Raw genomic sequence first — 72,089 nt, forward strand, 5'->3', positions numbered from 1 at the left:
AGCATCCTTTTGAAGAAGAGTGCATAAAGGATGAGAGAGGAGACTAAAGTCCTTTATGAATCGCCTGTAAAATCCTGCGTGTCCTAAGAAGGATCGCACGTCTCTGATGTTCTTGGGTAGAGGTAGGTTAGAGATAAGATCGATTTTTGCCTTATCTACCTCGATTTCCTTGGACGAGATGATATGCCCAAGGACAATTCCCTTCTGAACCATGAAATAGCACTTCTCCTAATTAAGTACCAAGTTTTTTCTTCACATCTTTTCAGCACACATTTAAGACTTTCCAAGCACTTGCTGAAAGATGGATCGTAAACAGAGAAATCCTCTATGAAGACCTCTAGATATTGCCCTACCATATCAGAAAAGATACTAAGCATACATCGCTGAAAGGTGGCAGGGGCATTACATAGTCCGAATGGCATCCTTTGATAGGCAAAGGTGCCGTAGGGACATGTAAATGTGGTCTTTTCCTGGTCTTCAGGAGCTATCTCTATCTGGTTGTAGCCCGAATACCCGTCAAGGAAACTGTAATAGGAATGACCAGCTAACCTTTCAAGGATTTGATCAATGAATGGTAAAGGAAAGTGGTATTTCCTCGTGACGGTATTCAACTTCCTGTAGTCAATGCACATTCTCCAACCAGTAGTGACTCTAGTTGGCACGAGTTCATTATTAGCATTGGCTACGATGGTGATTCCGGACTTCTTAGGGACCACTTGAGTTGGACTCACCCATTGACTATCAGATATAGGGTATATAATATCCACGTCCAATAGTTTAAGAACCTCGACCTTAACCACTTCCTTCATGTTTGGATTTAGTCTACGTTGTGGTTGCCGAGCGATTTTTGCATTATCCTCAAGGTATATGCGGTGAGTACAAAACGAGGGATCGATTCCCTTGAGGTCCGCTATCGTCCATCCCAGGGCTCCTTTATGCTCAATGAGAGTAGCTATAAGCATACTCTCCTGTTCTTTCTCCAGGTGGGCAGAGATCACTACCGGGTATGTCTCATCTTGACCTAAATAGGCATATTTCAAATCAAAGGGCAAAGGTTTTAGGTCAAGCTTCGGCGGCTTGAGCTTAGACGGTAGAGGCACTACATCAGTTTGTGAAAATTCTTCAAATTGTGGCCTCCACCGGTTAACTTCAAGTACCGGTGCAGTATCAAGCAAGGCACACGTCTCCCTAATCATGTCATCATCAAAATCATGGGAGTGGGCCAGGCACGTCTCTAGATGGTCGGAGGATAAGGTCAGCGGTGTCGTATCTTACACGAAAGAGTCAATCATGTTAATGTCGTGGAAATCGTCATCATCCTCTGAGTTGCTGCCGTTATTGAAAAAAATGTTTGACTCCAATGTCAAATTTCCAAAAGACATAGTCATGATACCATTCCTGCAATTGATAATTGCATTTGACGTGGCAAGGAATGGGCGACCAAGAATGACGAGAATCTGAGTGCTCATGTTATTGATGGGTTCGGTGTCCAGGATGATAAAATCTACAGGGTAGTAAAATCTATCGACCTGGACTAACACATCCTCAATTACCCCTCTTGGTACACGAACAGAGCAATCAGTAAGTTGTAGTGTGGTTAGGGTGGGTTTTAATTCACCCAAACCTAACTGTTTGTATACTGAGTAGGGGATCAGATTGACGCTCGCTCCTAAGTCAAGAAGTGCGTGATCCATTCGATGGTTCCCGATTACACATGATATGGTTGGGCTACCGGGATCCTTGAATTTCTGCGGCACGTCTTGCTTCAGGATGACACTCACTTTCTCAGTCAAGAAGATTTTCTTTTGAATAATTTTTCATCTTTTAGTCGTGCATAAGTCTTTCAGGAATTTGGCATATGAAGGTATCTGTTTAACGACATCAAGTAGAGGAATGTTGACTTTCACTTGTTTCAACACCTCTAGAATATCCTGAGAGTTAGAGAGAGGTTTTGGTGAAACCAACCGTTGGGGGAATGGAGCGACTGGCTTCTCTAGAAGTTCCGGTTCTAATTTTTGTGGGGCATCACTAGCTCCATCATTGTTATCCTCTTCTGGTTCTTGAGGCTTTTCGGGCCTAACCGGAAGAGTTTTATCAATGATCTTTCCACTCCTAAGAGTGGTGATGGATTTAGCATGCCCCATCTGATTTGAAGAGCTGGGATCATTAATCTCGTACTGCGGTTTAGGATTGGGGAGAGGTTGTGTAGGAAGCAACCCCTTTTCTATAACCGTCATACGAGAATCTATCTTTTGCATAAAATCTGTAATTCCCCGCATTGCCTGAGCCAGCTCTTGTATGGGATTTTGAACCGGTTCCTCTTGAGGTTTCACTTGATTTGAATTTTGATTGAAGAAATCTGGAGGAGTAGCCGTTTGTCCATTCCTCCAACTAAAGTTTGGATGATTTTTCCAACCAGGATTGTATGTATTGGAGTTAGGTCCAGTAAAAGGTCTTTGATAGTTGCTTATGGCATTAGCTTGTTCATTCAATACTCCTCGAAAGGCGGGTATTGTAGGACATTTTTCAGTTGTATGAATGTTGCAATCACAGATGCCGCAAACAATTTCATTAGCCTTATCTTTCTTTCCTTCCATGGCCTCAACTTTCCTTATGAGCGTAATCACTTTACACTTGAGATCATCCTCTTCTTTCAAGAGATATAATCCACCTTTCTCCTTTAATTGAGTCGACCTAGACGTGGTGTTCGACTTTGGGTAATAGTCCCAAGATTGTGTTTTTTCAGCCAAACTGTCGAGGTAGTCCCATACCTCGTCGACATCTTTATTAATGAACTCTCCATTACACATTGTCTCGACTATTTGGCGCATGGAAGATGTCAGTCCATCGTAGAAAAAAATTGTAATGCGCCACGTTTCAAATCCGTGTTGTGGGCATGAACTGACCAAATCTTTGAACCTTTCCCAACATTGGAAGAATGTTTCATCTTCCTTTTGGGCAAAGTTCATGATTGCTTTTCTGAGGGTAATCATTTTCTGATGTGGGAAGAATTTTTTTATGAATTCCCTCTGCATGTCGTTCCATGTGCCAATGGATCTAGGACGCAGTGAATGTAACCACGTCTTAGCTTTCTCTTTTAAGGAAAAAGGAAAGAGTTTCAGCCTAATTGTATCCTCAGATACATTAGGAAAACATAATGTAGCTATAATCTCATCGAACTCTTTCAAATGTAAATATGGACTCTCTGATTCAAGTCTATGGAATTTGGGAAGGAGTTGGATAACTCCCGGCTTGATGTCCATTTGTCTTGTGTTTTCAGGAAAAATCATGGATGAGGGCATACTCACTCCCGCCGGTTGTAGATAATCTCGTAGAGTACGAGGCGGGGGTGCCTGTTGCACCTCATTCTCATCTTGGGTATCCTCCACCCTTGGTGGAAGTAAAAGAGGTTGGTCTTCAGCCATAACTTCAATTAACTCAGGGGATTTCGAGCGGTGTCTATTCCTGCGATGGATAGTCAACCCCTCAACCAATCCTCCTTCAGTCAAGAGACGTCGAGTGTTATCACGGGCCCACTTGGGCATGAAACACTCGCAGCCCTCAATTAAATTCAAATCTTAATCCTAAGAAAGGAAAAGAAAATCTAAAAAGGAAGAGAGGGAGAGTTGGAAGGAAATTACCAAATTGAAGCCCCTAAGTTAAGGACCTGCAAAATAAAACAAAATAAGTTAGATTCTAAAAAGAGAAGAACGATCCTTTAAAAGAAAAATAGCAGTAAATTAATTTCTAAAAGAAGGAATTCCTAAAAGAAAGTGGAAATTTCTAAAATAAATTAGGAAAGACCTAAACTAGAAAGTAAATTATTAAAAGAGAACTGAAAAATAGAAAGTAGGGAAGGAGCTTACCGAATTAGAAATTTCTATCTTAAAGGCCTACAAAATAGGAAGGTTAGTTTCTAAACAAAAATTCTAAAAATAAATTAAGAAACAAATTAGATTCTAAGAGAGTTAGAATTAGAAAGTTACTAAAATAAAAATAGAAAGTTAATTTCTAAAAAGGGAAAGAAATAACCTAATTTCTAAAAATAAACTATTTCCTACAGAAGGGAGGGTACTAGAATTAAAAATTTTCTAAAATTTTAAACCCTAATTCTAAAAAAGAAAAAGAAAAAGTAGAGAGATTAGGAAGGAATTACCAATTGAGAAACTTATGTCAAGATCCTATAAAACAGGAAATAAGTTAGTTTTGAACTCAAATAAAAATAAATAAAAAACTAAGGTTAGTAAAATCCTAATCTTAAACTAATCCTAAAACCAATTAATTTCAGAGAATCGTAACCGTCAGACACCGTCAACGGCTCCAAAAACTTGTTCACTCCACAAGTATAGGGTAGTGATGTAGTAATAAACTCGCAAAGACCGAGGTCGAATCCACAGGAACTGATATCGACGTTCTCTGAAACCAAGTAGAACTAGAACTAGACTAAGATGTGATCTAAACCAAATAGAACTTAAGAAATAATTGTGGAATAATTATCTAAAACTTTTAAGGAATTCAGAGGAAGGAAACTAGGGATTCAGAGGATCCACTTGTAGAGATCAAGGAGATCTTATGCCTGCGTCAAGGATTATGGAATTCAAACTGAACTTACTTGATCTGGTTTTTAAGAGATGAAAGTATATGAATTAGAATGGATTCCATCATCTAACCATGCCCAAGAGACAAAGCAAACAACAGGATTAAACTAATTACCAACTAATCAACAATGTATGAAGATCAGGAAGGGTACTGTCATCCTACCATGTCCATGGAACAATGATGAACAACAGGGCTTCCTGACTTCATAAACATAAAAATGGGAAAGAAATATTCAAAGTCATTGCAAACCCATTGTAATTTCAGTCACAACAGACCATTAAAGACTAAGATGAATATTCTTTTAATAATCAACTTAAAACCAAGTTCAGTTCAGAAATTTTAACTTAAACGCATGAAACAGTATCTCCCATCTCGCTACAGGCTTCACCTCTTAGCCCTGGCTAAGAGGTTTAGCCACACATGATTGGCTTAAACCCAAAGCAAATAGAAAAATAAAAGGGAACAGAAGAGCACAAGAAGGAAAGAAGAAAGATCCAGCCTCACATGCCAGCAACTCTCTCTCCAGCCATGTCTTCACGTTTCTTCCTTTCTTCAAAGCCAACCCAGACGTCCAGCCCAAGAGCAACTCCACGTTCAGCAGCCAACGTCCAGCAGCCAATGTGCCAGCAGCCAACGTCTTCAGCGCTCCCTTTCTTTCTCCATTTCTTCTCTTTTTTTTTTCCCTGGCCTTCAATCTCCTCTATCCTATATATGCCTTAAGCCCTTGCTGTGGCTCCTGGATTCCATCCGGAAAACTCCCGGAAGCAAAAACTTACGCAGCCAGCGATGCAGCAGCGTGCGCAGCAAGAATTCAAAATGAAAAAGGAGTCGCGTTTGGCCTCAGTTTGGGAGGCTCGCCGTCCAGTAACCTCAAAACCGACTTCATGGCTAGGGTCAATCCTGGCTTAGGCATCATCTGGACGGTTTGGATCACCAATCCGATCACAGGCAGTGGCCCACAATCGGCCGAAAATTCCAGATTTCCCGCACGCGAAAAAAGGGTGCGTAATGTACTTACGCTGTACTGATGGTGGGGCCCACTTCACTATTTTTTTGGGAAATCTAAGCCGTCCAGTGGATTCAGGACGAAAAAACGTTCGGGAAAAGCGAGATTTTATTGATTTCGGTGTGGTCCCACAAGATGGTTCAGTCCACCGTCCATCTTCTGTTCGGACGATCAAAAGTTGATTTCCGATGTATCTCAAATTTTCTCCACCTAGGCCATGGTAACATGGACCCTGGGAATATGATGAATGGTCCAGATTTTCCATCTGGAGAGCGAGTGGGGCACACTGTTGAAAAACGGACAAACGCTGTCCGTTGTTGTTCGTCCGTGCTCGAGAAGGAGAGGGAGACGAGTCTCCGTCGTTGACCGGGGGACTTCAGTCCAGTGCACAGCGGGCGTACGCCTGCTGTATGCACGGGCCGTGTAAAATGGGCCCCACCCTGATGTCTTATGCAAAATCCAATCCATCCATCCATTTTGCCATCTCATTTTAATCGTGGGGACCAAATTTTCAGCGTATCTTGATAGCAGGTGGGCCCCATATCACTGTTTTGGTGGCTGATCTGTCCGTTGAGCCACTTTTATTGGGATCTGAGGGTTGAAATTTGATGTGTACGGTTAATTCATGGTCCTCAGGCCACGTATGAAGTTTCAACTTGATCAAATGGTGGGAACCCTATGATCTTGTATTCTGGACGTCTTTTAGGCCTGTTTAAGATGAGTGGCTGGACTTTCTCTGATCTCTGACGTGTAATTCTGTCGATCTTGGGTCTCTGGAGTCCGTCCCATGCTTTGGTGTCATTAGAGCGTTAAGTCCATGCTTTAAGCACCCTTTTTGGTCCAGGCTCGTACATACACTCTGCATTACAAACACGATTAATCAGGCCATTAAGCGGTATCATGCGGTAATTCTATGCAACAACTGGGTCTGATATGCAATATTTGACCCTCAACACTCATCACCCCAGCGTAGGCCGACAGCTCGACCACGGTGTCCTATACCACCATGTCCGGCTCATGAGTCTTAGCGGATCGAGGTACCATGGGTAATAGGATTTCACTGGTAAGTTTGGTACCCTAGGTTCAAGCAGTAACGTCCATACATGGTGAACATACATCGAACAATCGGGTTACTTGACGAACTCGACTAGCACGAGCGCACGTTGGGTTGAACGACATAGAGTGCGCAAACACTCCGCGTGGCTAAACCACTGCCGACAACTCTAATACGACTCGGGTTCGTCTAATCACGTCCTACGTGGCGAAAGTAACCTCGGCCACGATCTTAATGCCGATTACCGATTTCCTGGACTAATGCATAGTCCCACACACATTACTCTACAACAGATATTCATATGGAATGTAAAACAGTAATGGAACAACAACTTAAATCAAGTGGTATTCAAGCATCTGAAGAATATCAACTTAACATAAATGTAAGCATAAGTAATGCTTGAAATTAAATAACATGGAATGTAACTAGTAAGAAAGAAATCATACACACTAGTGGGAGAGTTGAGAATCGCTTCTCAACGCCCATACTAGGTTGAAATATCACACATTAGATCATTCAGACATTTCTACAAACACTTAGAATATATGATACAACATATATGACGTATGTTGAAAAACAAGCATTTGGACAATTCCTTTTACCAAGGAGTTGTCATACATAAATCTAGCATACATACATGACAAATAATCATGGCAAACACAAGTGCATATTTTATACGTATACGATACTTTATACATACATATAGAATACACAAATCTCAATATAACACATGCATATCAGGAACGCAACATAAACACAACATTTGGCATGTGAAATCTCATCCATAATAAGAATAAATCATTAACTGGCATTGAAAGCCTTGAAAACCATAACCTATACACTTAAAGTCCGCACCTTAAGCCAGAAAAGAAACACCGAACTGATTTAGACGAGTTGTCTTCGTCATCGGCGATAGAATATCCTAAAGCAAGGATAGAAATGAGATACAATAACATCAAAATTAATCTAAGCTCTAACACAGATTAGGGTTAGGTTAACTTACCCCAAGATGAACTCAGAATCGTCAGAATAACTATTCAAAGTGAAGGTTCAAGGATGTAGAAGAACGGGAAAGAATCCAAGATGATTCACCAACTTCTCTCTCACTTACTCTCTCTTTTCCACTCTCTTTCCAAGCTAGGGCTAGAGAAAATTCGTATGGAAAAGAGAGCTAGGGTTTAAGGACTATAAATAGGCCTCATATTGATGAAAATAACCCCAGGGCCAAGGTATACTTAGGGTATAACTAAAACCTGACTCTCGCGATCCAATGAAGCACTTCTGGTGGGCCTATAACCACGAAAGGCCGGACTTAAGCTCACTGACCATGAATCTAGGTCAAGCTGAGTTTTCGTACCGACCGGCTCTTCAGATCAGCCGTGGCCGACCACACTCAATTCAACGGTCACTGAATCTCGATCAGGTCCACAAGCACAAGGATATGCCTGGGCCACCTTCCCTGATCAGAGGATTAAATTGGGTCAGAATCCAACGGTCAGATTGCTTAAAATCATCGCGCAAGCGACACGACTCAGATTTCATAAAAGCTTAATAAATTTCCAACCGTTCTCACACTCTTCACTCTGAACTCAAACAAATCGACCCAGAACATCACATGGACTTGATTTTCGAGGTGATGGTCAAGCCCAACTCGGTGATCGTAACAGCCTAAGATCATCGCCATCGGACTTTCGACGCGCGGTCCAGGTCTGATCCAGATCTTCTAAAAATTCCCCAGAACAACTGGATTTAGCGATGGATCCCAGATTTCAGAGCAACATAGCGCTAAATAATCTACAAGTTTTGAGTCATGTAGATACAATTTAAAGAGATTGATGCGAATTTCACAAGCAATCGAGTATAGCGCTAATTACCCCAAAAACAACTACTTAAGGAAAGATTAGCACAAAATTTCCAAGGTCGTTACAAGTTACATAAAGGAAACTATAGCCATAATTAAAGGAATTGAGAATCCTATCTCAACACCTTCATTACATGCATTTTAACAAGTATTTCCTCATTGAGGCATTTTATCAAACACTTAGACTACACATATTACATGCAGGTAATAACTTAGATAAAACACATATTATAGCAAATCCTTTCACAAAGGAGATGCCACGTATATAACAATCATGTATTTGCAATCAATAGTCATGGCATGCACACATCATAATTTCACATTCATTCAAACATTTCAATAAACACTTGGAATGTATTAAAAACAACATATTTTTACATATATATGTAATATACGGAAGACATCGTACATAAGCAATCAATTCAGTTATAAATCATTAACTGACATTAGGGGTGCACATTTAACCGGTAGAACCGTGGAACCGGACCGGAACCGACCAAACCGTCCGGTTTGGTCCGGTTTGGTCCGGTTTTAGAGTGCACCGGTTCCGGTTCCGGTTCCAAAAATCAAAGAACCGGTGATAACGGTTCGGTTCTCGGTTTGGGGGTATGTAGAACCGAACCGAACCGTGAACCGATTCGTAGAACCAAACCGTGGATCCGATCCGTAGAACCGAACCGTGGAACCGAACCATGGAACCAAACCGATGTATTTTAGCACACCTTATAATTATTTTCTTTAGAGTAATTATTTTCGTAAATGTATTTTTGCACACCTTATACAATATCTAAACCATTCATTAAATGGACCACAACATGGATGGACATTGGCTTGCAATTGGGCTGGATTATAAAAAGCCCAGAACCGTGGAACCGATCCGGAACTCAACCGGTTTTAACGGTTCGGTTCCGGTTCGGTTCTAGGATGCCAACGGTCCGGTTCCGGTTCCGAATTTCCTAGAACAGTTAGGAACGGTTCGGTTCCGGTTTCACCCCAGAACCAGACCAAACCGAACCGTGTGCACCCCTAACTGACATTGAAAGCCTTAAAAACTATAACCTAAACATTTATAATCTGCACCTTTTGCCGGTAGACTCGTAACGAACTCAGTTTAAATACTAAGCCTTTGTCTACGGCACAACGACAACCTATAACATGAAATCGGTTAGCTATTTCATCACTTACACTATTGGAAACCCTTAAACAGATTAGGGTTAGCTTTTCTTACCCAAGTACGGAATTAGAATCGCTGGAAAAGCGATACAGGTGTGGTGGTTAAGCACGTAGAGTGATGGGATTGAATCCTAGGAAGAAATGCCGACTCTCTCTCTCACTTTCTCTCTCTTTCCTTCTCTTTTCTCTCCTCTCTCTTAGGGTTTTCCAAATTCGTATGGAATGAGAGAGAGAGGGTTTAAGGCCTTTATATAGGCCCAGAAGTGATAGAAATGGCCTCAGGGCTATTATATACTTGGGTTATAGCCAAAGACAAACTGTTTCGGTCCAACGGAGCACTTTTGAAGGCCCCTTTTCTGCGTGCGGTCGGACTTAAGCTCCCAGACATTGAATCTATGTCGAGTTAAGTTTTCGGTCCGATCGGATTAACAGATCGACCGCGGAGGACCAGTTTCAGTTCAACGGTCACCAATATCTGATCAGGGCCACAAGTACACTGACATGTGTTGGAATTTTTTCCTGATCCGAGGGTGTAATTGGGTCAGCTTTTAATGGTCTGAATCCTTAGATTTGGCCTACAAGTGAAACGACTTAATTCACTTAAGTCCCAGTTCATTTCCTAAAGAGATTCGCATTTCTCACATACTTCGCTCTGGACTCAAGTTGTGCGTTTCTGGATACAATTAGGACTTGATTTTCGAGGTGATTGTCAAGTCCAGCAAGGCGGTCATAAGCGTATGGCTTCGCGTTAATCGGACTTTCGACGTGTGATCCAGGTCCGATACGGAGTTTCGGCGTGCTCCCGAGAGCAACCGGATTTAGAGATTGATCCTACGTTTCAGGGTAACGTAGCGTCAGCGATCCTACTGATTTTGGGTCTTGTAGTTAGTATTGAAAGTTGTTTAAGTTAATTCGACAGGTGATTTAATTAAGTACTTAATTAATCTTCGTCTAATTTCTAAAGGATTTGGTTCTTAGTGATTTCTACCTGAGGTGGTACTCAGGTCTTTGTACGGATTTTTCTGGGACGTTACATGTTTGCAGTTGAAGACCCCTCTCCCTCAACAACAAGTGGTGAGGTGGCTGACGCACGGGCACCGGCACTAGGGTTAGGTGAGACTTCATCCTCACTAGCCATAACAAAAGATATAAAACAATTCCATTCATCTTTGGACCTTAGTAAAGAATTTCCTAAGGGGATAAATTAGTTACCTATTCAATGCTGGAGAGATAGTAATGCTTTCATTATTCAATTTAAATGCCACGCCAAAATTTCGGCAGCATCCACCCTTATCTCTCTAGAATATATTAATCTTGGATTTAATTCACACGTCAACTATTCACACAAAGTATGGATATTTGATGAGGAAGTAAATGCAAGAAATATATCCAGAGAGAATTAGGAGAGATGAACCGAAACAAGTATGTGCATTTAAATTAGAATAAATGAAAACATTAATATCTATCCAACATTGAACTGTCCAAAAAGGGATAATTTGAGAATTTCTATGCATCCATGAACACGCTCAATCTATGTCTGGCAACATAGAAATCCTCAAATGGGTAACTGATTATCCTATAATACAACAAAAACATAAAAAAATAATTAAATCAGTTACCCATTTAATGTTGAATAGATAGTATTGCTTTCATTATTCAATTTAAATGTCACGCCAAAATTTCGGCAGCATCTCCCCTTATCTTTCCAGAATATATGAATTTTGGATTTGATTCACACGTCAACTATCCACACAAAGTGTGGATATTTGATGAGGAAGTAAATGCAAGAAATATATCCAGAGAGAATTAGGAGAGACAAACCGAAACAAGCATGCGCATTTAAATTAGAATAAATGAAAACATTACTGTCTATCCAACATTGAACTGTCCAAAAAGGGACAATTTGAGAATTTCTATGCATCTATGAACACACTCAATACATGTCTGACAACGTAGAAATCCTCAAATGAGAAACTGATTATCCTATACTACAACAACAAGAATAAAAAAATAAAAATATATCTAATAGGCAATTGGTATAAGTATATATATTAAGACTAACTAACAAAAATAGAAAACATTTGTGATAAAATATTCCATGTTGAGCTTTCTAGTATATACTATATACTCATACATGAAGTCCTATTTAAAAGCAAAGGGAAGCCAAGCTAAAGGCATATCAACTTATCTGAATTATCTCAAACCTGTAATAAAAGATAACAATCAAATAATAATGTCTAAATCATAGTAGAACTAAACATTTACTAACCTTATGGATGTCGTCTACAGTTGTACAATGTGTAGAAGCCATACAGTTTTATAGAAGTCCAAAAGGTTTCCATTACCATCCAATTGGTATAGAGGATCTTAAATAACAACCGACATGTACATAAACCCCAAGATCATATCAACTCGCACTAGAGGACCCCATAGCCTAAATTCATCAAGATGAATTGAATTGAATTGTGATGAAATTTGTGATGTTTACTAGAATCTATTAAGAAGATGAAATTTGTGATGTTTACTAGAATCTATTGAGGAAGTAGATGAAATTTGTGATGTTTACTAGAATGTATTTTGGAAGTAGATGAAATTTGTGCCAAATGAAGTGCCAAATGACCCCGCCATGCACAAAAATATGAAATCAAATATCTTTGAAACAGTAAAAATAGGCTCCATAACTCTTTTGTCTAATTTTGTTTCAAATAGAGAAGAAACTCATCTAAAACCATGACAAGGTACTAGAAATTTTCTCATAAAAAATAGTGCTGTCTGTGGGATGCACCATACTTGTGTTGGCATGGGCCGTGATTTCCAACTGGTCCGGCTTGGCCAGTTAGGAGGCATCCAATTCAAATGAAGGACAATGTGAACAACAGGGTACCAATAATAACCAAACAACTAATGTGGCGTGCCCAATTAGACCACGCATCCATGATTCGATTTTAACTTAACCACCACTAACATGGAGGACAAATGTGAACTATGGGGTATCAGTGCTCTCATTCTTATATCATGTGGAACTAGTTGTATCATAAGGCTATGGTAAAACTATTGTATTGGATCCTTCCCTATATACCACTAGTTGGATTATAGCCTTACCATGCAATTAGTTTCTTTTGACATGTTAGACCATCCAAACATTTGTTTGGACTATTAATTTATTCTAGCCAAGTCTTTGCAGGTAATGATGCAAGAATCACACCGATAAGATCCCAAGCATCCAAGCAACAACATATAAAACAATCCATATATGTATAGGTCCAAGCATAAATTTGAATTGTCCATCCAATGAAACCTGCTTTGGATTGCTTGTACTTCTAAAGAAATACTTTTGTTAGATGATGTTAGCAATTCAATTTGTGGCTTCTAAAATGGGTGGTTACAACAAAGATGACCAGCATTTTGAGGTCAAATATCATCCAAACAGTGCGATATTTTTGTAGTGGCTGCCAATAGTTGGCTAGAAGACACGTCAACACATGCACACAGGCACTAGTCAACAACATGCACGTTGCGTGAATGCAACGTCCAACTTGATGAGAACATGTTTGCAAAGGGAAAAACTTACCATAAAATCTAACTAAACACTATAATACATGTTGCCAGAAGAGAGTGAGAATATGAGACTACTAGCATAGCTGCTACTAGACTAGTAGATATCAATCTTTGTGAAAAAAAAAATTGTATCCAAAATTTTTTTAAAATTATTTTCAAATTGGTTACGTTAGTTTTGATATTAAAGCCAGCTCCATTCCTTTCGATTTGTTTGCCTTTATTTCCCTTCTTTATTTCCCAATTCTTCCCCATCATCACACCCAATTTTTTCCTCAAAACCCCAATATCCCCTAATTCACTAGCCCTAGATTTACAAATTTCCCCAACTTCCTTCACACAAAGACGTAATTTAGCAACTTAACAATAATATCATATAAAGAACTCCATGAGACCCAATACAATTCTATTATGAAAAAAATTCACATTAAAATAGCAACTAGAACAAAGATTCATGTTCCAAGTCACTTGATTGAGTGGTATACTAAAATCTCAAAGCATCATAAAACATGACAAGTATATTTAATTGGCAAAAAGAAAAACTCTTAAGCCACCCCGAAAGACACTCTAACAGAAACAGAAAGTGTTATCAAAAGCTAGTAGGCAAAGGTTAACACAGGCATTTAAGAGTGTAAAGAATAAATAATGCATATCCACAAAAACAATATCAAGATAATAAATAAAGCATAACTACAAAAAGAATATCTAGAGAAACAATGTCAGATCAATGATCAAAGAAAGAAGAAACCCAACGCATCGCTATTATAGAATTGACATTTGCACTAATAGGACAAATAGTAGATAACGGTGTGACTTCCCATGCCATAAAGGAGCATCGGAAACATATCCATGGCACAAGTATGGACATGTGCGCTACCCCATTATGGATGAATTGTGGCCCTAAAATGACATGATAGAGTGATCATCAACATCAGATTGGTGTCTACAGAACGGACGATTGAAGCTCTTCTCTACCCAAATAAAACCCACTTCAAATTTTTCATAAAAATCATGAGCACGCAGTTGTTCAGAGCATAAACACCAAAAAGAGAGAGATTTGGAATTCACACTAAAAGAGAGAGAGAGAGAGAGAGAGAGAGAGAGAGAGAGAGAGAGAAATCATACTCGTTGCGGTTGGACGGAGGGACGAGCGAGCTCTGCTGGACGGACAACAAGAAGAGCAGAGAGGCGGAGGTCCTCTGGTGGTTGGACGGACGAACGAGCAGAGAGAGGTGGACAACCTCTACTGGTCAGACGAGTAGAGAGAGGCGGACGGCCTCTACTGGTCGGACGAGAGAGAGAGAGAGAGAGAGAGAGAGAGAGAGAGAGAGAGCTTAGAGAGGTGGAGAGCAGAGAGAGAGAGAGAGCTTAGAGAGGTGGAGAGCAGAGAGAGAGAGAGAGAGATTTGGTGGGGTCGAGCAGGGAGAGAGCGAGCAGGGGAGAGGGTTTGGTGGGGATGACTGGGGTCAGGCGTTTTCTCAAAAGGGAAAGGGGAAAGCGACCTAGGGTTTTCTTTTTTAAAAGGGGTATATGTAGTATGACAAGTCGGGACGGGTCGAGTTGGGTTTCGGACCGAGTCGGGCCGAACTTGGATGTATCCGAACTCAGCCCGAACTCAGTTTCAGGCTGCAGAAACTAGCCCGTCCTGACCCAAACTCAGTTCCGGGTCGGGCCGAGTCAAGTTTTTTTGGGTCGAGTTGAGCGAGTTAACCGGGCTAGCCCGGTTTGTGTACACCCCTACTTTTACCTAAGAGAGATGAGAAAGAAAATAAAATGATTTAGCCAATTTGAGTTTCTAATATGGCAAGATCAAAGTAAACCATCAAGCCCTAGAGCATACGCTTAAATAGACTAGAAAAGCATGTGGATTAAAAGGGAGGCAATGATGTAAATAACTATAAGTGAAATAAAATGTAATAAGTGATGCTATACAAGATGACCGACAAATGGAGATATGAGATAGGGAAGAAGAGACCCGACACTCCTCGTAGAATAGATAGTTTGATATCTTTAATCCCAACCCTTCTCCATAAGATCTAAACTACCGCGATAACTTGTATTAGTTGGATGGCTTTGAAAGGATTTGATTAGCTTAGATATGATATACGATTTGGATGAGTGGTTTAGATTGATTATATTGGATTGGAGAGTATAGATGGGCTAAGTTGGTTGGTTATAATGGGTTAGGTTGAGTGGGTACGATGAGTAAGATACGCTACGTTGGTTGGAAAGGAAGCACTAGGTTGGATGTGAATAATAGGTTAGGCTTAGGCTAGATGGGGGTTAAGCTTAAAAAGAGATGGCTAAGTTAGATGAGAGTGTTTTCCCTCCTTCCCTCTTTGGTGTGTGTAAAAATGAAGGACGTGGGGGATATTTATTGGTGAGGGAGTAGAAATTATGTGATTTAGAAGGCAAACATGACAAGTAGGGGTTCTTGGTTGGTTGAAAGAGTAGCGTCACATGACACCCTTGCATTGGAGCATAGAGAGGTAAATGATATAAAAGGGCCTTTTTTTTGGGGGGGGGGGGGAACTGCACCTCCCGTAGAAGCCTCTTCCTCACCCAACCTCCCTTGAAATTTAAGTTGTGCAAGCCATGCAAGTAGCACTTGAAGTGTTGCCCAACGCATGGCATGGGTTAGGCCTTCTTTGGGTGACCTGGATACTGAGTTGGAGGGCGGACAACACTTGATGTGCCGCCTCCAATATGGCTCTATGCACCTTTCACCAAAATGCTCCCATCTCCTTTGTTATAGTTCCATTTTTTATATTCTTATGCTTGTTGGAAAGGTAACTCAATAACCTTTCCAATGGGACTAGAATTGCCTCATTTAAAGCTCATTCAGACATTAAAAAAGTGGGATCAAGTCACTTGATAGTGTGACCCTTTGTTGCTTGCAAATTTTAGATGCACCGCTTTAATGAATTGGTTGTATCTCTCTTAAAATTCATTTAACTTGAGTGATCTTAGGCTCATTTAGAAAGATAATTTGATGAGCTTTTCAATAACTATAAATCACCTTTATTCAAGGATTGTTTGGTTTGTTGTGCCACCTTAGGAAGGCTAAATAGCAAGTAGAGTAGGTTCTGGGCTTGATTTTAAGCTTGGGTTGGACAGGTTCCTATGGAGTTTTAACGGGTTTTCAGGCTTAGTTTTGGGCTTGGCTTTGAGTTTGAAGGGATTAGATTTAGGCTTAGTTTTGAGAAAAAAATTATAAGTCACAGAGTCTAGATCTTGTTGCAGTTGATTATCCCACGCGGGGTGCGTTATGTACACACTCTGATAAGAATAAGGGTTTTGAGGTGCTCATAAAGCTTTTGTTCTCAAAACCTTTTGGAAAAAGTTCTTTATTATGTTACAACCCAAATGCGCACACGAGGCTAGCTTACGGAAAAACATGTCAGAAAAAATGATAAAATATGGCAAAAAATAATTAATCGAGCATCTTTGCACGATACACACCCCTCAAAGAGGAGTAGGGAGTACGGATCTAGCTTATAAATTTTGGTAGGTCCATTTCTTTGTGTCATGACGTCTGGACACTGGATTGTGAGCAGATTGTGCTCACGTTGCCTTTTTAGGAGGCGCGTGTTTGACTAGAGTCGCCACTAGCCAGTTACTCTGCTCCCATAGTTGGCTAGACCATGTAAAAACGTTAAGTGGGAGAATCCAAAGATTCTATACCCTTAAATGACTCTTTGATCTGTGACTGGATAAGGTACTTTGGTTACGAAGAGGGAAGGTGTTAGGCACACTCTCTGCCCGTATAAGCTATACAATCTATACTTTATAGGATTATACGAGCTATTAGGGATTATGATTAGTTTTTATGCACGAGTGATGTAAAGTGTTCGTGTGTGTGTGATGCCATATCAATGCACCATTGTTGTCAGGCAGTAGCATGGGGTTAGATAAATCTACCCTGACTCACCTACCTGCTAAAGCAATAAATAACTAGTTAACCCGAGTTTTCGATCGGCAGGATCTGATGATTGGCATGGCACAGAGCATACATTCAAATCAACTGCGTGTGGAAATGCTATGTGTGAAATGCAATGTTGATGGATATGATAAGTAGGGGTTGAGACAAGAATGGATATTTGCCTAATGCAAATACAGTTTGGAAATAGGTGGACGATCTTGTTGCGAAGATTGGATTGAGTGGCTTGTTTTAGGATTTTGGATGCTTAGGTGGCTTAAAGTTAGATTAAGATAGTCTGACCTGGCCAGACCCTCTTCTTCTACTCTCACTTCTCATTGGTGGAGGGATGGCTTGGGAAGATGAGGAAGCTTGAAGAATGGGAAATGCAATGGCTTGAAATTTTGTGAATCTATGGGATGATTAGAAATGAAGGAGATGGGGCTATTTATAGCCTACTGACCTAGTTTTTCTGTAATTCTTGTAAAGACTAGGGTTGAAAAGAGGGTAAATGGCCTTGATTCGAGATTGCTAAGTGGCATAATCTCAACTGTTGGATTTATCCATAAAATTGTAATTTTGGCACAAGAAGAGGATATCAGAGTCGTTTCTACTTTTCACACGATTCATTATGGTTGGATTCAGGCAACTACACATGCTTTAAACTTTCTCTTGCGAAGGCAGGAGAGCTGCCACCTGGTAGAAGGCTCCCAAGGCGTTGCCTGCTACATGGCTTGCTCCAAGGCGCCACCAACTATATGGCTTGCTCCCTACCTTCAAAGGGGGGTTCTGGAATGGTGAGTAGTCCTCTGGTCCTCCTTGATTTGCTTCACGATAGTACTAGAAGGTTGATTGGTCAAGTTTGGGCTTATTCTAGGCTTAAACTTGGCTCAAAACGAGGTTTGGTTTGGGGAAGATTTTGAGCTTAGACTTGCTGGGTTCGCTAGGTGACTTGATTAGGTTAGACTGGGTGAATTAACTGGATTTGATTTGGTCAACTTGTCAACATCGGGTGAGTATCTACACGACAGAGCAAAAAATTAATTTTCTTTTAACTAATAGTTTTTAATCAGTATTTTATAATTATTAGATGTGGTGTACTTTCTAAGACTGATTTTCTTAAGAAAGACATGTCTTCTCGAATTTGGGTGCATCTCAACTTTCTATTTCATATTATGATAGGATTAAAACTCTTCCCAGAAATAGACGGTCAAGTCAGAGACTCTGTAGGGCTAATAATGATCTATATGTTTTATCCACGCCATCCATCCATTTTGACAAATCATTTTAGGCAGGGATGTAAATGGGTTGGGCCTGGGATTGACCTATGCTTGAATTTTGAACCATTTCAGGCTTGGCCATTGTTTGGATTTTGGCAGGCCTGAGCCAAACCCATTGACAACCCTAATTTTAGAGCATGAGGCAAAAAGGCGGCAGATCCAAGACTCAAGTGCACCAAACCCCCATGAGGTAGTAGGGATTTTAAGCCTACTGTTGAAAATTTCTGTAGGGCACGCAAAATTTGGACCAAACTGATATTTATGTTTTACCTCCATGTAGGTCTATATGACCTTGTCAATGGGAGGTATATATAACCTTGTCAGCAAGTTGAATGACAAATAATCATCATAGTAAGCCCTATGGAATTTTCAACTATAAGAGTTTAATCTCCACTGCTTGAGGTTGTGTGGTCCACTTGAGCCTTTGATCCGCTTCCTTTTTGGTCTTATACAATAAAAGATCAGTCAAAATAGTCAAAATAAATGGACAGTACAAATAAAACATATATATCACAGTGGGCCCCACAAAACCCCTGACATGACTATTAGTCTCTAGCCAGGTCCCGGTGGAGTAGTACCCGATTCACGCCCCATGAATACGGCCAGTCTTCTGATTATGTGGGCCACGTGTAAAAAATTGCATGGATAAAATAACTTGACCAGTAATCCACATGATGTTCATGTTTTGGGATATTTTAAGTAAATAAATTAAAAAGGAAAAAAATGGTTTATAAAAATGGCACTTTAGTTTTTAAACAGTTTACAAGGCTTTTATTATTATAATAATAATAATAATAATAATAATAATTATTATTATTATTATTATTATTACTTTTTCTACCTTTTTAAAAATTTGCTACATTATGCATAAAAACTCTTGCACCCACCTACAGTCAAACAATTAAACCCAAACCGTCCATCTTCCGTCGTTGGACTACCTTGGCATGGTAGTCCATATGATGTATCTAGGTTTTAGGTATACTTTTTGTAGAGTGGACCACCTAAGTGTTTAATGAGCCTGATTTTTGGGACTAAGTACAAGTAAGTGATAGTGTACTTGATGGACAGGTTGGATTCGAAATAGTTTCCCCCAGTTATAGAAAGTAACCCCAATAATCACGTAACCTTAGGTAAATTGTTATCCTATTCGAAATTCAGGTGAGCCACTCCCGAGTGAGTTTAGACCACTAAATGGGGATTGTACACTTATCATTAAAAACTTCTCCAAGAGATGTAGAAGTTTTGATCAAGCTTATAATTGTGTTTTGGACTTCATCAGGGCCTCTGGCCTTAGAAACAGGTTGGATGGGGTGGACTTATTAAGGTTTGAATGGTGGCCCTCGTTATCATCGTGCTTCTTGTGTTGTGGTACACTGAGCTTTGGATCTGCCTCACTTTTTTTGCTCATACGCTAAAAATGTTGGATCTGCCTCACTTTTTTTGCTCATACGCTAAAAATGATCTGAACCAATGGATGGAGAGCATGGATAAAAACCCATACATCATGAGGAAACGGATTGGTTACTACCCATGCCACCACCCCCGTGGCTGATTGTCTGTGCTCTGTGGGTCCTACCATCATGTATGTGTTTCATCCATTCCGTTCATCCATTTTAAAAGATCATTTTAGTGTTTGAACTAAAAAATGAGAGGGATATAAATCTCAGTTGGACCACACCACAGGAAAACAATAGTGATTGGATATCCACCATTAAAATCCTCCTAAGGCCAACTGTACTGTCTATTTGACATCCAATCTGTTGATTAGGTCATACAGACCCAGATGAAGGTAAAAAACAAATATCAGTTTGATCCAAAACTTTTATGGCCCTTAAAAAGTTTTTAATGGTTGACGTTCATTCATGACTCTTTCCTGTAATGTGGTCCACTTGAGATTAGGATATACCTCATTTTTGGTTTTATACCATAAAATGATATAGAAAAATCAATGGACAGTATGGATGAAACACATAAATCATGGTGGGCCCACAGAGCACCGACTACCAGCCGTTGGCTGGTGGCAGAGGGAGTAGCCAATCCGTTTCCCAATCCGTTTCCACATCATGATGGCCCCACATAACCCTCGATTGAGTCTGTCCAGCGGGGCAGGAAGCTTTCTGCTTCCCATTATAGCTAATACTTGGAAAGTTGGTAGGTGGACTCTGGCGGTTCAATAGTTGGATCCAAACCGTTGATATAGTGGATCTTGTCCATTGACGACCCTTAATAGATAATTCCGTGCATGTGGACGGTGGTTCCAAGTTTGAATTGACATTTAAATGAAAATGGACTCAAACATAATAAACCAATGGATACGATCGTCTATTTGGTGTGACTTTAATCTGGTGTTCATCTACGGATAGGATCCACCAAATGGATGACCCAAATCCACTTCTCCATAGCGACGAACGCCCCATATTAACCATCGCGACGGACCAGAGTCTTCTTCCACAACAACCGTTGGTAATAGAAAAGGCCAACATTTCCACACCCATTTTCTTCAGCAACACGTATGCGACTCTCTCTGTATTTCCCGCAGAGAAGAACTTTCCGTAGCCGTCCGATCTGTCGTCTTCGCCGGAAAAAGGGAAGCCATGATGCCGAGGGCGAAGACCATCAACATCAATGCAAGCGCCCAGAAAGTCGACGTGGACAATCGGATCCCCCTTCAATTCTACTACCGGATTGCCGAGAATCTTCTCAAACAGGTCTCTTTCTGTAGATTTTCTTTTCAAATTATATAAAATTTCTTTTATTATTGCAATAACTGACCTATCAATCCAGATGACCGATCTTTGGTAATTTCTGCATGCACTTAAGGCCCTTATCAATCCTTCCTCCTTGGTTTTTGCCTTATCCTCAAGGTGGAAGTTAGGATAACGTTCTATCAAAGTTTGAAACCTTTCCCAAGTCGCTTCTTCTGGTGGCTCTGGTTCTAACTTCTTATGTGAGTGGCGGTAGGTGGACATTGGATTGGATATCTGATCCAAGTTTCTTTTTAAGGCATGAAACATGGAAGACGTTGTGAATCTTGGTTCCAGCTGGTAGATCTAGCTTGTAGGCAACTGCTCCAATTCGTTCTAGTACCTTGAATTGTCCATAATACATTTCCGATAGTTTGAGTGACCGCTGAGCTGATATGGTGGATTGCTGATAAGGTTGTAGTTGAAGGAAAACCCAATCCCCAACTTCGAATACGCGTTCCGTGCGTTGACTGACGGTCAATGACCTTTTCATCCGTTTCTGTGCAATTTCCAAATTAGCTTTGAGCTGATGCATGATTAGGGAGCGGTCACGAAGCTCAGTATCAACCGCTTGGACTTTAGTGGTACCCAGTTCATAAGACAATGGTGTTGGAAGAGGTACTCCATACACAGCCTCAAATGGTGTCATTCGTGTGGCAGAATGGAAAGTGGTAGGAAAGTGGTAGGAAGGTGGTATTGTACCACCACTCAGCCCAATGTAACTGTTGCACCTAGTTTTTAGGCTTGGTACTGGTGAAGCACTTTAAATAGTTCTCAAGGCACCTATTTACCACCTCTGTCTGATCATCCGATTGTGGGTGATGAGAGGTGCTCATTTGAAGATCGAAGTTAGCATCCCATGTAAGTTAAAGATATTTTCCAAGAAAACCCGAGCAACCGTAATAGCTGTGTAAGGGTGTGATAGTGATAGGAAATGCACATACTTTGATAAGCGATTGACCACCACAAAAATTAGTCTTATCATGGCACGGTGGAAGGCCGTCGATGAAATCCATAGATATGTCGGACCACACTGGCTCCAGAATCGACAATTGCTGCAATAACCTAGGTGATGCCACTATTTCTGTCTCATGTTGTTGGCAGATGTCACATTCATGGACTTGTTGCTTGACATCTTTACGTAGACCAGGCCAATGAAATATTTCAGTTATATGACGTAACATCTTGCGGTAGCCCAAGTGACCTGCCATTGGTGAGCTATGCAGCTCATGGAATATTAAATCTCTTAGAGAAGAAGTTGGGCTAATAACAATTCTTCCCCTTTAATTCCATTTCTTAACTGATATTGATACTTATCTTTGTTGAGAATGCTAGAGTCACATGCCTTCTGAAGTGCGGTTAAATGGGGGCTTTTGGTGGTCTCATCACATATTTGCTGCAGCCAAGTATAAACTGGTCTAGATAACATCATCAGCTCCCCATCTTCTTCTTTTCTTGATAAGACATCTGCTGCCTTATTTTCTTTGCCACTCTTGTACTCAATTGAGTAATTGTACCTCATCAACTTAGAGGGCCAACGCTGCTGGGCTGGTGTGGTGATACGCTGCTCCAATAGGAATTTAAATCTCCTTTGGTCAGTTCCTATCAGGAACCGTTGGCCCAATAAGTAAGGTTGCCACTGCTGCATGGCGATGATGATAGCAAGGAGCTCCTTCTCATAAGTTGACAGAGCTAGATTTTTCCCATGCAATGACTGGCTTAGGAATGCGTTTGGTTGACTTCCTTGCATCAAAACACCACCGATTCTTGCATTTGAAGCGTCTTACTCAATGACAAATGGTTTAGTAAAGTCAGGTAGCGCCAAAACCGGTGCTTGAGTCATGGCAAACTTGAGGGCTTGAAAAGCTTTTTCTGCAACATCAGACCAACCCCATGCATTCTTCTTTAGCAATGAAGTCAGAGGTGAACCAATCTTACTGTAGTCTTTTATAAATTTACGGTAATAACAGTCAACCCCAAAAATTCCCTCAACACCTTAGGAGATTTAGGTTGTGGCCATTCCACCATACTATCAATTTTACCCGGATCAGCAACAACTCCTTTATGACTGATAATGTGCCCTAGGTACTCATTTTCTTGGCACCCAAACTAACATTTAGATTCGTTGGCGAATAGGTGGTGCCACTTCAAGACCTCTAAAGTGAGTTGAAGATGGTGCAAGTGTTCTTCCCATGTCTTTCTGTAGACTAATTTGTCATTGAAGAAAACCAACATAAAGCGTTGTAGATAGGGCTAGAACACATCATTCATTAGACTTTGAAATGTAGACGGTGCATTAGAGAGATTGAGTGGCATTACCAAGAACTCATAATGCCCTTTGTGAGTTCGGAAGGCTGTTTTGGGGATGTCCGCTTCACGTACCGTACTATAATCTGGTGCTAACTAGATCGCAGGTCCAACTTGGAATAGAACTTAGCCCCATGCAGCTCATCGAGCAACTCGTCAATGACGGGTATTGGAAATTTGTCTTTGATAGTTGCTTGATTTAGAGCTCCATAGTCAACATAAAGGTGCCATGTGCCGTCATGCTTTCGCACAAGTAACACCGGTGAAGAAAATGGGGTAGTGCTAGGCCGAATAATACTGGCAGACAACATTTCTTTGACAATTTTCTCTCTCTCTCTCTCATAGATATATGGAAATAGTGGTTCCTGTAGTGACGCATACTAACCAGCTGAGCTCCTTCAACCATTGGAATGTGGTGATCATGCTTAAGAGGTGGCGACAACTCTCTGGGTTCACTAAACACGACCTTGTAATTGATCAGTAGGTTCTGTAGATCCTTATCTTTATCAATAGAAGAGATACATAACTGTAATACCAAGGCCTTGTCACGACATTGCACCTCTTTAGTGATCGATTTTGCATTGGCCACTTTAAGAGAGGCAGCCTGAATACCCTTCAGTTGGCGTTCTCCTTGGTCAGATGTGAACTTCATGGAGCTACTTTAAGAGAGGCAGCCTGAATACCCTTCAGTTGGCATTCTCCTTGGTCAGATGTAAACTTTATGGAGAGGTCCCAAACCACCGGGCTGAGCACCCAATACTATATCACAACCCCTAAGAGGTAACAAGAAAAAATCTGCAGTGATGGGTATTCCTTGTACCTGAATTGTTAGTCCCGTACGTCTCTCCTTACTAAGGAGTCGCTCTCCACTGGCTTCTTCTATAGCTTCAAAATGAACATCTTGATGGGTCGATACACCACTCCTTACTACTATAGTAGGGTCAATGAAATTGTGGGTGCTCCCACCATCGATTAACATTGTAGCTGAGAGCATATGTATAAACTCACTGATCCGAATGGTTTGTGGGGCGGTAGTTCCGGCTATCACATGTAAAGAGATCTCAGGAGGCTCCTTCTCGACCTCAGTTTGCTCCCTGATTTCTTCTACTAGCTCATCATCTTCATTAGAGGATCCATCTATGGCAAAGAGGCGAGGAATTTTACAGCGGTAGCCTGGATGAAAATTTTCATCGCAGTAATAACACATGCCCTTTTCACGCTGTTCTCGAGCTTCCTGTGATGAAATATGTTTTACCTGAGATGGGTTTGAGGGGGTGACAAGTCCAGGCTTGTTGCTAATTTTTAGCTTCTCTTCATGCAAGTGAGCTAATCCAATTGCTGCAGTCAAGGAGGTTGGATGGAACATCCGCACCTCAATCGGAATTTCGTCCTTTAACCCACAAATGAAACAACTAACTAGAAAATCCTCATGAAGATGCTGGGTGCAATTCTCCAAGCGTTGGAACTGGCATTGATAATCACGTGCAGATGAGGTTTGTCGAAGCTTTGTTAAGTCACCGGTATGATCTTCATATTCATTTGGGTAAAAGCGCGAGTTGAGGGCAACAATGAACACGGGCCACATTAAGTGGTGGTTGAACATCTTATACCACCAGAACTATTGAAGAACCTCGCCTTCCGTATGAAATGATGCGATAATGAGCTGTTGGTCCGTCGGAGTTTGTTGGTAGGAGAAAAACTGCTTGGCCTAGTAGACCCAACCTGAGGGGTCATTACCGCCGAAGTGTGGAAATTCAAGTCGAATGGCTCAAGTTTGGATGGCTCCTCCGACGCTCCTACCAGAATTGTTCCCAACATCATTGAGTTGTTGGAGTTTGATGGAACGCCTTGTCGAAGTCTCCTCATGCTCCCTGACCTGACTTCGAGTCACTTGATCGAATTTAAGAGCAATGGCCGTGAGCATGTTACAAAGTTCATCAAGTTGTTAGGCATGTTGATGAGAGGATTGGTGGAGCTCGTCAAGTTGCTGGCCTTATTGCTCTAAAGTTTTTTGAAAACTCTTCACGGCTTCCTCCACTTTCGTAAAGTGTGTACCTTCAACCATCCCAGAGTCGAATGTTTGTACTTTAGTTCTTCCTCAGGTCACCATGAAGCATGTTTAGTGTTCTTACTAGCATTTCTATTTATATTGATCCATATTTAGACTCATCCTTGGATTTGCTCGTTACTACTAGAAAAGCCAAAAGACATTGTACTTCTTATTCCATTGAACTTTTTCTTTTCTATCATCTTTAGTTCATAGGTTGATGGGGACATCACGCGCACACGCGCACGCATGCCGCCCCCTACGCACGTACGAAAGGAGAGGGAGGGTGCTACCGTCGATCTGGCTTGATGACGACATCCAAGGAAGGCCTCCTAGTTAGAAGACGGAGTTTTGGTTCATTAGAGTGGGCCCGATAATCAAGTAAAGCCCATCATGGGATCTCATGATCGGGGCTCACTAGTCAGATTAAGTTTATATTTTAGGTTTTGATTTTTTATGTTATTTAGAATATCATGAACTCTTTAGATTTCTTTGGTTATTTTTTGTTTTGGTTTACTTCATTGCCAAGTAATAGGTTGTGCACATGGCACGAGTTTTAGGGTATAGGGTTTTCATATAAATAGGCACCCCTTGTAGTTCTTTTGATTCATTGAAGTTTAATAAAAATTCCCACAAGTTTTTTTTTTTTTCTACTCTCTGAGTTTCTGAGTTGTGGAAAAATTCAAGTGGGTGCGAAGCCCTCCCTTTTAGAAGGGCTAACTACCTTACTCTTGCTTGGGTAGTAGACTCTCAGGAGTTTCAACTCCCGGTCAAGGGTTCGAGTACCCATGGGTGGTGAAATTCCACTAGCGTAAGTGTGTGGGGTGTGTGTGCGTGCCGTAGTGCAAAGCCACATCTATCCCCATCCGCCCCTACCTTCATCCATACATATCTCTCACCTTCTACAACCATCCTTGCTTCAAATTCATCAGTTTTTGTAGCAGATCTTCTCCCTACAGCCAGTTTCCAAAATCTGGCCTTGCAGGAGGGCTGGAACTCCAGCGGAGCATCATGCCCAGGCCGTTCGTTGGATCGACGTGAGATTTTGGGATTTTGAAGCCCAGGTTTGGCCGACCAGACCTAAGAGAGCCCTTTTTGGGTTCGTGGGCCCCATGCACGTGCGGCCAGCCATCAGCTCACGTGCATCAGGCCCCCCTTTGCTGTCCACGCACGGGAGTTGGTTCCAAGTTCTTTTCTCCTCTCTTTCATTCCTCACTCATCTGATTTCCCTAACCCTAACCCTAAATTGTTATAAATCCCCAATTTCTATCCCTTCTCTCACCCTAGGGTTCCTTGATTTGAAATTGGTGAATTCCTTGAATTAGGGATTGATTGTCATGCATGTGTGGATGATTTCTATTTCTCTTTGAGTATTGTTTGATTCATAATTTTTATTGATCCAGCCCTAACATGTGTAGGCCTGGACCCACATAGATTCCCCTTAATTGAATGTTTGGGCTTTTGTGTGGGATATGGAATTTGTATAATTGTTTCTGAAGTAACGTGATCTTAAGCCTGAAATCTTGTACATCATATCTGAATTTCATATCCTGCATCATAGGTGCTTTTTTTATACCCTTGAGTGTGTTTCTTTCACTATTCCTAAAAATCTTAAAGAGGTTCTTAATTCTCCTCTATAATGACGAGCTATGGAGGAGGAGATGGAGATGACTGATTTACCAAATGGGAAGAATCCATTGGGTTGTCGCTGGATGTATGCTTTTAGGTACAACCTTGATGGTAGTATTGTTTGATATAAAGCTTGTCTTGTAGCTTAAGGGTTTACACAAATATATGGTGAGAATTATGCTGAGACTTTTGCTCCTATTGCTAAGATGGATTTAGTACGGGTGATAATTTCCCTTGATGCTAATTTGAATTGGCCGTTGCACCAATTAGATGTTAAGAATGCCTTTTTGAAGTCTAACTGAAGAGATTTATATATTTCTCCCTTCTGGTTTTGCTAGAAAAGGGGAGAAAAGAAATCTATGTTGTCTTAAGAAAGCTATAAATGGTTTGAAGTAGTCTCTACGAGCCTGGTTTGAGAAATCTAGTGGGGCCCTAATTCGTACTGAATTTACTTGCACTTACTCCATTCATTCTGTATTTGTCAAGTGGCATGTACAAGGTATCACTATTGTGAGTATATATGTAGATGATATCATTGTTATAGGTGATGATGCTAGTGCTTTTAAGTTGAAACTCTATCTAAACAAGGTTTTTGTCATCAAAGATTTGGGGATTGCTAAAATACTTTCTTAGAATTGAAGTCTCCCATTCTAAGAAGTGCATCATTTTATCCCAACGAACTTATTTCAACTGATAATCTTGGTGTCAAACCTATTAATTCACCGTTAGAGGTTAATAAGAAGCTTTGGGCTGGTGATGAAGAATTTCTTGATGATCCTTGCATATACGAACATTTGGTTGAACAATTGAAATGTTTGACTATTACTTAGCACAGTTCTATTTCGTGCAGTAAGTTTGGTTAGCTTGTTCATGCATGCTCCTCGATTTAGTCACATTGAGGCAATTTGCCAAGTCGTACACTACATAGGACCTGGCATCTTGTTTAGCTTTCATCATAATTTTGATGTTGAAGGCCATTCTTTTGCAAATTAGGAAAGTTGGCCAGATGATCGACACTTTACTTTTCAAAGGTAATCTTGTTATCTATAAGATTAAACAGCAAATAGTTGTTGCAGGATCCAGCTGAGGCCGAGTACCACGTTATGTGAATATTGGATGTGAAATTTTAGTGGTTAAAAAGCTGTTACTGAATTAGGATTTTAAGTAAAGACTCCTCTGCTTATGTATTGTGACAATCGAGTTGCAATTTATATAGTTTTTAATCCGTTTTTCCATGAGTGGACAAAATACCTTGAGGCTGATTGTCTCTTTATTTGTGAGAAGGTTGCGTATTATTTGTACTAGCTTTGTTCCGCTATTGCTCAACTTGTGGATATATTCATTAAGGCTTTTACTACTGAAGTTGGATGACATATTCTTGTCAAGCTAGGCATGATTGATATCAATGCCTCAGCTTGAAGGGAAGTGTAGACACATATATTCTGAACAGTGGCCCATCTCTTTGGATAATGGGCCTTCACTATCTGGACCATGGGCAGTCTTATTTCTCTTATTATTTTTCTTTTTTCTTATTTATTTATTTATCTCTTTTGCCCTTGGTTTCAAGGATATTTTATGTAATTTAAGACATCACTTAATATAAATATGAAGGGGTGCTGGACGTCCAACCCTAGTTAGAGTTTTTCCTCTCCTAAAGGCTTTTTTTCTCTCTAACAAATCCTTTCCAGCATTTGAACAACACTGTTAGGACAATGGAACAGTGATGTGAAATACAACAGCATGCTAGATAAAGTAGACCTGATCAATGTGATGTGGCCTCCAAGATATGGGTGCCGACTTTTCCAGCAGAATGGTTTTCCTTCGATCCCACTCACCATCTCATCCCAGAGATGTTTTGCCGGCTTACCTATATATAAGGGAGGCTGAGATAGGTTTCTGGCAAACTACCATGCCTACGACAAGTCCCGAGCAAGACAAAGCACCTTCTCACCCAATCGCACCCCCCATCGTCTCACTTTTGTCCTGAAACCACCTGAAAGCACCTGAGCACCTTATGAAGATTATCGACTTGAGCATGGTCTGCCAAGGAGTGTATCATTGGCAAAATTAAGGTGGGAAATCTAAAAGTCTGCATTCTCCACCTGAAAAGCATTCTTGATGGGACAATCCTAGCTGTCCATTCTGTCTTTTTTAATTTCGACTATTGTTTCAGCTTTTTCTTAAACGTCTGTTTGCAAACAGTTGGTTAAGAAAAAGATACAAGAACAGTCCATGGTTTGGTGATCTAGGCTGTTAATCTGAGCCTGCTATGGATGGACTGCAAACAGTTGGTTAAGAAAATGCTACAACAATATTGAGACATCGCTTAATATAAATATGAAGGGGGCCTGGACACGTTATGCAGATTATCAACTTGAGCTTGGTCTGCCAAGGAGTGTATCATTGGCAAAATTAAGGTGGGAAATCTAATTATCTGCATGCTCCACCTCAAAAGCATTCTTGATGGGACAATCCCATCTGTCCAATTTGTCTTTTTTCCATCTTGTTTCAGCCTTTTCTTAACCGTCTGTTTGCAAACCATCAGTTAAGAAAAAGATACAAGAACAGTCCATGGTTTGGTGAGCTAGGCTGTTGATCTGAGCCTGCTAGACTGCAAACAGATCATTAAGAAAATGCTGCAACAATATTGAATCTCCCATTTATTAAAGAAAGATCGTGTAAATTTTTTTTTTCCCGTTAGTTTTATCTGGAAATTGATCGATTTCACTTTTAGCACAATATTTAACTTGATATGTAATTCTGAATTCTGATGTATGTCAAAACAGCATGGCTTGTGGGCCTTGGTTCTTGGATGTTCTCTAGGTTAAATGAGTTCAAGTCATGAGACAAATTCATTCATGTGCAATGCTTGTTTTCTTTGTTCAGGCTAGTATATATCGGGAGGAGAAGAATCTCATAGACCTGTATATTATCCTTCTCAGATTTTCGAGGTAAAGAAAGTATCATTATGGGAGTTCTGCCTGCCTTTTCCTTGTTGTTACTGTCACTTTCTCATTGTTAGTCTCATTAGAGTGCTACTCATTTGAGATTTTTTAAAAAAAAACCTGGTTTAATCCATTGATTTTTCATATACATTCACTGATTTCTTAACTGTCCAGTTTGATGTCCGAGACTATACCACTCCATCGAGATTACCAGGTTTTGCTTCCAAAGGAAAAAATCTGTTTCAGGAAGGTTAGTAGAATTATATGGTGTTGGATCTTTATTTCAGGAATTCAGCATCTTTAAAAAAAAACTTTTTTGTTGGAATATAGTTGACTCTTCTTCTTAACTATAGAAACTGGTGGCCGCTATAGAAGAGTTAGAGTCTCTGAAGCCGGATGTCCAATGTCGAGTTAATGAACTGAACAAAGGTCATGTGGCTGAGCTTGATGAGCGGGAAAGGATTTCATACAATTCAGCTGCTGCTTTAGAGTGGCCACCTGTTAATAAGCAAATCCCTTCAAACCCTGAAATTAAGCAGGTCCTATTCTCTATGTGCGTTTAGATGCTTGTTCAATCTATCGAACTTCTGTTGAACTTTCCCTTCACTTCTCAGGATTTCTTTTCTCCTTTCCTTTCCTTTCCTTTCTATTTCTTTTTTTCTTTGAATGGCAAATTATTGATATGATTTTTACTTCTTTGAATTTCATCTACTTGTTTCCTGTAATTACAGCCAGATCCCTGTTCTATCAACAAACCCAATCAATTTTTATCCGCAAATCCAGTGCTGATTGACAAGCAGTTTCGGAAGCTGTAAGTATTTTGTTAAGTCATATTCTGAGATGTATGTTGGAGTGAGGGAGCTTGGCATTAGACATAAACAAAGTGTACTGGTAAATGATCTGCTTAGAAGTTGCAGAAAGTGTACAAAATGGTGAAAACACCTCCAAGGTAAAATTGAAAAAATCTACTAGGTGAAAGCATGACCAATATCATTGTGTGACAAGACTATAGTAAGTATTTTACTACTTTTAGACTTCAAAAAATGACCCAAAAAAGATTGAAAAAGGGTGCGGGTGCGTATAGGAGCCCTTACATCTGATATTAGAAAATTAGTCTAAGTTAGCTCATTTGAAGAAACGTTGGTCCACCATATACCTATCTTCTTCTCATCCCATGCTCTTTTCTCCAATCCAATTCTGGTGTCCCTTCTTGATTTGTTTTCTGTTTTTCCCCTCCAGTTATGGTTACTGCCTTCCCACCTCACTGTTATAAAAAAAAAAAAAAGCCTTCCCAACTCCCCTAGATGTGCATGAGATTCCAGGTCAACCTTCCTGTGTATGACATTAATTCTATCAATCATCGTAAAATGTCCTTTATCCATGCATGTAGGTTTCTCCATGCATGCCTTTCCAATTTATGTTGTCATCCTACATGCCACCCTCATGAACCTTACAAACATCCACAGTTGAACCTACATTGTGTTGATACCATAGTTTAGAAACTCGACTCAGCTAAGTCAGCTCGATTCAATCAAACCTTATCAAGACTCAAGAAAAACTAGATTTGGTCACGAATCATCAAGACTTGAAAAAAAGAAGAAGCTTGTTTCGACTCGGGAGGGTCCATGGCAAGGAGATCTCTCTCGCCTTTCTTGTTTTGATTGTTGCTGAAGTTCTTTCCAAGCTAATTGTTGGGGCCTCCTACTTGAAAATTGTCAAAAGCTTCAATGTTGGTCCTATAGGTATCCCAATCTCCCACCGTCAACTTGCGTATACACCATTTATCTTTTGTTGAGCATCCCTTGGCCAAGTCGGGGCTATAAAAGCAATTATGAGAAACTTTGAAACAGTTGCGCGCGTTCAGATTAGTTTCTTCCAAAGCACTGTTTCCGGTGTTGGAGAGAACCACATGGAGGTGGGAGAGCTTGCCTCTTATATGGGTTGCGGTGCGTGCGTCACCTGTTCCTATGAAGTAATTGGGCTTTTTCCACTTGAGGCCAACTCAACATCTCTATCAATGTGGGATCCAGTGATAAAAAGATTCAAATAACAGCTAGCTTCATGGAAGAAATTGTACCTATCATAGGCTGCGTTGGCATTGGTAGAATCAAGGAAACCGATTAGGTCCTTTTGGCAAAGTGGTGGTGGAGATTCAGCGAAGAACAAGAAGCATATAGAGAAAAATCATCACTACTAAATATGAGCATTCTGGTTTCAGTTTCTCAAGGTAATGGATCCTTCACTTGGAAAGCCATAGCAAAATTTCGTGACATTGAAAATTGAGCATCTCAAACTTTCTCACAAGGGGTAAGATATAAGGTGGCTGATGGAAAAAAAAAAGTTTCTGGGAAGGTCGTTGGATTGAGAATCCTCTTGAGGTTCCCTGACTTTATTCCCTAGCATTGCAGAATATGCTTGCAAAAGATTCCTATGAGGTTGTAGGTAGCAAGATCATGTGGGTGATTCAATTACAAGGAAATCTTTTGGATTCTCAATTGATGTGGTGACAAAGCTTCTCAACCTCTTGAATTGATTGGCCTTCTATCCTTCTGATGAGGATGATCATGTGTGGCACCCAGTGTTTGAATTGTCGACGAGAAATCGATAATATCGGCGATATTATCGGTGTCGCTGAACCGGCGATACCGAAACCCCGAGTTTTCGTTTCTCTTCCAAATATCGACGAAATATCGGCGATATTTTCGATTTTATCGAAAAAATAGCTATCGTTCTCCTTATTATTGAAAAAAAATTGAAATAAATACAAAAAATATATAAAAAAAGATCTCTTACCTTCTTTTTCTCCCGATCTACCCGCGGAAGTGGATTTCGGCTAGATTTAGTGGCAAATCGTTGTTGATAGCTCTGAATTATCCGAGATAAGAAAACCCTTTTAAAAAACCCTTTTGTTTTCTTCAAAGAAAGAGATTTGAAAGCGAACTTGATTTCACCGAGATTTACGGAGATTTCGGTTCGGATTTGAAAAAGACAGAGAAATTTCTGGAAAGTTTTTTACGGAAGATGAGATTGATTGCGATTTTCCGGAGGAGAGGAGAGAATTTCGTAAAAACGAAATTTCTCTCGCGTCCGGGAGGGGATTAGCTACTGACGGGTTGAGTATACTCACAGGGTGAGTCGCGAGACTAGCTACTGAAGTGACGTCGGCAAGTTCCGTGGGCCCCACCATGATGTATGTTTTGCATCCACACCTTCCATCCATTTGGAGAGATCATTTTAGGGCAATATCCAAAGAACGAGTTAAATCCAAAGCTCCAGTGGACCCCAACACAGAAAACAGTGGGACAGTGACACCCACCGTTAAAAACTTCTAAAGGCCACAAAAGTTGTAGATCAAGCTGATATTTGTGTTTTCCCTTATTTAATGTCTTTTTTAACTTTTAAACAGGTTGGATTTCAAATAAACATTATGATGGGCCTTAGGATAGTTTCAACGGTGGGAATCACTCTCCCCGTTGTTTTCTTTGGTGGGGTCCACAACAGATTTTTATTTGATTCATTCTGTGGTTCATACCCTAAAATGATATCTAAAAATGGATGGACGGTGTGGATATAACATATACATCATAGTGGGGCCACATAACTTGGTGACGTCACGTCAGTAGCCGACTGGCCGCGTCCTCTCACACCTGCTGTATAGCTGCTGTATACGTAACCAAGTTCTGTGGGTCTGATCACAGGGTATTTGTTATATCAAAACCGTCCATCAATTTGGCGAGCTCTCTTAAGGCTTGAGACGAAAAATAAAACAGATCTAACTATCAAGTGGACCACACTGCAAAAAGCGGTGGGAGATTGAACGTCTACCATTGAAACCCTTTTTGGGGTCACAAAAGTTTTAGATCAATATGAAATTTGTTTTTATTCTTCATTCAGGTCTTTGTGACCTTATGAACAGATTGGATGGAAAATAAACGTTATGGTGGGCCCTACGTATTTTTTAACGGTGAAAATCATTATCTCTGCTACTATTTGTGGTGTGGTCCAAATGATCTTTGGACATGATTCATTTTTTGGATAATGCTCTAAAATGATCTCTAAAAATAGGTGAACGATGTAGATATAATAAATACATCACTGTGGGGCCCATGTAACTTTGATCTCCTTTGAACCGTTCGTACAACTCAGAGCTTGAGCAGCGTCAGTGCACGTCTTCGCACTACACGAACCTGCAGCAGCTATATAGCTGGTGTGTGGTACACCAGCCAATCTGCTTCCAATTTTAAGGGATTGGAATGCGCTTCCAATTTAATGGTGGGATTTAATGGCGTTTGTTCCCTTTGATGTGGTCCACTTGAGATTTGGAACTACCTCATTTTTTGGACCATGTACTAAAATGATATGCTGAAATGGATTAATGGAGTTGATTTCTCGCATATATCATGGTGGGCCCACGGAACACTCTCTAGTAGCCACCTCGTTATTCACAGCATTATAAAACACATGGGATACGGTGGGTACCACAAAGTCCTTACACCACCTAGAGGACTTGATTTGGCTAGTGACGTTGCCACTGTCAAGATGGCTAATGGTTCGTGCTATGTGGGCCTAATTATGATGTATTTATTTGATCCATGCTGTCCATCTATTTTTTCAGATCATTTTAGATCTTGATCCAAAACATCAGGCATGTATAACTCTCAAGTGGACCACACCACAAGAAATAGTAGCAATTGAATGTCCACCATTAAAAACCTCTCAGGGTTCAATGTAATGTTTATTTGACATCCAACTTGTTAATTAGGTTATACAAACTAGTTCGATACAAAATTTGTGGCCCTTGAGAAGTTTTTAATGGTGTGCATTCAATCAACACTGTCCTGTGATGTGGTTCACTTAAGATTTAGATCTATCTATTTTTTGGGCTTATACCATAAAATGATCTGGAAAATTGAATAGATGCGTCAATATGTCAAACAAGTGCCATATCCAAGCCATCAATCACCAAGTACACCAATATATATAGATTCCATGTCCCAAAAAAGGTGTACTTTTTTAGTTCATTAACTTTTACATGTCCTAATTATTATATGTTAACTGCATTTGTATTATATGAACTCATTTTGCTTACAATTGGAGCGATTTCTTATGGCAACATATGCTTTTTGGGTCCCATTAAATGAAAACTTATTATTTAATGTATTTTTTTTGTAATTTTTTTATTCCTAAATATGCAAATATGTGTATTTAGGCATGCCCTGAAGTTTTACTAAAAAATTCCATCATTTTCCCCATTATTCGTCATTTTTTTTTCGCATTTCCGGTTATCAGCGATATTATCGGCGATAACGATAATATATCTTTATCTCTACTTAGCGAAACTTGTAGCGATACCGACAACTCGAACACTGGTGGCACCCCAAGTTACCTTGGGCGGAAGGTTGGGGTACTAGTACTCCTCACATGGAGGCTTTTATTTGGGCTGCAATATCAAGATTCTCACAATCAATTATCTTCAAAACCACAAGCGGATCACACCCAAAATGTGCATATGTGCTGGAAGGATGTAGACCATTTATTCATTCAGTGTGAAGTTTCTGGGTGCATTTGGGCTAACTTCTTAGCCTGTTTGATATTAATTGGGGAGTTGATAGCTGGATCTTGTGGGCGGATGGGATGGAGGACTCTTGGTGATCTAGGTAAACTTTTGTGGACGGTGTGTCACATGAAATCATGTGGGGAATCTAGAAGGAAAGGAACAAAAGAACTTTCAAAGGTAAGTCTTGGTCCACTTGGTGGCAAACATAAAGATGGCTTTAGCAAATTGAGGCAGCATTGCTGAAGTTTTCAAAGGTGCCCCTTATCAGAACTTCGTCATGAATGGAAAGTGGTCAGTAGTGATTATCAGTGGATGACTCCAGAGGCCATCTCCTGGAAATGTCTTCTGGGTTTTTGGAGAACTAATGCGATGGCCGATGGGAGCACCTTGGGAAACTTAGGGAATTCAGAGTTGCAGGAATTTTAAATGATGAATATGGTCAAACTAAATTTTCCTTTTCATTGCAAGTTGGTTTTGGGCATCCCAGTGGAGGGGAGCCATTGGCATTTAAACTGGGGTGGCAATCTTTGTAAATCAAGTGGGTGGACCACTCATCATGAGGGGGATTCGGTTTCCATGATTGCTTTGGCTTGGAAAAGAAAGGAAGAAAAAGAAAAGAACTCTGGGTCCTGAGAAGAGATCTTTTGAAACTGGTTCGTAATTGAATCTTGTCACATTACTTTGAGTGGAATCTTACCCTGCCTCACTAAGCATTACATTCTAACTAGTGGCTAAGAGTAACAAAGCTATCTTCACTCAATAGATTTGTGGCCAAGTCAATAACACGCTTTTCTCTTTTCTGTTACTGTTGCATCCATTTGTCTTCTTATCCATATGTATCACGAAAATAGTCAGTGCCAGCTGTGGTGGTTGAAAATAGGGGCCCAATTCCCTAATAAAGCTTTGGAAATTAATTATTATCAGGTCCCTGGGGAGGGTAGTTGTGTTGCAGATGTTCCTGGAAAGGATGGAATGCATAGACCCTCACTTTGAATGGGGAACTCTTATCCATTGCTTTGCTGGATTTTGTATTGTTTCCGTTTTATCCCTTTGATAAAGTATCCCATTAATGACTGAGGGAGGGAGGATTCATGAGATTTCGATTAGTTGCTAGTGCTAGCACATGAAACACACATGCACACGCACATGCGCATGCCCTCACACAGCCATTGAGCCTTCTTCTGTCTTGAGTTGTCTTGAGGATTCATGAGATTTTGCAAGGACACCCAATAAATTTGATCACTTAACTTGCTTCCTGTATATCCGCGGATCTCTCAATGTACCTGATCTGAACGAGGAAAAAAATGACCAGAGGGAGGGAGGATTCGTGAGATTTCAATTAGTTGCTAGTGTTAGCATGTGCAATAGACACGCAGACACGCATGCTCATGCACTCATATTAACATTGAGCCTTTTTTGTGCCTTGAATTGCCTTCCGGATTCATGAGATTTTGTGAGGACACCCAATAATTTTTCACTCAATTCACTTCACGTATATCTGCAGATCTCTCAATGTACCTCATCCAAAGGAGGAGACGTTGACCAGGCATTCTATTTTTGGCCCAATGGGACTCTGGGGTCAGTGGCCGGGACCTGTTACTGGTATAAGGGTATCATCCTGGCATTCTTGACATTTCTTTTTTACTTGGAGTAATGACTGTCATGGGATATTTACTTCTATCATGTAATGCAGGTCAATTATCCTAGCAATGCTGACTTAACTTCAACTGGAATTTCAGGGTTAGAATCTTGGACACATTTTTGTAATGCTTCATGATTTATATCCTCGGACCTTCCGTTATCATATCCCCATCATGCTAATAGTCATTTATTGTTACTATGGTGGGTTTGGATGCTCAAGTGAACTTAATTAGATTCAACGTGTAAAAAAGGACCCGTGTATCTGACATGGTGGTTGCAATTGGAGCTAGTCCCTTGTTATAGGCAATGTTGTCAAATCTCATATGCAATCGTATGCAATCAGCATATGCTGTTCGCATATGATCGCATATGCCATGGCATTTTTTTTTAAAATAATAAAAATTTGAAAAAAGGAAAAAAATAAAAAATTGAAAAAATTCTAAAAAAAAAGAAGGAAAAACTTGCCTAATTAGTACACATGATTGGTTTGGGTTATTTTACTTATTTCATTATAGTTTGAGTGTTTCATTAAGTTATATATTTAATTACATATATTATATTATATAAATTTTAACAAAACAATCAACAAGCTACATTAAAAGAGAACTAATTATTATAAACTTCGAACAAAGAAATTTTACTGATAAATGGATAACTTGAAACAACTTACAAGTTATAACTTACAATTTAATTTACAAAAAGTAAGCACAACTTATTAAATACAAAAAATGAACATATTTGAAAATTGAAATAATTGTAGGGAGATTGAGTAAGAGAGAAAGAGGTGTAAGAGAGAAATATTAAGAGATTTAGAGCTTTGGAGTAAAGAATAGTGAAAATGGCGGGGATATGAGTGTCTATTTATAGGCAAAAGTTCTCCAAATTGAAAAAATAAAAAATAAAAAAAATTGCTTCCACTCTAGCTATTGGGAAATATGCGATCGCATATGTAGTATGCGATCACATATTGGTCACATATAAAAGTATGCCATGGCATACTTGCCAGGATCGATGGCATATGTGATTCGATCCACTGTATGCGCATATACGATCAAATTTGACAACAATGGTTATGAGTAGAATGGGGCTATCCCCACCTTGGTCACTTCATTGTCATTGTTGTCATCTTAATCTTGGCCTTCCTCCATGCGTTTTGGGTTGGCATTATGGTCGACTGGCAAAAGTTTTATGGGCTGGCCACTAAACATCAACCTTCCTCTCTTACCTGGGCTCTTAGAACCAGCCATTACATAGGCTTACATTGACACCACCCACATGCCATCACGGTTCCACCTAGTTTCTATTTTTATTTTTATATTATTATTTTTATTATTTTTGAGAGATGGTTCCACCTTGTATTGATCCCAAGCCCAACTATTTCATGCATGGGGGCATGCCAGCAAAGAAGGGTCATATAGGTGCGGTTGACAGGCAAACCCTCTACAAAGTGCCCACGCGCATGAAGGGCCATGCTCGAGCAATTGACTGCACAAGATAGCAGGGTACCCAATGATACATGATTACCGAATACCAATATCACTTACATGCCAACATTGTCAGGCTCCATGCCTCATCACTAGTTCACTGTATCAAATAGAATTATTGTAATTAAGTTCGACTGAGCATCCAAACATATCCTGTCATTTGAAAATTTTCTTCTGTGTCAGATTATGAAGACCATCTTTTTAAAATTTTTATTCTACATTTACGACTGTTGTTGTTCACAATTTTTTCTTATGCTGCACTGGTAATAGCCAGAATCAGGCTGGACAATATGGTCTTGTGGAAGTAAAAGACGATGATTCAGGAAGGGATAGGTCTACCACTGAATCTCCTCTCTCTCTGGATGCATTGTTGCTTCCTACTAAGAAGTCCTGTCCTCTGCCTAATGATGCTAAATGGGAAGATACTGTACTGTTGAACAATATCCATCAGCCTTCGCCTCCTCCAGTGCTTGCTTATGTACAGAATGACTTACTTCCAATTTCTCCATCTAAAGTTGCTGATCCAAGACCTGGGCCTTCAAGACCTTCATTGGATGGGATTCAAGATTCTAATGCTTATCAGCATTTATACATTGTAAGCCTACCAGTTGGAACGCTCTGTATTCCTTATAGAGAGTCCTGTAATTAATCTATTGAGCCGTACTAAGTGCTAAGAAGATTTGTGTGCTTGCAAGGGAGCAGTGGCTCACATTTGCAACATTGTGCATGTGTACAAGATCAAAGGTGCTTATCAGGTGGGTCCCACTACATAGTAGTCCTGGCTTGAAAATCAGGCTGGTTCTCTTGTCAGGTGAGCCATTCACGTGTGTGTGTGTGTGTTTGCATGCGTGCGTGCTTGTGCGTGTGCGTGTGTGATGGACATTTAAAGAACTGGCCACCGGTCATGTGCAGCCCAACAGAGCTGATCTGCCTGATTTTTGTGCCAGGGTGCATACATGGTAGGGCCTGCCTGGCGAGCAGCTTGTATCTTGCACGTGTACAATGATGGAATGTTGTGAGTCCCTTGGCAAAGTCCCTATGCCCAAAACCATTCTCATTTCTCTAATTTATGATGTTTGAATATTATATGTGTATATATATATATATATATACACACACACGGAAACGCTCACCTGCAAACCAGTTCGTACGTACTACATACGAACTTTTTTGAGAACCCATCATACGTGATGTGGATCCAAAATCTGAACCATTCATGTGAAGAAGCACCTCGTGAAACCCTCCGGGACCAAGTTTTACTTTGATCTAAAACTTTGATGGGCCATGAAAAATGAAAACAGTTTCCTCCCTTGATTTGCATTTCTCTTTGCTATGGCCCACCAGAATTTTAGATCAGGGTGAAAATTTGTCACATAGGGTTTCATGGGATTCCACATCACATGGACCGTTCAGATTAGACACCCATGACACGTGTGCAAAGGTGCGCACGTGCGTAGGTGTGCAGGGGAGCATGACTCTCTCTCTCTCTCTCTCTCTCTCTCTCTCTCTCTCTATATATATATATATATATATATTCTTTTACTTGATGAACCGACTCTGCAGCCACCAAAGATGATGGAGGATTTCTTGAGGATGGCACAGACAAACACCGCAAAAAATCTAGAAACGTGTGGAGTTCTTGCGGGTTCACTTGTAAGCTCTACCAAACTTATCTTTACAAAGTATAAGTGATTTGAAAGTTCTCGGAATTTGGTTTTCTCACATTGTGTACTGCTATCGATGCAGAAAAACAGAAAGTTCTTTGTTACAACGCTAATAATACCAAAGCAGGAGTCGACTTCAGATACAGTAAATTGATTTTCCTTCTATCTTTTTATCATCTTTTTCCAATGTTTAATTCATCATTTTCCAATGTTTAATTCATCTTTTAATTCTTAGTGGAGTTCATGGGTATATCATTGAATGGGCTTCCAATGTGGTTAATCTAAACCATTGTAATCTGCTGCTTCCTGGAGGGTAATTGGCTCGCTATCTCAGCGGGCTAATCCTCTTTGTTTCTTTCCTTCTTTTTTATGAATTTGCTGTTATCTCTCAAAAAAAAATCTTCTTTCAAAATAAAAATAAAAATTCATCTTCTCCTCATTCAGTGCTCTCTTTTGGTTCAGATTTGCTTCACAGCTTGTGATTCAGTGTCTCTGTGCTCTGTTTGGCATGGGTAGGCTTAGCTTAGCTGTCTTGTTTGTTAGCTCATGCTACAATACTTGGATCCTTCAAAAAATTGGAGTAACCAAGTCAGTTACCGTGAAGAAAGAGATCCCATTCCATGAGATTTGAATTCCCATGTCTGCTTGCACTTTAAAGTCCTGAGCTGTTAGTAGAATTTATAGTGAACCCAACCAATTAGGAAACCAATTCAACTTGTGTTTTTTCTTTTTTGGGAAAGATGATACATTTTATTAAAAGCTGAAAGGCTAACAAAAGAGAACAAAGCAGAGAGTCAGAGACAAAAAGAAAAAAAAAACAGGACAGTACAAACTGCCACTCAGGGCCCCTGATCTGTTATATACAAGTGAACCTGGCTGATAACCCCTACAACAGAACCTCTTCTATCACGGAAGCAGCACATGTTTCTCTTGCTCCAGATAGACCAAAGAACAACAAGCGGGGCGACCCTCCATCTGGACCTGCCCTTATTCCTGCCCCTTCAACTTGTGATGTTTTTAGGGACATGTTTTAACATATGATACTCATGAGTAGTAACTAAACCTTCCTGCACCCTTATGCTAATAATTTGGATTTTGAGGATCTGCCGAACTCAATTGTTGCCATACTCAACACCCATAACATGGGGAACATGTTAACTTAGTTTTCCAAGTTGGACTCTTCCTACCATACCTTTCTTTAGACGGTTATCTTGTGAGAGCCACTGCTTGATTTGGAATAAATATCGAGTGATAAAAGGTCAACACAAACTTATTGAAACACAACACTTCATCCACATTATTTAGATAACTTGTTTACAGGAACCTTCTCTATGTCAGTCAGGTATAGATACGGGTGTTGGATGCAGGTGTCAACCTTCCAAGTGTTGGATCATTCCACCTTATTTACATTTCAAATATATTTTGACCACCACCACCATCATCTTAGCGTTTTTCCCTTGCAATTTGTGATTGGCAAGTGTTACAATCAGCTGCACTCCAGACATCAACCTTCTCCTTTACCTGAGCTCTGGAGCCAGCCGTGGCAGAGGCTCACATTCTAAGATTCATGGTTACAATATATATATATATATATATATATTCCTTTTCTAGTAAATGATGGATTATTAGTTAGATTGGGTACTAAGTTGAGGAGAACTTGACATGGGTACTCTGTGGGACATGAAGGATCTTGGTGTCATAGTTTTCTTATTTAGAGGCAGACATTTCGCTTGACCTATTCACTATATAATTTCACTAATAGACCATATCAAAAATAAATGCACTATGTAAATAAATGAAAGTACTAAGATTTGGATTCAGGCTTCATCAAGTCTCAACCAAAATAACTCTGAAAGAACCAAGTGTGAATTTTCTTCTGCTTGATTCTCCTCATATTACCAGCATATATTAACAGACTTCCAACTGGACTTGTGTGGCTTGAATAAAAATTTGCAATGCTTAACCCTAGAGGTTTGCTGGCACCTAGGTGGCACATACACCTTTACATGCATCATGCATGCTAACTTGGAAAGTGTGTGAAATATGTGAGTAGTGCATAAGGTGGCCCCCCCTATGAAGATAAACCCATGCAAAAATCAAGGCATTCCACTCATGAACCTGGTCACATGTATGGTTGAATTTGGACCATGGAAAGTTAATTTAAAAGATCCATTCTTTTTCATACAGGTGTGGCCCACTTGATTGGAACAGCCTGGTGTTTGCATCTGTTCATCTTCAAGGAGAGGACCGCCTTAGGCTAGGGTTGTCAATGGGTACCCAGATCTGCAGTTACCCTAAAGACCCAACCCAAATTAAATGTGCCTAGATCCAGTTTTCAGACCTGTTTAAAAATGTGTAGGGTTTGGGCCTCCACCTGAGACCCAATTAAAGTTTGGATCAGGTCAGTTCCTAATTGCATGCCACCCAACTACCCGGTTAATTGTAGTTTTTGAGGAATGGATGATCAAATGAAGGTTGATGAGAGGCATGGATGCAGTCAATTACATTCCCATTTGGGCTCCTTTTGCTCTTCACAGCCTCTGTAGCGATCAGTACCAAAAATGCAAACCCAAACCCACCCTTAACATCTGTTTTCATCATTGATGGCCATCAATATTGATCAGTAATGCCCGGGATGAGAAGGACCAGATTGAGATTGAGGTTAATGCAAGGCTGTTGCTTCTCAAGAAAGTGGGGGAAAGATTGGGAGAGTTTTTTTTTTTTTTGAGAAAGTGATGGGAGGGCTCTGCATTCCTAATGCCTGCCCCCTTTGTTTGAGTGCAGAGGAATCAGTGGACCAGTTGTTCATTCACCATTCTTTCTCCACCATCATCCTGTCGGGCATTCTTCGATTGGCCAATGTTTTCTGGGTGATGCCTCATCTGATTGACTCTTTGTATTGAATTTGGCACGTCAGAGGGGGTGGTTTTGTGAGGGCCCCAAGATGGAGGGCTGCATTGTTAGTGACCCTCAGCTCAATTTGGTTAGAGAGGAATAGCTGTTGCTTTCGCAATGTTAAGTCTTCCCCTGAGGGGGTGTGTAGAAGGGTGGAGTTGTATATAAGGGATTGGGTTCCCTGTTTGTAGGGTAGTGTTGTTCTTGTTCTTCTTTCTCTGTTTCTTCTTGTTTTGTTTTCCTGTCCTTGGCCTTTGGCCCCAACAAAATCTTCATGTTTCAAAAAAAAAAAAAAAAGAAAAAAAAGAAAAAGAAAAGAAAAGAAAAAGAAAAGAAAAGAAAAGAAAAGAAGAGAGTTTTTGGGAGGTTAGGGTGCGGATGGGGGAGGGGGACAGAGGAGAAGACAAGAATGGTAGGTTACTTCAAAGGGAATGGCAGTAGAGAGAATGTACTGAAGATGCGACCTTTTCCCTTACAATGTTACTATCTATCGGTAAAAAGAAGCAGACATTGCGAGGACAGTTTGGGTTCTGCTCCTGCAATTGGGCCACTTGTCATAGTGGGTGATTGTAGCCTTTTAATATAATGAAATGTGAACCAAACCCGACCCTCTTAGGCAGGTCTGGGTATGGGTACACCAAGACCCAACCCATTGATAGCCCTACCTCATGCATCATTCAGGTGTCCTACACACTTGCCAGGTTGGCACATGGTCTGCGTGCAGGGCCTGCAAATCTCTGAATCACAACATTGGAAATTACAATGTCATACTTCTTGTAGCATTCTTTTGTTGCCAAATAGTTCCTGGTCTGAAGAAATTGTTGTGTGCAGTGCCAGACAATGAATGAAGAAGAGATATTTGATATTCAAGACAAACTCTCACTTTTTCCTCTTGGTTGGATTCATGTAAGTTTCTGAAGATGCTCTTTTGCTCTTACCTTCCATTAATCCTTGCATCATTTATTTTGAACCATATTTGAATTTCTATTCTGTGAGTTCGTATGTGTATGCTTGCCTGCAAACCTTAAACATTTAGTACCGGTCATTGCATCGCATGCTGTCAGGTTGCATCTTATACATTCACAATGAAAATGTGAGTTGCTTTTTACTACCCAATTTTGTTTTGTTTATAGAAAATTTGTTGCTGCATTTGGATGCCCTAGCAAATTGAATTGTGGACATTCAATTTAATTTAGAGGAGATGAGAAAAAATAGTGATGTTTCCTAGTATTCATAATGGGGAAATGGCCCTCCCTCAAATTGTAAAGTTTCTTACGAGTTCAACTTGAAAGTAATGTAATTGCAAATTGGAGCACTGACCCTCAACATGAATGCGAAGGAGATTACAATTTGGTTACTTCTATCATATTCGACTAATAAATGCAATTCAAATAGATAGTTGCATCCAAAGACACCCTTTAAATAATGGCGTGTCAGTAAATCTAAAATGAATTAAAGTTGATTTCATGCTGCAAATCTGGTTTCTTTCAGTTTCAGTTGTTGTCATTAAAATTTTATGACTTGTGATATGAATCGTACTATTCAATTCAAATATTATGTGAAACAATTTGAATTTTATGTTAAATCCTTCTCTCCAAAAATCTTAAGATTTATTGGTAAATATTATGATCCATCATCTGGATTTGAATCATATGATTCAATAAAGAAACAAAGAATCATGGTTGTGAGCTAAACCGTCACCTATGAAAATGCCATTTGCTTACCTCTCGATTTCATGCTTCAAATCTGGTTTCTTTCAGTTTCAGTCATTGTCATTAAAATCTTATGACTTGTGACATGAATTGTATTATTCAATTCAAATTGTACTATTCAATTAAAATATTATGGGAAGCGATTTGAATTTTATATTAAATTCTATTCTCCAAAAATCTTAAGATTTATTGGTAAATATTATGATCCATTATCTCGATTTGAATCATATGATTCAATAAAGAAACAAAGAATCATGGTTGTGAGCTAAACTGTGATGTATGAAATTGCCATTTGCTTACCCCTCTCTCTCTCTCTCTCTCTTTGTTTCTTTCCTTCTTTTCTCTTTTTCTCTCTTCTTTCTGAAAGTTGTTTTGGGGCTTTCTAAGCACTTGTGATAGGCATTGAGTTTTGTATCATTCAAAATATGGCATACATGGATGACTAATGATCATTGTTATGGTGGATATGAAGATGTTGATGCGACTGAAATTGGTTGACTATTTGACATTGATTGAAATTTGAGTGTTTGCTTTTCATTCATTTGGGGCTTTTAGTTTTGGATATTGGGAGTCCAAAAACATGTTTATTATTTGTTTCTAAAGAAAAGCAGATAATTTTTTTATTTTTATTTGTTTTAGAGATAACAAAATTCTATTAACAGCCTGCAGAGCAGGAAAAGAAGACAACAAAGAAAGCTCTAAACAATGCAGAAAAGGTCGCTGGACATACTAGACTTAACATAAACTACCCAACACCCCTTTGATCCGCCTAATGAGATCCTCTACCCCATGTTTTCATTCCAGAAACAATGACCATTTCTATCCATCCAAATAGCCTAGAAAGTCCCCATCAAAATCAAATGCCATTTAACTTTCTTTGATTTGCCCACTCCACCACCATGCCAAGCCCACATGAATTCTTCCACTGACTGCGGCATGATCCAATCCACATGAAGCAACCAAATAAAATGGACCCACACTTTATTAGCAAAGGAGCAATGCAAAAATAAATGGTCAATTGATTCAGCATTTTCCTCACACATCAGACACATATTTGGTAATATCAACACTCTCCTTTGAAGATTATCTAATGTGAGAATCCTCTTTTTTTAATTTTATTTTTTATTTTTATTTCTATTTTTTAACACACGCACCTCGAACCCCAGACCTCGTGAGAATCCTTTTGCGCCCCACCAACCAAACAAAAACCGCAACTCTTAGAGGAGCTCCATAAAACTAACAATGAAAAGGGTGAAAAGCCATTGAAGAGGGACTATCTTTCCAAATAAACTTCACATGAGAAGTCCTATAGAGCGAAGATCTCTGATCTCTTCACCAACTAGCCACCCCTTTAAACCCCATATTTCGAAGCAACAATTTTCATACATAATCTTCCCTCCTCAGTCGTGAATCGCCATATCCATTTGCCAAGGAGAGCCAAATACATATTTCCCAACCATCTAATCTCAGCCCCCCCTTCTCTATTTGGCTTAAACACTTCAAACCATTTGAGAAGATGAAACTTCCTACCACCTGAAGCACCATTCCAGAAAAAAATTCTCCTCATCTTTTCCAACCTATCCAGCACCTCCTTGGGGCATTTAAACAAGGACATAAAATAAACTGGCATATTAGAAAAGGCAATTTTGATTAAGGTGAGACGGCCCCAATAGAAAGATACCGGTACTACCAAGAAACATGCATCCTTTCTGTCCCTTCAACCACTTGGTCCCAAAGGTGTTTAGCCAACTTGCCGATACACAAGGGAAGCCTTAAATAAGTTGACGGGCAAGACCTAGTTTTGCACCAAAAAAATACTTGCCAAGTAGTGAAGATCGTCATCGCTAACATTTATCCCCAACAACTCAAATTTAGCCACATTGATCTTCAAGGCCGTCACAGCTTCGAAACAAATGATTAATTTCCAAAGATTATCTATCGAGGGGAGATCTGTATCACAGAAAAGAAGCGTGTCATCGACATACTAAAGATGACTGATTTGACAACCATTCGCCGAGGTCTTGAACCCATCGAAAACAAACAAGTAGGGGGGATAAAGGATCCCCCTGTCTAAGACCTCCAGTCGCCTTGAAAAAACCTTTTGGTGAGCTGTTGACCAAAATAGAAAAATAAGCAAATTGAACACAAGCCTTCATCCGACTTCTCCACTTAGGGCCACATCTCAATATACCAAGCATATAGTCTAGGAAATCCTAGTCTACGTGATCATAAGCGATACTTGTCGCTTTTTTTTCTCCTTGAATCTTGAGTCAATACATTCATGGGCTATGAGCACACTGTCCAAAATCTATCTACCCACTACAGAAGCACCCTGATTGTTTAAAATAATTTTAACAAGAATGCTTTTAAACCAAAGAGCAAGAATCTTGACTAAAAGTTTGTAAGGACCACCTATGAGGCTGATTGGCCTAAAATCTTTGAGTTGAGCTGCCCCTTCAACTTTAGGAATGAGAGCTATAAATGAGGCCAAAAGCTCTCTATATAATAGATCTTCGCAAAAAAATCAATGACATCGCTTTTAATAATATGCCAAAACTTCTAAAAATATAGGAAAACCATCGGGGCTTGGCGCTTTATATCCACACATAGAACTGAAGGCCACACGAACCTCTTCCTCCAAAACAGGTGCTTCTAATAAAGAAGCATTGACCGAAGCTGCATAAAATCATTACTCTGCAATCTCGGTCGCTTCCAATTCTCCCTTGAAAGAAGACCAGAATAAAATTGAACAATCGCGTGACAAATCTGACTCTTTTTTGAGATTCTTTACCTGTAAACTATAAGAGAAGAAATTCTGTTTGCCCTGGCCCGAGTGCGGGCAAAACTATAAAAAATTCAGGTGTTCTTGTCTCCCTCTTTTAACCACAATGCCCTTGATCTTTGCCGCCACTTGATTTCCTCTTCTTTGGAGTGTTGGGTGTATATTTTAGATAGGTCTTCTCTCCTGCTTTTGCCTTCTAAACGAAGGCGACCAGATTCCTCTAAAAGATCAAGATCATTGATCTCTTCCGCCATAGAGTCGAATTCCACATCCCTAGCACCCAAAACCTCTCTTCCAAGAGTTAGTTTTAGCATTGAGAAGTTTGAGCTTCCTACTCAAGTGAAAGCCAACGAACCCATCCACTAAAAAAGAAGACCACCGATCTAAGAAGAAATTTATTTTCCATAACTTGGACATGGAGAAGGCATACAATCACGTGGAATGGGAAGTCCTTCTGTATCTAATGACTCGCATGGGCTTCGGTCTGAAATGGAGAAGATGGATTCAGGAATGCATCAGTTCGGCCCATTTTTCAGTCCTTCTAAATGGAGCCCCGAAAGGTTTTTTCAAGAGTTCGCGTGGTCTCAGACAAGGTGACCGTTTATCCCCTTTCCTTTTTCTGATCGTCGGCAAGGCTCTCTCTGCGATGCTGCACAAAGGTCAGATGGAAGGAATCCTCAGGGGAATCCAAATGAAAGGAATTCAAGTTCCTCTTTCCCACGTTCAGTTTGCGAACGACATTCTGATCTTCTCTGAAGCAACTACAGAATACGTGGCCAATCTGTGAACTGCGATTAGATGCTTTGAAGCAGTCGTTGGCCTGAGGGTGAATATGTCCAAATCCAAAATTTTCGGGATTAACTTGGACCCCCATGAGGTCAACAACCTAGCAAAGTTACTGGGGTGTTCCTCTGGGTCGTTCCCGACATCCTTCGTCGGCCTCCCTTTGTGTGTTGGTAAACCAAAGAATCACCAATGGGACAGAGTCATTCAGAGATTCCATCACCATCTAGCTGGTTGGAAAACTCACTATCTATCAAGTGGGGGCCGTCTCACGCTGATCAAAGCAGCGCTCTCCAATCTGCCCACCTATTTCATGTCGGTTTTTCAATGCCCGGCTGTGGTTCTCAAATCCATTGATGCCCTTAGACGCAAGTTCCTATGGTCAGGAAAGGAAGACAAGAAGAAATTCTCTTTTATGAAGTGGAAGCAGGTATGCACGTAGATAGAGGATGGCGGAGTTGGTATAAAAGATTTAAAGCTGATGAATCAGGCTCTTTTAGGTAAGTGGATTTGGAGGCTTGGCAACGAAAAGGAATGCCTGTGGAATAAAATTATCAAAGGTAAATACGGGAGATCTGTTGGAGGATGGTGGACGAGCGAGTCTTCTTTACATAGGGCCTCTTCAATCTGGAAAGGTATCTGCCGTATGAAAGAAGTGGTTGTGCAGGGTACTGGTTTTGAAGTGGGAAGGGGAGATTCTGTTCGTTTCTGGACAGACATTTGGGTAGGAGAATCCCCGTTGAAAGACAGATTCCCCTCTGTCTTCCGGCTAGCAGCGAAGAAAAATAGTTTCATCTCTGACAACTACTCTATGGAAGCTGACAAAACGGTTTGGAATATTCAAAGTAGAAGAAATCTAGAGGATTGGGAAATTAACGAACTTGTGGATCTCATGGAATGCATTCATCATATTCATCCTATCCAGACTCGGGAGGATAGCATCGTTTGGAAAGCAGAAAAATCGTCTCTCTTCAAGCTCCTCTCCTTCACCAGCGGAGTCTCCTACCCTCAGCGCCTTCATTCTTTTTGGAAATACGACGTCCCTCCAAAGGTGCATGTGTTTGGGTGGCTGGCCGGAAACAATAGGATCCTCACAGTGGATAATCTCTGGAAAAGAGGACTGATCCTCCCCAATGTTTGCATTTATTGCCTTGCTGCAGAAGAAATGGTGAATCATCTTCTAATCTGTTGTCCGTATACTTATTCTATCTGGGCAGACATCCTCCTCTGCTTCAAGGTCTATTGGTGCTTTCCTAAAGACGTGGACACGCTCCTTAAGGCACGGCATGGCGTAGGAATAGGAAAACAAAATACCCGAGTTTGGCGAATGGCTATAATGGCTACTTGGTGGGCTGTTTGGACTGAGAGGAACAATAGGTGTTTTCAAAACAAATCAAAGCCTCCCCACTTTCTGTCTTCCCTGGTTAAGTGCATGATTGCTGAATGGGTTTCCCATATGGATGGGATCAATGTAGATTTTCTTTTCCTTGAGGATTAATGGTTTCTGCCTCCTCAGCAGACTCTGTTCTCCTTTGTTTTATTTTGCTCATTAATTCAAGTCATCTTTCAAAAAAGAAAAAGAAAAAAAGAAGACCACCACTCCTCAATTAGCTCAGCAAATCCATCACTCTGAAGCCATGCAACCTTGAACCTCAAAGGTTTGGGACCCTAATTGTCTTCAGGCACTTAGAGAACTATAGGACGATGATCCGAGGGAATCCTTGGCAGACCTCGCTGATTAACTAACAGAAAATGATCCATCCAGTCTGAAGAAATCAGAAATCTGTCCAACATTGACATTATTGACCCTGTCTGCCCATTAGACCTCGTATATTTGGCACCCCCAGGGGGCAGATCAACCAAACTCATGCCTAACCATCCAGTCTGAAAAAATTTTCATGCTAGAAGTCACTCTGCCACTCCAAATTTTTTCATAAGAAAATCTAACGACATCAAAATCTCCTCCAATGCACCACTGGCCCACCCACTACTATCGAACACTGTCAAGTTCCATCTAAAACTGATCCGGAAGGTTGTAGGACCAGGGTCCATAAACTGCTGAAAAAATCCTCTGAAAGCCATTCGATACATCCCTAAGCAAAATAGACAAGCAAATGGTACCAGCAAACGAATCCACCTTCCTCCTTTTGTCGGTATTCCAACGGAGCAAGATTCCCCCAGCAAATCTTGCAGCATCAACTCCTGCCCAATCGAAAGATTTTACACCCCACAAAGATTCCACCATGCCTCTGTGCCCGTAACTTGGAAGGAAATGATATTTGCCTTAGCTTTCCTGTAAAAATTTCTAACTTGAGCTCTCTTGAACTTGCAGCCCAACCCTCTAACATTCCAAGATAATATGATCATTAGGCAACTGTTCTTCCCGATCTCACCCTCTTCCCACTTCCAGTGTTACCTATAATTTCGTAGTTTATCGAACATTTTAAACTCAACAACTCCCTCATGCTTCTTGAAGATTTCCTTTGGTTAAGCTGAAGTGCCCTGTTCTCTTCTCCTCCACAGTTTGCCCCAGCATTGGTAACAACCTCCCATCTCCTCTCGCTGTACCCTAACCTTCACCTCCTCCCCAACCTTTATCAAGATCGAATCAACATCCCCTAGAGTTTTCATCCTTTTGACACATATTCTTGCAACCCCCAACTCCTCACCCCTCTCCGTTGCAGAATCAATTTCCACAAAATCCTCCAAACAGCTCGCAGTGACAAGGAAAAAATCTGTGAACCAAAACTCCAAGGGAATCTCCCAAATGAGAAACCAGCTATCCGCCTTACCGAACAAGGAATACTCCTCCCACCTACGAATGCGAACTATAGGACTGTCTTTGTGTATGGCTCCAGCAATGATTAAGCTATCCAAATCCCTGTCCGGGCGAAGCCGAATCCATACCTCATTGGCTTCAATAGGCTCCAAAATATAATCCTTCGAGTTCAGACTGCAGCATTCCATAAGCCATTGCCTAATCTGCAAAAGAGAAGCCCTGACCTTTGACGTCGCGATTATAAAACACTGTAGAGAGGTCCACGACTCGTGAATCACCTCTGGCTTCAGGTGAATGACCTGAGAGTCTAAAACATCTTCTGTAATCACCCATTTCCCTACCTCGACAGACCTCATACCAGCCGAAACATCTTTCGATGACACCTGAGGTTCGTTCACAAGGTCCTTCCCCACCATCGCTGAAACATCTTCTTTTGGTGATACCTGAGTTTCCTTCACAAGGTCCTTCGCCACCATCACCTCTCTATAAGATTTCGCATTAGCAACAAAGACTTAAGCTTTTGTAGTCTTCTGAGGTGGGAGTGCTCCTGCTGCCGTCTCCTTCTCCCCACTAGCCTGAAATATATGCTGCAATTCTTAACCCCTGCCACCTCCCTATTCTTCATCTCGGCAAAGCAGATAATTTGTTTTCATACTATGTTAATATTTTGAGCATACCCTGATGTCGGATGATAGAAAAAATATTTTATCATATCCCACTCTTTTTATATTTAAATGTTATTTATATTTCTATATTTTCTTTAATTTAGGAAGCAAAATAATAAAAATCTTAACCTTTCAAAATAAATAAACAGAAAATAAAAATCTTATGTTGTGATTTGTGATTACAGCTCTCTTCTGATTTTAAGATCCGATACTACTTTCAGAACATTGGTCATAGTTCATCTGGATCCTTGTGTGATCCTATCAGAGTATTTATACAGGGATTGGGTGCCATAATTACATTTTGTTCCTAGGGGTTTCATGATACTCCTAATTGCATGACTTTTTTGAGAGGCTGGAACCTTAACATATGGAACTTTGCTAAGGGCCTGTTTGATTTTCCAACTCAAGTGTAATTACCATGTAAATGGGTAATAATTATTTACCTAGGTAATTACCACATCTTTCCCAATGCAGATGTGACAATTTACTTATTTAACACTTTAATCGAGAAATTTACTAGATCAATGTGGGGCCCATTGTGATGTATGTTACTTATCCACACTGCTCATTTGTTATGCCAACCTAATTTATGGCATGAGCAAAAAAAGGAGGCAGATCCAAAAGTCAAGTGGACCACACCAAGGAAACAACGGGAATCGAATGCCTACCACTAAAAACTTCTTGGGGCCCTTAAAAGTTTTGGATCAAACTGATATTTGTGTTTTCCCCTTATCCATGCCTGTGTGACCCTATGAGCGGGTTAGATGATGAAAAAACATCACTGTGGGCCCAGTGAAGAAAATAACTTTCAATGGTGGACAAATTAAGGCCACTGTTTCCTTTCGTGTGGGTCATTTGAGTGTTGGATCTGCCTCATGTTTTGGTTAATGCTCCAAAATGTTCTAATAAAATAGATGGACGGTGTGGATATATCATATACATTACGGTGGGGTCCACATATTTAAGCCAACACTTTTGTTTCGATTTTCAAGGTGGAATTACTCTCATATTTTCAAACAACGTGAAAAAGCAATAATTACTTGTTTACCGTGGTTTACATGTATCATGGAAAATCAAACAGGCCCTAAGCTCACATGCACCTGTACACAGCTAAATGTGCGAACTTGGCGTGTGCGTGACACATCTAGTTGTCCATCAAGTGGTGCCACCATGAGATGACCCGTTGCAAAAATCAGGCCAGTCAACTAATCAGGCGGGCCTCACATATATGGAAATTAAAAATAATTTGGATGGTCTGACAAGGACTGCCACAAGTCCCACATTCATATGCACATCTGGACCGACCCATTCTTGATCATCTACATTGTGGATCCAACCTAATTTACAGCTTGGATGCCCTGTGCATGCCTGGTTGGTCCTGTGTAGAGGTGCTTATGGATTCAGCAGAACTCTCAATGCATTTGAGGTCCTGCAAATTCAGATCTAGATCATGGTTTTTAGACCTGGTGACTTGGATCGTCTCATTCAGTCTCGAGTTGATCTTGCCCGGCCCAATTTGGGGGTTGTATTGGTCTGACTTGCCCAAGCCAGGGGTGAATTGGGAGCAAGGTGTGCTGTAATGGCCATTGTGGGGCTGTATTGGCTGTTACTTAATGGTAACGGTACTAACCGTTATGCGTTAAGGGGGTTGTAATGACCCTAACAATTGTTACGGAAAAAATGATTCGTATCAGCTGCAACAGTGGTGGCTGTTTCAGCCACCGTTACCTTTATGGCACACCTTCCTCGGGAGGCAACTCATGGTATCAAACCATATCAGATAATACCGAATCTGACTCGACTTGTATCGGACTCGTCTGAGCCTTAAAACCATGCTCTAGATCCTTCACTGAATGGTCGCCTTCTCCAACCAATGTCATCTACTCATGTTATTTGTCTTAAGTCTCAAGTCTCAACCCAGCAGGATTATGGCAACCTCATCTAGGCGTTGATTAGCTTTTTTAATAGTGATGCATTTCTTTTTTTAGGAATTTGGGGAAGAATTTTAGTTGTAGAAATGGCACATGTTGATGTTAGTTTATATATTCTTCAAATCTAAACCAATTTGATGCATTTTGATGTAAGTTCTTTTTCCCAGTCATCTCACTTCACAATATTTATGACCATTGATTCTGTTGTGATTTTCCAGACGCACCCATCACAGTCTTGCTTCATGTCCTCAATTGATCTTCACACTCATTACTCATATCAGGTGACCTAAAGTATTTTTTAGAGCTGTCTCAGGATAATTATGCAAAGAGGATTGAGTGCATGCACAAGATCCAGGCTGTTTATCAGGCCCCCCACCGTGGACATGCCCAGTCAGGACTGTCTGCTCATCACATGGGTGAGAAACATGTGATAGATACAGGCAGTTAAAATAAATTGAAGAAAGGTCCGCCACATTCAACATACTGTCTGGCCTGGTTGTGCCCACTCATCAGATGGGTGAGTGACGTGATAGATACAGGCAGCTAAAACAAATTGAAGAAAGGTCCTCCACATTCAACATACAGTCTGGCCTGGCTGTAACTACCTGGATTGCACGCAAATTCCATGCTTGCATGTTCTGTAGCAAAGAATCTCAATCATCTCCGCTGCATATCCTTCGCATCTCTCATTTTCGTATGTCAGGATTCTGTTGTTATTGCAAGTCTCATCTTCGTTTTAGTGAAAAGGATACTGATTTGTGGCTTCTTTTCAGGTCATGTTGCCAGAAGCAATAGCAATTGTTATGGCACCCACGGACACATCCAGGTAGAATTTTGTCCCTTTAATCTCTCCTTCCAAAATCGCAACCCGGAATTCATTGCTGTGATAAAACAATATATAACTGGCACAAGCAATCTGATAAACATAAAGATAAATGTTGGGGCAATTCATGAGAAGCATTTGAAGGGGTGATTTCCACATTTGCCAATGTCTCATGCATAGGGCTATCAACAGGTCAGGTTCAGGTTGGGTTCTATAGTACCCATACCCAGGCTAGCTTGGTCCCGGTCCTTTACAGTTTGGGTCAGTTCTTGAAGATCAGGGCCTAGATTCTATTTGGTTCTGGTCCTTGTCAGGTCTTTGGATCTAGGTTTCAAGTTGGGTTTGGGACAATAAGAGCCTTGAAATGGTTGGGCCCACATGATGATGGATAGTTTGCATACATGTGCCACTATCCATACATGTGCCACGTTGACAAGTGCATGGTGTACAAGGCTCTCTTACATGTGTATGGCTTAGGAAACCTCATTTTGTTGCTAGAATTATCAATATATATTAAATGTTCATCATTGTACTATTACACTAGCTGGACCCAACTTGACTCTAACTGGGCCCCTCACATGTACCTGACCCGAACCTGTCTAAGACCTGATTTTAATCAGGTCCAAAAGGTGAGACTTTAATCCAACCCGATATCTTAGTGGGTTAAAAAAAAGGGACCTGGACCAGTTAAAATCAGGTTGGTTCCATCCGGTAGCATCAGGTCTAGGTGCCCATTGACAGCCCTGCCCATGCATGTCGGATCCTGGATGCTCGTTAAGTGAGAGCCACTGTCAAAATGCACTGGCAAATCAGGTTCCCTCATCAGTTGGGCCACACTTGCATGTTAAATAAGACCATTGGTCATCTTTTCTTTGTTTTATTTAAAAAAAAAAAAAAAAATCTTGACCAGCCACTCTCTCTCACCATGGTGGCCCACCTAATGAATGGCTTAGTTCTCTCACGCATGAAACCATGTTGGCATGCGTGTGCAAACTCAGCCTAGCACTTCTCAAAGAAGAATTGCACTTGGCAGAGCTTGATTTGTCAATGGCTGATAAATGGCTGAGTTTTTCACTTGTTTTTTTTTCATCTCTGCAGGACCCATGGCATATTCCATCTCTCTGACCCGGCTGGCGTCACCTTGATACGTAATTGTCAACAGCGCGGTTTTCATCCTCACGAACAACCTGAGGATGGCAGCCCGATCTATGAACACTGTTCTCATGTGTACATGCACCCCAATTTGAACTTTGATGTAGTCGATCTTCGGTAATATGCGGTCTCGGCAAATTTTTTAGCGGCTAGAAACCTTGTAATGATGTTAAAAACTGCAGGATTCCTACTAAAAGCTTGTTGGAGTTTATTGTGTAGAAAAAACCTGAGCTTTGGTTTTTGGTTTTGAGCCACTGTGAAACATGAGCTTGCAGGCTGGACCGTTGACACTCTGGGCGTGTTTGGATGCTGTGTCCAATTGAATTGTGATTATTTGCTTAATAAAGTAGAAATGACATGCTGGGCCCACCTAATGTTGGGACCACTTCCAATCCATCCATAAGGTGTGCCCCTTCAAGCTCACGCTGTCCAAAAAATCAGCCCGATCAAGAACAAAGGTGGGTCACACTGCAGGAACAGTTGGGATGGGGAGGCCTGCATCATTAAAACTGTTAGGGGGAAGATACACCGACCTACCGTTGACAGGCCAGGTCGAGCACTCTAATAGCAAGAGGTGCGACCCAACGGTCCAACACTCACCTCCTGACTAACCAGGAAAAAAGCTCTATCCCTTGGCTTCGGGCCGAGCCCAACCTCAGCAGGTTGAGGAGCTCGATCCCTCAACATTGGGCCGAATTTGACTCCAACGTTTGGCCGAACTCAACCTTAGTGTGTAGGTTGTATCTGACCTCAACAGATAAGCCACGCCCGAGCCCAATGTTAGCCTGAGCTCGACCTAACTGACACCCAATCGGCCCGCAATCTGCGCCGAAGATCACGGAAACTATCTCCTTCGCGGTTCGGTGCACAAACTTAGAATCTTACTAGGATTCTGCCCTCGCCAAAGCAGAGACGATTGCGCCCTATGTCACGCCTCTTCCCACCTATAAATAAGATGATTCCCAAGAGGGAGAGGCACGCACAATCTCTAGCCCTAACCGTTTAACATTCAATTATACCCAGATTCCTGACTTTGGCATCGGAGGGTCCCTGGCATGCGAGTTAGGGTCTTCTTTCTTTGTTCTCCGTGCAGGTTCACGAGCCAGGGAGGGCCGACCAGATTTCTGCATCAACAAAGCCATCCGAATTATGGGGCCCAACGTGTTTTATAAATGCCATCTGATCCATGCATAGGCTGTGTGCCGCTAGGATGAATGGACACCCCAAACATCAGGCTGTTTCAAAACTCAGGTGGGCGACACCATGTGATTTTAGAGGCTTTATGCATGATTTTACCTCGTGTGGCCCACCTAAGTTTGATGGATCTTATTTTTGGGCCCCAAGGAGAGCATGAGCGCGTGCACATGTCAGACGGTTTGTACGCCATCATTCCTCGTGGTGGCCCCACTGACCACGTTGTAGAATAAGCTTACTCCATACTTGTTGCAGAGCAACCGGCCAGGGAGATGGGAGTCCTTTCTATGCTGTATAAAAAATCCTAGCATGTGGGCCCCACCAAGTTCTAAGTGTAAATACACTTCGCCTATCAGATTGTTTACTCTATGTTAGGTCTTGAGGTAAAAAAAAAAAAATAAAAAATCAGATAGATTCATCACTCAGATGAGCCACACAATACGAAACAGTGTGAATTGGATGTTATCCATAGTTTTGTATATGGGCCATCATGTAGTGTCATCAAACTTGTTAATTAGATCTAACTCATCAGCCTGTTTAAAAATTCGCCTGAGGCACACCGTGTGAACTTAGAGCTTGTTGGAGCAATTTGACATTGTTCCCATTAGTATGGTCCACATGATTATTTTTATCCAACTTATATTTTGTATTTTGTATGTACAATTCAAATAAATAGGTGAATTCTCACCTGATGGACAGAGCCGATTTTACGTGTATGACATGGTGGATCACACAATGTTGTGTGATCCATTCTTCTAGAAGTGATTGGTATAGAAGAGAAGTCCTGTAGCTTGAGTGAAGGATACCTCGTTTCAACATTGAGGTCTTCGTATCGGTTCCCTAGTAGGGGTGGCTAACAGTGATGTGTTAACTGACAGTGTTGTGTACTAACAAGCTAACAAAAAAAAAAAAGAAGTCCTGTAGCGTACTCGCATTAAAAGATGTGAAAGAAATATGTTAAATCTTAACCATAGATTCACAATTTTCAATTTTCCAAAATGTCGCACCTTTTAAAAATTACCTTTGCATTTTGAGAAAATAACCTTTGCTATTAGGGTTATAACATAGAAGAGTATGGAAGAGTAGGAAAAGTCATTACACCTTTTGTTATTTCCTCTTTGAATGGAATGATCTCTCAGGGTTCAAATCAATCTTGCATCCAAACGGTCATACACTAACAATATTTGTGGGAGGTATTATACCAGTTGGCCAGAGGGTTCCTACAGTCTGCTCAGCTTTTAAAATTTGTGTGAGCGGGGTTCGTGGTTCAATGATCCGATGATATTTATATAACGGACCCTTGTTGGGTCTCCCATGCACCAAAAATCAGGACTGTTCTTATATTTGCTTGAACTGTTTATGTATCTCTCTTTTGCCCTAGCTCACCAAAGTTTTGAATCAGGATAAAAGTAGAGCCCTAGGGTTTTCATGGGTGCTGCATCACGTAGACTGCTCAGATTTTGGGCTCATATTATGTGAGATGAGTTCTCAAAAAGTTTTTATAAGATCTTTTGAAAATTGGTTTGCGATCCCTCAGCTTTGTGTGTGTGTGTGTGTAGGAAATGGTACTATAAGGTCGAACTTATGGGAACTTCCTATGAGGGCGAGCTGTGTGGGCCCCACTGTGATTTGGGGCGAACATCAGCACCGTGCATTTGATGGGTCCCCTTTAGGTTATGGTATATCCCAAAAATCAGCCGTATATTGAATCCAGGTGGGCCATACCATCTAAAACCATGTGAAGACATGCCTAAAACATATAAAAGTACTTTGTGAGGTCCAGTTGAGTTTTGGATGCGGCTGAAACTTGGTCTTACCCCTCATCCAAGTGGGACACACACAATGGATGGGCTGGATTTGTGAACCACATCTCAGTGGGCCCAATAAATGATTATAAATATTTTAATGAAAGGGTAATACTTCTCAACTACTGTATGTGGTGTGGCCCACCCAAGTCATAGATTTACTTGATTTATTAGCCTATGTCCCACCATGGAATGATGCATCTGGTTGATGGGGTAGATGTTCAACCCACATCACGGTGGGGCCCACATAGCTCGACCTCATAGAACCATCTCTCTCTCTCTCTCTCTCTCTCTCTCTCTCTCTCTCTCTCTATATATATATATATATATATATATATGTGCACACATAAAAATGCTTTGAGAACTTTTGACATGCAATTTAGGCATAAAATTTGGATGGGCCACTAGATGAGTGACCTCTTGAAACTCCCAAGGCTAATTTTTTGGCATGATTAAAAAATTAGAGGGTCATAGCAAGGTGAAAACCTTCCTACCTTTATATGCTCACATCACGTGTCAAAAGTTCTCACGGAGTTTTCGTGAGAATCGGTTCCTTGGTGAGCATTACTCACACGCACGAGCGTGCACACACACAAACCAACTTGTGGTACACTCGTCTAAATCTTAAAAACCAGGTTAATCTAACCATTAGATGAGAAGCATATGAACATTGAGGTTTTTAGGTGGTGGTTCATTGTTTTTTATGTTATGGTCCACTTGATAATTAGATTGGCCTGAGATGGGACAACCTTGTCAGACTTGTGAGATGTCATACAAATGCCTAGAAGCCAACTAGTTGGATGTTTGTAGAATAAGCTTATTCTACTGATGCTGCAGGTGGGGCCCACCATGGTATATCACTACAACAAATAAGAGTAAAACCGGCACTTTAGTTGCCTCTTGCACCGGCGCTGTGTAAAACAGGGCCACGGATGTTTTACTACATATATAAAAAAAAAACCCTACCCTCATTTCGCTCCCAGACCCCGCGCGACTCTCAGCTTCTTCCTACCCCCGTCTCTCTCTCTCTCTCTCTCACTCTCTCTCTCACTCACTTGCATCATCTCCAGATATGGTGGGGCCAGCAGCCCCTGCCCTTCATCTCTTCCCCGGCTAGGGACTCATTTCTCTCAAATAGATATTTAGGTTTTTTATTTTTAGATCTATAAATCCGCAAATTTTCAGAGGATACAATATTGGAATTAGGGATTTCCTAAACTCTGTAATGGGAAAAGGATTAGGGCTTTCCTAAAAAATCACTTTTATGGTTTATTGGTTTGATTTTCTTATGTACTTCTCATTATCCATATGTCCATGGCTCAAATCACTAAAAGATGATGTTAATCATCTGTTAGTGGTTCAAATTCCGATCAGTGGTTTGATTTTCATAAATCTGTTAGTGGTTCAAATTCATCGATATTTTTATGATTAAGATCTTCCGATCAGTGGGGGTTCGTTGGCCATGTCTGGTAAACAATGGGACCAATGATCTAGATGGCCTGGGTTGCTATAGATGTATGCCATGTATACAATGGATGTAGACATAGAATAGTCTTGCCATTCATCATTTGTTGTGAATGTTTAAGGTGTGCACAACATGTGTTTGATGAAATGTCTCTGTTCTAACAGTTTTCAATTTATATGTATGCTATGTTTTCGTTGTTTTGGAACACGATTTCAATGAAGGCTCTAAAGTCAGCGGCCATGACGGACAATGTGAGTGCCTTCCACTTCAACCAACATCATCTTGTGGCCCTGGATTCGGAAGTTGAGGGAATTTTGCAATCCCACATTTGATATGCGGAATCTGTAAGTTTTTCCTGTTAACAGAAATCAGTGTTACTCCCAATTACTAAATATTTTATTGTTTCAAACTCTTCCTGGTTCATGTATTTTTCTATTTTATGCTTTTATGACCTCTAAATTTCACATTGATAATGTGTCATCGCAAATCAAATGATCAAGGCTGTGCTAGGTGCATATCACACTCCTTGCTTAGGGCGTAAATCTGTAAATGATTTTCTATGTGAATGGTGGTGACATTCCTGTTCTTATCAGTTGCAGGAAAGGATCTTTATGTTTAGCTTCGAATCATCATTATGGATGATCTAGTATAAATTTCAAATTTATATGTGTGACGATAGGTATCCAATATCCTATAAGCTAAATGACAAGTATGATTTTGGGTGTGTTTGGATGCATCATCAAATCTGCATATGGTTATTAGTCCAATAGAGTGCAAACAACCAACTTGAGGGCTACTTCCTCATTATGAATACTAGGTAACATCATTAATTTTTATCAATTCCTCTTGATTAAACTTGATGGACATAATTCAATTCATTTGTGCATCCAAGTGCAGCCATTAGGAATTCTGTGTTCGACACTGAGTAACTTTGTGTTTTTTGACAGTTTTTGTGTTCTGATAACTTGTTCATCATACTATTTGCTCCTTCAAAGACAATATTCTGGTTGGTGGATTTTTTTATGATTGATGCCTCATGTTTTGTCCTGCCTAACAGGTACGTGTATTCAGTCCAGCTCCTTCAAATTGTAGGTGGTTTATTGTTGCCACAAATATTGCTGAAACTTCTTTGACTGTTGATGGTGTTGTGTAAGGAAATTTCATTTTTAATTTCCGAATGCAAACTGTTTGTCTTATATATATATATATATATATATATATATATATATATATATATATATATATATATATATATATTGTTAACTTCACTTTGTTTGTCTTTGAAGGATGCTGGCCTTTTTAGAACCAGCAGCTTGATCAAGGACAAAGTATGCTTTCTGATTGCATCTATCTCTGGTTTCTTTAAGTGCTTCAAGTATTTGGATTTTGACCTTGCATTTTCTTTCTGAACAAGCTTGGGCTTTTTAAAAAATAAAAATAAAAATACTTTTTTCTTTTTCTTCTTCTTTTTTCATTTCCTGACCATAGCAGCTTCTTATGAATCCATGTATAGAAACTAGAATACTCAGATACTTGTGTTGGATCAAGCTATCTATATCAAACTCAATTAGGACTCAACAGATACTTGTGTTGGATCAAGCTATCTATATCTATATCCAACTCTGAGGCTAGGAAGTAACTAACTCAGACCCTTTCCTTTTTGTGCTTGATTGCAACATTATTTCTTGTTTTCTTTCTCATTTAATGAACTTGCTCTTACTTATAGATTAGATTTGTATTGAATAATTTTAGAAGATTAATAAAATCCTGAAAATATTGAACATGCATTGATCAAAGGCAGAGTTCCCTGATATGCAGTTTACTTCTATTGGCAGTTACACGACTTCGAAATCTCCTCAATGTCTTCTTCCAATGTTCCCCACACCTCCTCCCTGCCATGCCCAAAGAAGACATTGAGGAACTCTTCCTACGGCCCTTGAAGGAAGCAGACGGCAGCAGAATCGACAGCCGGGATGCGTCGCATGAGGAGGACGAGGTGAAGACCGGATGGTGAGGAGATGAAATCGTGGCGTCGGCATTGCTGGTGCTTGAATCCGCCATAAGAGATCCGATCTGGTTTATGTACGTTCGTGACAGATCAAAACCCTAGAAAATGTTACTTGAAAAGTATAAAGAGACATGCTAACCACTTGGAAAGTATAAAATATCCTTCCCATGAAATTTTTTTTTTTCCAACCCACACTCACACTGACACACACCGACACACACCACAATGGGTGTAGTCCTCAATTGGCAGTTACACAACTTCGAAATCTCCTCAATGTCTTCTTTGGGCATGGCAGGGAGGAGGTGTGGGGAACATTGGAAAGGCTAGGTTTTGGTTTCTTTATTAACTCGGTTTTGGTTTTTCATCAATGCTTTGTGATTTTGGAAGCCCAAACTGCTGAATTTCATCTGAGAGCTAGTAACTTATTAACTGTCAATTTATTGGCATCCATTTGAAAGGTTTAGAATCTTCTGTTGTAGGAGATTTTTAGGCATCACAGATCTTTCATGCATCTGTTAGATCACTGGCCGTGATCCATGAGCTGTAGCCTGTGCATGCATGAACTGGTGCATCGTGAAACTATTCACTTTCTAATGCATCAGAACCTTATCATACACTTCTGGTATTAGATCTGGAAATTGGACTCATGATGGTGATGGTGATATGTTTATGCATATGATATATTTTCTCTCTTCTGTTTCCTTTACTGAAATTACTCTTTTGGCAGGTCGACTCGTTTCTGTCTGTAGAACGGGATACGTGCAAAGACTTTCCAGTCATTATCTCTAGTCTCTGGTTAGTCATATTTGTTTTTAAAGCACAAAGATATCAGTTTCTATCAGCAAATCGTATCTTTCCTCCAGACTATTGCATAGGTTGATTACAATTAAGCGCTATCTAATAGCCTATTACATTGGTTGATTGCAATCAACAAGTTGCCTACTAGATGTGCAGGTTGTTTAAAAATCAATTCCGGCAACTTCTTAGCTTTTGAATGTCTTTCTCAAAAGTCAAAACAAAACATGCAGCTTTAACTAGGACAAAACGATGCTTGTTCTGGATTTTCTTTATGTTAATCAGCACTTTCTTTCTTTTTATTTATTTATTTATTTATTTTTATTGAGTTAGCTTGTTAGTACACACACTCCATGTTAGCCACCCCCACTAGGGATCGATACCAAGGCCTCAAGCGTTGAAACGAGGTATCTCCACTCAGTGTTCGAAATATCAGTATCGCACAATGTATCGCACCCTTGGGATACAGATACGTATCGGTTATCGCACGGGATATATCGTTTGTATCGCATAGTTTATCGCACTTTTTGGAAAACATGGGGAAACATTAGCAAAATGGTTGAATTTTTTTATGAAACTTTGAGGATTATTTAAAAAAACCTTAATGCACACTTTTAAATCATAAAATATCAAAAAAGAAGTGCACATAATAAATTTCCTTTGTATAAGGTACTAAGTTATGCATGTTATTTGATTAAACTAAGGTAAATATATTTAAATATGATGCATACCATTTATAAATGTATAAAGATATGTATGAACATCCAAACATCAATTGGATTTCATTTTAACATATCATTTTAGGGCATGGGCCGAAAAATAAGATAGATCCAAATCTGAGGTGGACCACACCACACAAAATAGTGTTCATTGAATAATCATCATTAAACTATTTTGGGCTTATAATTTTTTTGGATAAAGCTAATATTTATGTTTTCCCATCCAGGTTTGTCAAACCTCATGGATAGATTGGATGGCAAATAAACATCACGGTGGGCCCTAAAAAGCTTCAATGGTGGACATCATTGCCACCACATTTCTTGTAGTGTGGTACACTTGATCTTTCATTTGTCTCCTTTTTGGCCTTATGCCTTAAAATTACTTATGAAAATGGATGGAGGGTGTGGATTGGTTGGTGTACCACACGAGGTATGAGCATGTGTCGTGCGAAGATGGGATGCAGATTTCCTACTAAATCCTTTCGCAGGAATGGGGCACACCGTGATGTTTGTGAGAAATCTACTCCATCCATCAGTTTTGTGGGATTATTTTAAGACTTGAGGCAAAAATTGAGCAGGATCCAAGACTCAAGTGGGCCGCACTAAAGAAAAAGGTGGGTAGGGAAATTCCTACCGTTGAAACCTTCCTGGGTCAACAGTGATGTTTACATTCCATCCATACCGTTCATTACGTCATCACTACTGGGATGAATTGAAAACCCAAATATTAGACTGATTTAAAACCTGTTGCTCCTCGAATATTTCAACTGTGGACCTTCAATCCTCACGTTTTAGGCCTACTTGAGTCTTGGATCCGGCTCATTCTTGGCCCTATGTCTTAAAATGTGTTCAAAAAAATGGATGGATGGAGTGGATTTCTCACAAACATCACGGTGAACCCTACCTAAGTTTCCAGCGCATGAACTTCATGCGAAGCCTGGACGAGCGTCCCACGAAATCGGATTGCCTACTGAGTTACTCAGTGCACTTTTATCGTACTGAGTAAACTCAGTTGGACCCACTGTGAGTGTATGTGGTTTATCCACACCGCCCATCCATTTTTACTACTAATTTTAGGGGTTTATACCAAAATTGAAGTAAATCCAAAGTTCAAGTGGACCATTACACAGGAAACAGTGTGGAATAATGATTTCCACCGTTGAAACCTTCCTAAGGTCCAAAGTAATTTTTATTTGTCATCCAACCTGTTCATAAGATCACAAAGACATGGATGAAGAGAAACCACAAACATCAGCTTGATCCAAAACTTCTTTGGCCTCCAAAAAATTTTCAATGGTAGAGGTTTAATCAAAATGTTTCCTGTGGTGTGGTCCAGTTGAGATTTTAATTTGCCTCATTTTTGGAATCAAGCCATAAAATTATCTTCTAACATCGATTAGTGGAGTGGATAAAATAAAAAAATAACAATGGACCCCACAAGTTTACTCAGTACGCTAAGGGTATTGAGTTACTCAGTACGCAATCCGCTTCCGTCGTCCACGGCGTACAAACAGTTGAAGGGAGATCAGAGTTACATGGCCCCACCAATAATGTATTTATCATATCCACACTGTTCATCCATTTGGAGAGATCATTTTAGATCGTGAACCCAAAAATGAATGACATCCAAACCTTAATTGGACCACACCACAAATAGCAGTGAGGACAATGATTCTCACCGTTATAACATTCGTAAGTCCACCACAACGTTAGCTTTCCATCCACTCTGTTCATGATATCCAACTCTGAGGCTAGGAAGTAACTAACTCAGACCCTTTCCTTTTTGTGCTTGATTGCAACATTATTTCTTGTTTTCTTTCTCATTTAATGAACTTGCTCTTACTTATAGATTAGATTTGTATTGAATAATTTTAGAAGATTAATAAAATCCTGAAAATATTGAACATGCATTGATCAAAAGCAGAGTTCCCTGATATGCAGTTTACTTCTATTGGCAGTTACACGACTTTGAAATCTCCTCAATGTCTTCTTCCAATGTTCCCCACACCTCCTCCCTGCCATGCCCAAAGAAGACATTGAGGAACTCTTCCTACGGCCCTTGAAGGAAGCAGACGGCAGCAGAATCGACAGCCGGGATGCATCGCATGAGGAGGACGAGGTGAAGATCGGATGGTGAGGAGATGGAATCGTGGCGTCAGCATTGCTGGTGCTTGAATCTGCCATAAGAGATCCGATCTGGTTTATGTACGTTCGTGACAGATCAAAACCCTAGAAAATGTTACTTGAAAAGTATAAAGAGACATGCTAACCACTTGGAAAGTATAAAATATCCTTCCCATGAATTTTTTTTTTCCAACCCACACTCACACTGACACACACCGACACACACCACAATGGGTGTAGTCCTCAATTGGCAGTTACACAACTTCGAAATCTCCTCAATGTCTTCTTTGGGCATGGCAGGGAGGAGGTGTGGGGAACATTGGAAAGGCTAGGTTTTGGTTTCTTTATTAACTCGGTTTTGGTTTTTCATCAATGCTTTGTGATTTTGGAAGCCCAAACTGCTGAATTTCATCTGAGAGCTAGTAACTTATTAACTGTCAATTTATTGGCATCCATTTGAAAGGTTTAGAATCTTCTGTTGTAGGAGATTTTTAGGCATCACAGATCTTTCATGCATCTGTTAGATCACTGGCCGTGATCCATGAGCTGTAGCCTGTGCATGCATGAACTGGTGCATCATGAAACTATTCACTTTCTAATGCATCAGAACCTTATCATACACTTCTGGTATTAGATCTGGAAATTGGACTCATGATGGTGATGGTGATATGTTTATGCATATGATATATTTTCTCTCTTCTGTTTCCTTTACTGAAATTACTCTTTTGGCAGGTCGACTCGTTTCTGTCTGTAGAACGGGATACGTGCAAAGACTTTCCAGTCATTATCTCTAGTCTCTGGTTAGTCATATTTGTTTTTAAAGCACAAAGATATCTGTTTCTATCAGCAAATCGTATCTTTCCTCCAGACTATTGCATAGGTTGATTACAATTAAGCGCTATCTAATAGCCTATTACATTGGTTGATTGCAATCAACAAGTTGCCTACTAGATGTGCAGGTTGTTTAAAAATCAATTCCAGCAACTTCTTAGCTTTTGAATGTCTTTCTCAAAAGTCAAAACAAAACATGCAGCTTTAACTAGGACAAAACGATGCTTGTTCTGGATTTTCTTTATGTTAATCAGCACTTTCTTTCTTTTTATTTATTTATTTATTTTTATTGAGTTAGCTTGTTAGTACACACACTCCATGTTAGCCACCCCCACTAGGGATCGATACCAAGGCCTCAAGTGTTGAAACGAGGTATCTCCACTCAGTCTGCCAGTTGAGCTATGGATCTGGGTGATATGTTAATCAGCACTTGAGATGCCAATGATTCTTCTTTTAACCAAAACTACATGTTTGCCTTTTCTTTGAATCAGATGTGGATTTTTGACACAACTGATGGGGATCCTTGTCTTTTACGCTTCCGAAGTTGCCATTGTGCTCCTCCTCTAAGTTGTAAGGTACGTTTGGATGATAAGAATCCTCTCTAGTTGTTATACTTGCATTCCTTTTGGTTAAATATAACATTGTTTTGATTCTCAGAAGTGTTTCTTATTATTTTATTTCTTTCTATGTTGAGAAAAGGGTTTTGAAGGACTAAAATGTTCTAAACTCAGTAAAGAAATTATGAAGGCAACTTAGGTTCTATTATGAAACCCGTAATTTCTTTACCGGTCTCACTTGATGCAGACTCCATTATATGGTTTTACGTAGATGTACATGGCATTGAAAACAACATTGAGGGCTACGTGCTGTTTTTCATGATGTGGTTCACCTGATGACTGTGAAGGCCTTGTTTTGAAAATCTCCTTATCATTGTGGGTCTCACTTGATGTAGACTCCATTATGATTTTACTTAGATGTACATGGCATTGAAAACAACATTGAGGGCTACGTGCTGGCTACAATGGACAAGCGTCCAAAACCCTCAATTTAAAAATGACCATTGGATCTACCCAATTTGAAAGGAATCCGATTGCGTGGTGTGTGTGTGCCACACACCACCTACCTCGGTGGTGTGTTGCCATCACCAAGTTCTGTGGGCCTACTATGATTTATGTGTTATATCCACACCATCCATTCATTTTGCGGGAAAATTTTAAGGAATGGGCTCAAAAATGAGGCAGATCCATAGCTCAAGTAGATCACACCACATTGACACCCACTGTTGAAACTTTCCTAAGTGCCACTATGATGTTTATTTACCATCAGACCTATTCATAAGATTAGAAAAAGGCTTGGATGAATAGAAAACACAAATATCAGTTTTATTCATAATTTATGTGGCTTTAAGAAAATTTCAACGGTAAGCATTCAATTTCCACTACTTTATGTAGTGTGGCTCACTTGAGCTTTGGATCAGCATTATTTTTAGGCCCATGCCCTAAAATGATCTCACAAAATGGATAAACAGTATAGATATTACACAAACATCACGACGGCACCCACAGGTCTTGGTGATGTCAACACACCACTGATGCCATCAATCCACTTACGATTTGGAAGTATCTTGGGGACCCTTCTGGACAGATTTGATGCCATGAAAACATCAAGGTGGGCCATGTACATGAGTTGTATGATAAGCTTATTGCAAAAACATTTTTAAGTGAGGGCTACGGTGTAGTGGTCCAGAAGAGCCCCCATCGATGAAAGAGACACCTCAAAAATCAGAAAAAAAAATTCTAACTATTATTTGAACCCCCATGTGATTTTGAAGGCTTTTAAACGGTTGTCTATTATTTTTTTCATAGTGTGGCCCACCTGATGACTATGCAGGCCGTCTGTTTTTGAAATGTCATTGTCATGATACTAGCTTCATGCAGATTTCCAAAAAAAAAAAAAACTGCTGTCACTTTTTAAAGTTTCAATTTCAGTCACGTGATATTCCAACGGAACAATTATTATTTGGCCATAATGTGAATTTGGAAGTTTTTGGGTGATTGTCCATCAGCAAGGCCCATGGGGTATTGTATAAGAAGTATAGGATACTCTTGTACAAGTCTCCATGCATGATAGATTCTTTACTCTAGACCGTTGGATCTAATAGCCCCACCAAAAGCTAGTGGACTGGTCGGTTCAGATTGACTCAGAGACTTGCTATTTAATAGTTGTAATCTAAAATATATTAAGAATGTTAATAGATATTTAAAATGAGAAGGTACCAAGTCTAACCACTTGGACCATAAGTTACCATCCACCCACTAGGTAACTTTTAATCCATCATGTACATCAGTCATCCAACCCTAGAAATAGGTTGTTGGTATCGTGAGGATTACCGTTTGCAAAAATCAGCCACATCCACTTGTTAGCATCGGTGAGGATTACCTTTTGCGAAAATCAGCCAGGATGAGTGGATGATACCTTATATATATATATATATATATATATATATATATATATATATATATATATATATATATATATATATATATATGAAAAGGTTCTATGCAGTCGAGCTCATGGGAACTTCCCATGAGGTTGACTTGTGTGGGCCCACCGTGATCTGTGTCGACCATCTACCCCATCAGTCAGATGCACCATTCCATGGTGGGCTTAGGGTTTAAAAATCAAGTTAATTCGTGAGTTTTGTGGGCCACACCACATACAAAAGTTGAGAGGGGTTACCCTCCATTAAAAACTCATAATCATTTATTGGGCCCATCAAGATGTGGTTTACAAATCTAGCCCATCCATTATGTGTGTCCCACTTGGATGAGGGGTCAGACCAAGTTGCAGATGCATCCAAATTTCAGGTGGACCCCACCAAGTGCTTTTATATGTTTTAGGCATGTCTTCACATGATTTTAGATGGCATGGCCCACTTGAGTTCCGTATACGACTGATTTTTGGGATATCCCATAATTTAAAGGGGACCCATCAAATGCACGATGTTGATGTTCGACATACATCACGTGGGGCCCAAATAGCTTGACCTCATGGTAAGTTCCCATAAGGTTGACGGCATATAACCATTTTCCGCACACACACGTGTGTGTGTGTGTGGAAAAGGTACTATGCGAATATATATATCGCATGTTACCTTTCATAAGATCGAGTGTTGGCGGTTTGTTATTCGTCTGATGGTAAAAATTTTAAACAAACGAGGAGATTTTATAGAGAGACTAGGGAAACAAAATCGGTGCAACCTGTTATTAAAATACTCCTCCACTTCTCTCTTGCATGTTTTCTGCAAAAGCCTTACACCCACCGTTGAAACCTTCCTAAGGTCCACTATGATGTTTATCTGAGGTCCAACCTGTTCATAAGTTAAGACATACATGAAAGAAGGGAAAACACAAATTTCAGCTTGATCGAAAACTTTTGTGGCCCTTAGAAAATTTTAATGGTAGGCATCACTTTATCCACTGTTTTCTATGGTGGGTCCATTCGAGCTTTGGATCTGACTCATTCTTTATCTCATGCCTTAAATTGATATCTCCAAATGAATGGATATAACAAATACATCATGGTGGGTCCCATGGAACTTGGTGACGTAACCTGTCTGTAGCTAATCCGCATCCAGCTAGCATTGGAGTCCATTATGGCTTTTAATAGGACGTGGATTGCATCCTACCCCCGCTTGGATAGTAATCCGCTGGGGCAGGATTTTATGGGGCTCACCGTGATGTAAATGTTTTATTCACGCTGTTAAAAGATTTTCTTAGATCGTTTTAGAGTATTATCCTAAAAAAGAGGCAGATTCACAACTCCAGTGGACCACAACAAAGGTGGCTGCACTGATAATGACACTCATCATTGAAACCTTTCTAAGTGCTAACGTTATGTTTTTTTTTTTACTATCCAACCTATTCATAAGGTCATGTAGACGTGGATGAAGTGAAAGCACAAATATCAGCTTGATTCGAAACTTCTCCAGCTCCCAAGAAGTTTTTAAAGGTGGATGTTCAATCCCCACCTTGTGGTCTACTTAAGCCTTGGACCTGCCTCATTTTTTGGTTCATATATTAAAATGATCCGAGAAAATCGTTGAACGGCGTGGATAAAACACTTACATCATGTTGGGCCCCACAGAGCCTTGCCAGATGGATTACCGTCCGGGCGGGGGTAGGACGGAATCCGCGTTCCTTTTAATATGGAAGTGGATGTACGCGGATTAGATACTGACAGGTTGAGTTGCGAGTAGGCTACTGAAGTTAGGTCACCAAGTTCTGTGTGCCACACTATGATAGATATGTTATATTCACACCGTCCATCCATTTTGAGATATCATTTTAGGGCATGAGTCAAAGAATGAGACAGATAAAAATCTGTAGTGGACCCCACCATAGAAAACAATGGGGAGTGATTCCCACCATTGAAATTATCCCAAGGCCCACCATAATGTTTATTTGAAATCCAACCTGTTCAAAAGTTAAAAAAGACATGAAATAAGAGAAAACACAAATATCAGTCTGATCTAAAACTTTTGTGGTCTTTAGAAGTTTTTAATGGTGGGTGTGACTATCCCCTGCGCTGGGTCCACTGGAGTTTTGGATTTAACTAATTCTTTGCATATTGCCCTAAATTGATCTCTCCAAATGGATGGAAGGTGTGGATATAAAACATACATCATTTTGGGGCCCATGGAACTTGGTGATGTCACTTCAGTAGCGAGTTTAGCTACTCCGGGTGGATAGAAACAACATGAACTGAACTTCTATCATTGAGAAATTTGCCAAGTGGTCAAGGTTACACTGTGTTCGGTAAGGGCCAACCATAGTGTTTGTGAGAAATCTACCCCGTCCATCAGTTTTTAGAGATCATTTTAGCACATATGGCCAAAAATGAGCCAGATCTAAGACTCAAGTGGCCAGCACTAAAGGAAAATGTGGGTAAGAAAATTCCTACCGTTGAAACCTCCCTAGGTCGAAAGTGATGTTTCAATTGCATCCATACCGTTCATAGCAATATTCCTATTGAGATGAACTGAAAATACAAATATTATCCTGATTTAAAACTTTTGTGGCCCCATAAATATTTCAACCGTGGACGTTCAATCCTCACATTTTCGGCCCATTTGAGTCTTGGATTCGGCTCATTTTTGGCC

General features: G+C 40.2%; 1 protein-coding gene and 1 non-coding gene across 7 annotated transcripts; both read left to right on the plus strand.

Annotated features, from left to right (window-relative positions):
- Nucleotides 1–2,880: 2,880 nt before the first annotated feature.
- On the plus strand, nt 2,881–2,987 carry LOC131226567 (small nucleolar RNA R71). Its single transcript, XR_009161940.1, has one exon. It is a non-coding gene; the product is annotated as a small nucleolar RNA R71 (small nucleolar RNA).
- A 17,735-nt stretch (nt 2,988–20,722) lies between these two features.
- On the plus strand, nt 20,723–56,280 carry LOC131225484 (AMSH-like ubiquitin thioesterase 3). 6 transcript variants are annotated; one of them, XM_058221017.1, is made up of 15 exons: nt 20,857–21,155; nt 28,883–29,246; nt 30,061–30,125; nt 30,294–30,369; nt 30,473–30,658; nt 30,851–30,930; nt 37,181–37,286; nt 37,370–37,416; nt 39,072–39,396; nt 40,365–40,454; nt 40,548–40,610; nt 44,192–44,266; nt 54,231–54,293; nt 54,786–54,838; nt 55,934–56,280. In XM_058221017.1, exons 4-15 carry the CDS (start codon nt 30,298–30,300, stop codon nt 56,106–56,108), a joined length of 1,335 nt encoding a protein of 444 aa, XP_058077000.1. In that variant the 5' UTR covers nt 20,857–21,155; nt 28,883–29,246; nt 30,061–30,125; nt 30,294–30,297; the 3' UTR covers nt 56,109–56,280. The 6 variants fall into 6 exon arrangements, with proteins under 6 accessions (XP_058076998.1, XP_058076997.1, XP_058076996.1 ...); XM_058221012.1 differs by lacking the exon at nt 28,883–29,246; XM_058221014.1 differs by lacking the exons at nt 28,883–29,246; nt 54,231–54,293 and having other exon boundaries at nt 20,855–21,155.
- Nucleotides 56,281–72,089: the final 15,809 nt, after the last annotated feature.

This window comes from Magnolia sinica, chromosome 14, assembly GCF_029962835.1.
Source record: "Magnolia sinica isolate HGM2019 chromosome 14, MsV1, whole genome shotgun sequence".
Taxonomy (NCBI): Eukaryota; Viridiplantae; Streptophyta; class Magnoliopsida; order Magnoliales; family Magnoliaceae; genus Magnolia; species Magnolia sinica.

Bases quoted from the DNA above. Each gene is read 5' to 3' on its own strand.
- LOC131225484 (XM_058221012.1), top strand. From the start codon at position 21,042: ATGATGCCGAGGGCGAAGACCATCAACATCAATGCAAGCGCCCAGAAA. The intron at 30,659-30,850 runs GTCCTATTCTCT...CTGTAATTACAG, and splicing joins CAAACCCTGAAATTAAGCAG to CCAGATCCCTGTTCTATCAA. The intron at 44,267-54,230 runs GTAAGTTTCTGA...GTGATTTTCCAG, and splicing joins TTCCTCTTGGTTGGATTCAT to ACGCACCCATCACAGTCTTG.